This window comes from Aegilops tauschii, chromosome 6 (genome assembly GCF_002575655.3).
Source record: "Aegilops tauschii subsp. strangulata cultivar AL8/78 chromosome 6, Aet v6.0, whole genome shotgun sequence".
Lineage (NCBI taxonomy): Eukaryota > Viridiplantae > Streptophyta > Magnoliopsida > Poales > Poaceae > Aegilops > Aegilops tauschii.
Genome location: NC_053040.3, coordinates 118,803,128 through 118,875,216, shown reverse-complemented (window position 1 = coordinate 118,875,216; position 72,089 = coordinate 118,803,128). Strand labels below are relative to the sequence as shown.

At 47.1% G+C, this 72,089-nt stretch overlaps 1 protein-coding gene across 1 annotated transcript; it reads left to right on the top strand.

Moving 5' to 3' along the window:
- The first annotated feature begins 55,136 nt into the window (after window positions 1-55,136).
- On the top strand, window positions 55,137-57,269 carry LOC109747559 (uncharacterized). Its single transcript, XM_045230353.2, has 3 exons — window positions 55,137-55,548; window positions 56,127-56,374; window positions 56,460-57,269. Exons 1-3 carry the CDS (start codon window positions 55,137-55,139, stop codon window positions 56,904-56,906), a joined length of 1,107 nt encoding a protein of 368 aa, XP_045086288.1. The 3' UTR covers window positions 56,907-57,269.
- Window positions 57,270-72,089: the final 14,820 nt, after the last annotated feature.

Sequence of the window (72,089 nt, the reverse complement as noted above, 5' to 3'; positions counted from 1 at the left end):
CACTGCACAATACATATAAATTTTCTCTAGATCAAAATCAAGAAGTTTATAATGGGCAAATTCTGGAAGATGCTTAGTTATACGTTTCATTTCTTCGTAACCCATAAGCAAACTAAGTTCATTATAATGTGCAAGGGAAATCAAATCATCACAATTTTTGGACACGATTAGATCATGAAACAATTTGCATCGGATAGTTAAATGACCCCGTTCATTGCAAAGTTCACAAGTACGGCTAAGAAAATTTAAATTTGCAGCACAAACATCTAGCCTTTCTTGCAACAATTTAGTTTCTAAATGCTTATGCCTCTTGCAATATCTATCTTCCCTATTTGGTGTGTACTTGCAAACCCAATGCTCTCCACAACAATTGGCATGTTTATAGGAGACATTTTCATCATAACTAGTGCAATCATCATTAGTACTATGGATATTCAAAGAGTTCATACTAACAACATTGCAATCATGGTCATCATTCAAAGATTTAGTGCCAAACATTTTATAGACTTCTTCTTCTAGCACTTGAGCACAATTTTCCTTTTCATCATACTTATGAAAGATATTAAAAAGATGAAGCGTATGAGGCAAAATCAATTCCATTTTTTTGTAGTTTTCTTTTATAGACTAAACTAGTGAAAAACAAGAAACTAAAAGATTCAATTGCAAGATCTAAAGATATACCTTCAAGCACTCACCTCCCCGGCAACGGCGCCAGAAAAGAGCTTGATGTCTACTACACAACCTTCTTCTTGTAGACTTTGTTGGGCCTCCAAGTGCAGAGGTTTGTAGGACAGTAGCAAATTTCCCTCAAGTGGATGACCTAAGGTTTATCAATCCGTAGGAGGCGTAGGATGAAGATGGTCTCTCTCAAGCAACCCTACAACCAAATAACAAAGAGTCTCTTATGTCCCCAACACACCCAATACAATGGTAAATTGTATAGGTGCACTAGTTCGGCGAAGAGATGGTGATACAAGTGCAATATGGATGGTAGATATAGGTTTTTGTAATCTGAAAATATAAAAACAGCAAGGTAACTAATGGTAAAAGTGAGCGTAAATGGTATTGCAATGCTAGGAAACAAGGCCTAGGGTTCATACTTTCACTAGTGCAAGTTCTCTCAACAATAATAACATAATTGGATCATATAACTGTCCCTCAACATGCAACAAAGAGTCACTCCAAAGTCACTAATAGCGGAGAACAAACGAAGAGATTATTGTAGGGTACGAAACCACCTCAAAGTTATTCTTTGGGATCGATATATTCAAGAGTTCGTACTAGAATAACACCTTAAGACACATATCAACCAAAACCCTAATGCACCTAGATACTCCAATGTCACCTCAAGTATCCATGGGCATGATTATACAATACGCATCACACAATCTCAAATTCATCTATTCAACCAACACAAAATACTTCAAAGAGTGCCCCAAAGTTTCTACCGGAGAGTCAAGACGAAAACATGTGCCAAGCCCTATGCATAGGTTCATGGGAGGAAGCCGCAAGTTGATCACCAAAACATACATCAAGTGAATCACGTGATATCCCATTGTCACCACAGATACGCACATGCAAGACATACATCAAGTGTTCTCAAATCCTTAAAGACTCAATCCGATAAGATAACTTCAAAGGGAAAACTCAATCCATTACAAGAGAGTAGAGGGGGAGAAACATCATAAGATCCAACTATAATAGCAAAGCTCGCGATACATCAAGATCGTATCACCTCAAGAACACGAGAGAGAGAGATCAAACACATAGCTACTGGTACATACCCTCAGCCCCGAGGGTGAACTACTCCCTCCTCGTCATGGAGAGCGCCGGGATGATGAAGATGGCCGCCGGTGAGGGTTCCCCCCTCCGGCAGGGTGCCGGAACAGGGTCCCGATTGGTTTTTGGTGGCTACAGAGGCTTGCGGCGGCGGAACTCCCGATCTATTCTGCTCCCCGATGTTTTTGGGGTATATGGACATATATAGGCAAAAGAAGTCGGCCAGGGGAGCCACGAGGGGCCCACGAGGGTGGGGGCGCGCCGAGGGGGGCAGGCGCGCCTCCCTGCCTCGTGGCCACCTTGTTGCTTCCTTGACGTGCACTCCAAGTCTCCTGGATTGCTTCCGTTCCAAAAATAACTCTCCCGAAGGTTTCATTCCGTTTGGACTCCGTTTGATATTCCTTTTCTGCGAAACACTGAAACAAGGGAAAAACAGAAACTGGCACTGGGCTCTGGGTTAATAGGTTAGTCCCAAAAATAATATAAAAGTGTATAATAAAGCCCATAAACATCCAAAACAGATAATATGATAGCATGGAACAATAAAAAATTATAGATACGTTGGAGACGTATCAACCACATGTACACTAAGCATCCACCCCTTCCCCCGGCGGGCGTGATCCGCCGGGATGTTAGAGATGTGGCCATAGTCATTTTGTGCGAGAGAGTGTGAAGAGAGCAACCCAAGCAAGCAACCGTGTAGGCTCGTCCTGGCTATGTATATAGTGGAGCGGTTTCCTTTTCTCTCCATATGAACCTATTTATATTGTGTATGTTCCACTGAAGAAAAAAACTTTATTTATAAATGACGCGGCACAGTTCATGCGTGGTTCCCGACCCTCCATTATTTATAAGTGAGTAACTACTACTAGACACGCCAAATTATCACGTGGGCTGCATCATCTTACAGAAATGAGCTCCACCGTGTCACATGTGTGGTTGGGGAAGACGCAAAAGACACAAAGAGTGCTACTAGTACACTACGTGCGTGGGTGCATGCACCTCTTCTCTTCAAGCATGGCTATTAAAAGTATAGCCCACTACTATACTACCACACGGTTATTATATATGGGCAAAGAGTATAGGCAGTAATAATGACTAATAAGCCGCGAAATCACGAGGCCCACCTTTCTCTATGTTTGACCGAGCAAGCAGCCATAATTTCACTCCTCGTTGAATATCCATCCACTGCTACCTCCGCGAATAAATAAAAATCCGCTTCTACCTCCATAGCATGGTTAATAATATAGCCATGTCAATCACGACGTAGAAATATCATTCACTGATACAATAGGGTTGGATCTAAGGCTGGTGATTTTTTGTACTTTGTTTCTTTATCTTTTTGTCTCATTTACTCATTTTACATAGGAGCACGTGTAGAGGATGGCTATTCCTTTTGATGGGACTTCTTCATGGGGATTAAGACTAAGCAGCTCCAAATCATGCCTGCTGCCCACCACTCTGAATCGTGCCATCTATGATAGGGAGTAGTCCCATTGCAACAATGAGGTCCACTAGGTCTAGCACGTCCTGTAAGAAGAGACTGTCACGCAAAACATACATCTTGTTGCCTTCTTCCTCGTACAGTACGTACCACTGGTACGTACTACTAGTACTACTACTACTACTACTCGTTCTCATATAAACCTTGCGCTTCGCATCTCCAAAATATTAACCTTGTGATTGGCTCTTCGCCTCTTCAGGAAGTCGAGCAATAATGGTATTGCAGTATATATCGTTCTGGCTATATGAGACCAAATGAATTGCTGCACGGCCACCACGTGGGCGAGGGAGAGTGCGTACTGTTATGTCTGTTTCAATATTGACTACATACAGAGCAAAATGAGTGAATCTACACTCTAAAATATGTCTATATACATCAGTGTTTGGAGTATGTACTAGTAGTTCATATTGAAATCTACTGAAGGAAATATATTCCAAACAATATGATAATCTCTCTAACCAAGGTAGGGACGAGGAGTAAACGGAAGGAGTAGTAAAATTTTCTCCTCGTCTTGCGAGCCACCGCGCGCGTGGGCGAGGGAGCGGGCGTAAGGTGTAGTAAGCAAGCTTCACCTCATCCTGCGAGCCACCGCGCCCGTGGGCGGGGGAGACGGCGTACTAAGCAAGTTTCTCCTCGTTCTGCGAGTTGACTGGACACATCAAAAGTAGTACACACAGAGCATCCCGAGTGTATAGAGCATTGCCTCTAAGGTAGGCCCCACATGGTTTGCCTCTTTTTTAACATAACGCGTCAAGTCGCAATTTGTTTGTTCAGCCGTGGTAGACGATCCTCCATCAAGTGGAAAACCAGTACACGTGGGCTGCCTTTTCGTACAGGAATGAGCTCCACCGTGTACCCGCGCGGGTGTGGTTGGGAAAGTAATGGGAGTACGTGCGCCGTGCGTGCACCTCTTTTCTTCGTGCACGTCCCCCACCTACGTGGGGGTGTGTGTGAGAGAGATACAAACCTAGACAGATGGCGTGTGCGTTCGTGAGTGTTTTTTGTTTGGGGGGGGTTGATTTCGTGAATGTATTTGTGGGAATATGTGTCGATGACATCTCAAACAAAAATTTGACACATGCAATGTGTGTGAAATAGAGGCCTATCGATATCATATATAGAGGGGGCGATCCACGAGAAGGGAGGGAGGGGTCATAGATATCAATAGAGTCGAAGAGAGGATCAAGTGGGTGGGTGCGAGATCAATGAAGAGAGCCATCGAAATTGTGTGTGTGCAAGTCAAAGATATAGGGCGACTGACCTACCGGAATGTCGGAGGGCACAGGGCAAGTTTGTGCGTGGCAGGGAGACATGACTAGAGCGCTCGATGTATCGGTGTGTGTAGGGGGAGGAGGGGGAGGCAGAGGCCTAACTAGAGAAGTAGAACAACTCGTATATGTGTTGATAAGGAGAGACCCAGCTATGTCTTGAGGGAGATCAGTCGACATCCATACCTAACTAAAGGACGGGAAATAGGTTGGGACACAGAGAGAGAGAGAGAGAGAGAGAGAGAGAGAGGAGAGAGACGGGGAGGGAGAGGGGTAGAGTGCTGGATGGGTGATAGAGTTGCGTCTCGAAGATGGTGGGAGAGGCCTACTAGACGAACTGAGGGTAGAACTGCAATATTATCAATAAGAGTGGGGATGTGTTTCTGTGTGTGCCTGTGCGTGATAGATGTGTTGGGACGCATGCATGGATGATAAAGGGGAACCATGTGTTTGGTAAGCAAACCTAACTATCGGTAGATCAATTGTTGTTTGTCGGAGGAAGGGAGAGACATAACTAATGAGGTAGATCGATCAACGCGTGGGAAAAACCGAGTTATAATGACCTAGCTAGCTATATGTATTGTGGGAGATCGGTTGGTGTACATCCATTTGTTAGAGGCAAATAAGGCCCAGCGAGGCGGATAGACAAAGAGAATGGAGCTAGGAGGTGGTGCGAGATGCCGAGCTACTAGCTAGATAGGGGGAGGAGTGTGCGATTCTGAGGTCGATGAAAAGAGGGGCGAGAGTTTACACGTGTGTGGGACCGTATGAGAGACACGAGGCATGGACACAGAAAGGAGGAGATAGAAGGTGCGTGTGTATGTTGTAGGCGGACATCGCTGGAGAGGTTTATTGATCGGTGTGTGTCGGAAAGGAGTTGTGGAGACTGTGGGAGAACGACCTAAAGAAAAAAGAATGTGCGCGATGGATAGAATGCTGAGGGAAGGGGGGCGAGGAGGGCGTGTGCATGCACGAGTGAAAGTTACTGCTAGCTACAAAGGTTAGAGGATTGTGTGGGTGTAAGAGACTAACAAAGATGATAATTTGATATGAAAGTGGATTCATATATTGGAATAGGAAATCATAGTGTTATAAACATATGCATGCATGAATATAGCGGTGATACGCGTGCTGTGGTTTTGCACATGTTATACCATAACGTGGTAATGCATGGCGTTTGCAACTCACAGCAAAATGTCGAACAATCTAAACCATACTATACATCGAACAATCTCACCATTTATTTGAATTTGTGATAATGTGTGGCGTTTGCAGCTTACAACTAAATATCGAACAACCTAAACAATACTATATATCGAACAATCTCACATTTTATTTGAATTTGTGGTAATGTGTGGCGTTTGTAACTCACATCTAAATACTTGTAGGAGTAGGGGGAGGGGCACCATACATTATGTGATAAACACATTATACACATGAGACATGGTTTAGATTATGAAGATCTAGCTAGAGCTTCAAATGTACTGTGATTTAAAATCAACATAAAGTGGATTCAAAAAAGCGAGTTCGAGTTCATATAGTACACATAGTTCATATCTAACTCGACAGTAATCATGTGGTGTGCTGTGAAGATAATACAAAATGATGGTTTAGCTTGACAATAATGATGATTGTAGATCTTATTAAAATATATAAACGAATTCAAATGGTTTGACTTCACAACAATCATTATTGCAGATCTTATTCAAATAGAGAAACGAATTCAAATTTAGTTCATACTGAAGCGGTAGTATATACGTTTGGAATGCACTAAAACGTTCATTTGAGTAGCAGGTTGCATGCATTATACACGTAGCGAAATATTTTAATTAAACATAACATGAATTCAAAGTTTTGAATGGCATTTGTAGTGCAAATTGATTTGGTACAGTACACGGAGCTAGACTCTCTTGTGTGGTGCGAATTGATTTCTTTTTGTTTTTCGTTGACGGAAGTGCGAATTGATTTGGTACAGTACATGTTAAGCTTGTCCGGAAATTTCAAATCGTGCCTTGTTACCCCGAAATATTTAAGATACTTCTTTGTCTCGTTGTGCTCCGAAAACTCTCTCCATCTCAACCCGCGCCTTGCTATCCCAAAATTACAACGCGCGCGAAAACTCCCACCTCATGCGAAATCCCGACACGCGAAATGCCCGTGATACCCCTAAATCAAAAGAACCGCCTAGCACAAATTGGTGGGGGTACTTCTGTAACTTACCCCACATTTCGGACAAGCACGTCCCTAAGCCATGGTTCCCCACTCCCATCCCATCCGCCCACCCATTCGTACACCGAGGCTACGAAAACCCGCGAAGCCCCACACCCTCCTCCGCCCGCCACCCAGCCGGAGCCTCTTCCCCGACGATGTCGTCCATAGCAACACCTCGACGTCCCTCATCCACAGTACCAGATGAGGATCCGTTGTCGATCTCGTCATCCCGCCGGTTCAGCCACCCCGTTCTCCACCTCCAAGGAGCTGCCCCGACGTTCCCCTCATTTTTCGCGCCACCTCCATTCCCACACCGCCGTCTTCACCTGCACCACCGGAAGAGCATCATCCTCACCGTTTCCAAGGATGAAGCTGAGGCCTAATCGGTGCCACCAAAGAGGTTGTACACTAATCACCGCATTTTCTTCTTGATTCGATCTCACGGTGCTGCCAGCGCTCGGTCCCGAGCCGACATGGCGCGGCTCCATCCACGGCGGTGTCATCGGCCACTTCCTCCACAGCATTGCTCCCTCGGCGGCGACGTCCACATCAGTAGGAGCTGCTGCTACTTTAGCTCTCGCTTGCGCTGCTGCTCTGCTCTTGCTCTCGGTCCCCTGCCCGGTCTGCTCTTGCTATTGCTCTTGCTCTTGCTCGTGCTCGTGCTGCTGCTCTCACTCTTGCTCTTGCTTGCGATGCTGCTCCAATTTGGCTACACTTCAGTCGACTGAATCGACTTTTGGGTCAGTCGATTTTCAGGGGGTGGGGGGGCTCACCGGAGTTAAGGAAGAACCTGCCGCAGCGGGGAGGGGGGCTCACCGGAGAGGTACCCCACTATCTATCTTAGGGTTCAGGGTGGGGGCAGTGGTCGCCGGCGGTGGTGGGGCGGTGGCATGGGGATTGCCGGAGAAAAAGCTCGGCATGGGGGGGCTAGAGGGATGGCCGGGGCGGCGGCGGACCGACGGTGGGGAGTGATTTCGGGGCGGGCGGGGCAGCGCACCGCTGGCCGCGGGCGGGGGGGGGGGGGCGGCGGTTTGGCCGGTGGTGTCAGTCGACCGATGCAGCTACACCACTAGCTGCCTCGGCTCTCGCACGCGTTGCCACTACTGCTTTTCTGCTACTAGTGCGTTCAGTTTCGACAGTAAAATTCAGTTTTGACAGCAAAATTCAGTTTCGACAGTTAAGTTCAATTTTGACAGTTAAATTCAGTTTCGACAGTTAAGTTCAGAGATGAGCGGCTGATGTATTTTACATCTAGCACTTTGTGGTTATGTATTTTTACGTCATCCGTTGGAGATGCTATTACAATTCCATCTCAGGTTAACGTTGTCTCTCTTGTCCTGCTTCAGCCTCGGAGTCATACAACTCATCGGAGCTCGTCCAACGACGAAACCCTCCATCACAGCAGAGCAGTACCCCGGGATCCATCTCAAGATGCCTAAGATGTTCTTCCCCTCCTCCGACAGCCAAGTCAGCCGGATCATCCTCACCGACCAACCCAATCACACTGAGATAGACATGGCTTCGCCAAAGAGGTTGTACACTTGTTGCATCTCTTTTTTACTCTACATGTTATATATATTGTCCACTGAGCACATGTAGTAACGTGAAATACGATTAGTTTCTCCTACTATATGACAAGCAGTGAGGTACCAGGCAACTTAGCTATCCGTGATGGACTCTCTTGAACGCCATCATTATTTATCTCTACGCGTTTGAGCTGTGCATTTGTCGATGGGCCTGGGAGTTCAGCTAGTAGGGCAGTGACCTGGATCCAAAGTAGTAGAAGTAGCACAAAAACTTTTTTTGAGTGTAGGCTGTTCCTTGCTCAAGCGTGCCTACTAGAATCGCCAGTGCTTGAAAGGAAAAGTGAAGGAAAACATAGGAATCGGAAAGTTTCCTATGGTACTACTATTCATGCATTTGGTTCAAAGGAATGGAGCAAAGGAAAACTGTAGGATTTGTTCCTTTAGTGTCTCTTTGAAAGAAAAACCGTAGGAATTTTAATATCCACTTGTCCTCCTTTTCAAATTCCTAGTCATGAAGCACAAGACTAAGAGATAGTAGCATAATAGCATTATAACCATACATTTTCTTGTGGTTTGACTTAATCTCACCATGCTTCTTTGCATCCTATGATCTTCCAATTCTTGTGAACCAAACACCCAGATTGGCAGAAATCCTGTGTTTTTTAATTCTCTATTTTGCACGTGCATTCCTATCCTATTACTGTGTATTTCCTATCCCTGCATTGTTAGAATCCTCCAATTCAAACGAGCCCTTACAGAATTACTTCTCTTACAGATAGTTGTCAAAGAAAACCTTGTGTGGTTTGCCCCGCTCCTGCTGCACCGTCGTCCACCCCAGCTCAGTTGCTCCAACGACAGAAGGGTCCGGCACAGCAGGGATCCGGCCTCCAGACTGTCTTTTGCCGCCTCAGATCTTCTTCCCCGCCGCGGGCAGACATGACAACTACATTACCATCATCAACCGAGAAGATGACCTCGAGGACTACACGGGTCCGCAAGAGAGGTCACACTCTTTCGTGTCTACTTACATTATGCATCGCTTAATATTACATGCTACTTTATCGTCCTGTTCACCGATTAGACTCTGAGTTAGCTCCAAACTAATGGTCAAACTTGAGTTTTTAAATGGTTGTGGGGTACATATCGGGCCCGCAATCAATAGTATCTATCTACTATCTGGTTAATCTCTGGTGTCTACTATGAGTTTCATGTTGGGTGGGAAACAAACAGTAAAGAAGCCATTATCTGTATTTTTTAACTGAAGACATTATCTGCCTGCTATCATTGGTTTTGGGTCTATCCACAGGTTGCTACCATCACTCTGGATTTCTGAATGCACTCCTTACATAATCTCACTATGTTTTATTCCTATGCATGTCAGTTCTTCTACACAATGGAACTGAACATGTAGAGCAAAAGAGACGAGCCTTGCGTGACAATAAAATTTCATGCAGGCGTCGCTCCATGGTAGGCACAAAGGCAGCCCCCCTCCACCCATTTCAGATTGTAATCGAGAGGAAGATATCTATTCTGAGGGGGATTCAGAAGGAGAAGACCACTCTTATTTGCCCCCTGAGGTCTTCGATCTAACTTGGCATGCTAATGTTGGTTATATCATGCATATGGTGCCTTGCATTGCTTACTTTATACATCAAATATGTCATCTGCTTAGTTTAAACATGCTTTGTGTGAATGACATCTGTTTAGTTTATTCATCGTTTATGTGAATTATGCAACACCATCTTGTTGAGACAGGCATCATATATGTGAATTTTGCAATGCCATCCTGCTTAGCCAGTCATCTTATATGTGAATTATATCAGGCCATCCTTTTTTTGTTACGTATTACATTTGTCAACAATGTTAGTACATTCAACTACTCTTCGTGTGCATCAGCCATTTGACACGATGATGGAAAATTCTAGAGTGAAAACAAGGTCTTGAGAGCAGACTATGCTATCTGATGAAGCGCATATCTCGCTGGTTACGGATAGCTCCTCAGAGGAGCATTCAGAGACAGATGACCAATCCTATTCCCTCCCCCCCGAGGTGTATGCTCTAACTTGGCAGGGTTATGTTGCTCATATCGTGCCTATGGTGTCTTGCATTGCGCTGTCATTTGATTAGTTTAGACATGCTTTGTGCGAATGCCACCTGTTTAGTGTCTAATTACCATATATGTGAGTTATGCATTGTCATCTTGTTGTAAGACATTATATATGTGAATTATGCAATGATATCTTGTTGCAAAGGCATTATATATATATGTGTGAATTATGCAATGCCATGCTGTTTAGCCAATCATCATATATGTTAATTATATCGTGCTATCATTTTATTGTATTACGTGTTCCATTTGTCGACAACGTTTGTATATTCAACTGCTCTTCCTGTGCATCAGCCATTTGAAGCGGCGATGGAAGTATCTGGAATGAAAATAAGGTATTCAGAGCAAACAATGCTACCTGCTGAAGCAGACATCTTGCTGGTTACAGAGATCTCCTCAAAGGAGGATTCAGAGACTGATGACCAGTCCTATTTCCCCCCTGAGGTCTATGCTCAAACTTGGCAGGGTTATATTACCCATGTCATGCATGTTGTCTTGCATTGCTTAGTTTTTACATCATATATGGATTGCCATCTGCTTACTTGATTACTATATAAATCATATATTTGAATTATATCATGCCATCATGTTTACATACACAACATCTATCTGAATTATGGCATGGCAACCCATTTAATAAAGACATCATATAGTTATATCATCTCATCCTGTTTAGTGTTTACAGTCATCATATTTTGAATTATGTCATTCTATCTGTGAATTATATCATGCTATCATGTTTCCATAGGCGGCATGTATGTGAATTATGGCATGCCAACCTATTTAATAAACACATTATATAGTTATATCATGTCATCCTGTTTACATAGTCATCATATTTTGAACTATGTCTTTCCATCTTTTTTAGTTCGCCATCATAATGTGAAATTGTGTCATGCTATCTGTTTAGTTAGCCATCATATATGTGAAACCGTGTCATGCTATCCTGTTTGGTTAGAAAACATAAATGTGAATTATTTCATGCCCTCTGTGGGGACCCCGACTCATAAGTCGAGATCACCGAATGCACGTGTACAGTGATCCCAGAGATCAATGTTCGCTGAACACATAGAAGCTGAATAACGAGAGTCTTACATCCATACATACCGTCGTACACAAATTATGACCATTATGGTCAAGTCTTACATAGATAAAGCCTCAAGGGCTAAACATCAAATAAACTCAAGCAACGGAAATCTTCGTAGATAAGTAGAACCCATGCCATCTGCCATAACCCTACAGGCATTCTGACTAGGAAAGCGTCCTAGTTCGCATGTTCATCTCCAAAGAATTCTTCTTCAAACTCCTGTTCTTCCATGCCTGGCCAATTAAATAACCAGTGGCAAGCCAATGAGTACTTTGAATGTACTCGCAAGCAACCCATGTTTTGGTTCAAGATACAACAATGCATGATATAGGTAAATTTTGCAGGAAGCTAATTTTATTGTGCTATGACATGTTCAACAACTGGTAAAACATGCATCATATGAATTCAGGTAACCATAGGGACTGGTTACAGATATCAACATAAATGGAGTGGGCAGCAACCCAACTCAATCATGTCAAGTCCTTTGACTTGACCCAAGTAGTTCTTCCCACTTATCCAAACACGCACAATGGTTTGTAAACATGTGGACGTAGCCCAAGGGCGGTTACCCAACTGTCCTTGACCGTGGACATGGCTATTCCAATAGTTTGACACTCTGCAGAGGTTGCACACATTACCCACAAGACTCGGGGAACTTCCGTGTCAAGCCAGGACTCGCGGTATATCACATACCCGAGGTAAGCACGCGAACATTATCTTTCCCTTGACAACACTAACAAAGAGTCCACTCGTTGGCCCTTGTCCTCAATATGTACATCATGCGAGACTCACTCGAGATCGTACCATCCGAGAGGGGACGCAACGGTGTGCCCGGTGTCTGTAAAAACAGCCATAGTCGCCCTACCTGGCACGACTCCGTATCGAGAGAGTACCTCATACCCTCTCGCCACTAGTAATGCGGGCTCCCTGCTAGTATTGACCAACGTAGTCAACAAAGCCCCATCCCATAAGGGGTATTGTGGTTGTACATGTAAGGTTGGAATAACGGTCGCAACTTAAACCAATCCGTTTTCGAAAACACACACCCACAACTTGCTCCAGTACACCACTTCTTTGTCAAGTGTTTACCTAGCTCATCATCTCCCTCGGGCATTAGTGGCACCCAATGGGGTTTTCGAAAAGTCTTTGGAAATACTTTTGTCTCCATCACCATGCATATACCCGTCCCACTTGCGTAGCATCTACTTTAGCATCCTATCTACTCCCATCGGCATAACCCTCATAGGAAGGTAGGGTCATGCACAATGCAAGTATCAACAAGGAGGAACCGAAGGCAACCCACCGAAGTGGCTACCGTCTCATCATGATTCCGATGCAACAATAATAAAGTACTATACGACATCATAAAAAGGGGGTTTCATAGACATGGTCAAAGGGCTGCTTGCGTGGCTCAGCAAAGTCTTCTGGGTCTTCAAAGTCTTCTGGTCCAACTCCTTCGTCAGTAACGCAATCTATCGTTGCAAAATAATAACGAGAAAAATAAGGTAATAGTAAAAATAGAAAAACCAAAGTGCTCAGAAAAAAGTCAACTCATATTTGTTAAATACTAGGGGGAAAACTAAGAAGGGAAAAATTATTAGTTTTGGATTTGGAGCTAAAGGGACAGAGTAATGGCTTTTCAAACAGCGATTTAATTGCTCAAATTTGAATTTAAATTTGAACAGTACAGAAAAGTTGGTTGGACATGTATGAAAGTTACACCATTAAATAGGTGGGATTTTTTACAAGAATTTAGGAGCTAGAATTATTACATTTGGATATTTATTTAATTCTATGGAATGTTTGCAAGTTTGCACAGGAAAAGAAAAGAAAAAGGGCACTGTGCTTGCTGGGCGAGAACAGCCGCAGCGCAGCAGGCCAGAGGGAGAGGAGGCCCAGGCGAGCTAGCACGCGCGCGTGCCAGGTTTTCAATCCTGACAGGCGGGGCCAGGGCGTCACCGAGAGAGAGAGAGAGAGGGGCGAGAGAGAGGTGAGGATGACAGGTGGGCTCCACCTGTCATCTCTAACCTCATGGCAGAGAGGTCGGCGAGCTCATTGGCGACGCTATAGGGCATGGCAGGTCGAGCGGGTGGCACCGCTGGACTCAAGGGGATGTCGCCGTTCGGGTGGTGGTGGAGGTGGTCGCCGGAGCAACCTGATTCGCCGGCGACGAGGTCACGCGGCGGAGGTGCTTCGGGTGTCGGTGGCTCCGGCCGTTCCCGGCTGCAAAAAGAGCGGGGAAGAGAGGGGAAAGGGTCAGTGATGCCGCGCAGTTCCAGATCGAGAGAGAACGGGGGTGGAGGAGGCATGTACCGCGTGAACGCCAACGAGCCGAGGCGGCGGAGCTCGAGCTTGATCTCGAGCTCGGGCGGCTCTGGAGACAAATGGATGGTGCGGGAGGTTGATTAGGAGAGTGGGGAGCGACAGGGAGTGAGAGGGAGGCTCGAGGCTATCTTATATGGGCTGGCCGAGGTCCACCGTAGGCGCGACTTACGGGTGCCCGCGGGATCGGCTCTGGTGGCCGTTAGAGAGGGAAAGGAGGGCTCGGGGGTGTTCGTGGGGGTGGTCTAGGGTGCCAGGGAGAGAGAGGAGGAGTGGGACGAGCTGCGGACGGGCCACGGGAACGGTGCAAGCATTGGCCGAGCGGGTCGGTGCTCTGGCGCGAGCTGCAGGAGAGAGAGGAGGGCGCGGGAGCAAGTGGGCGGCCTGCTGGCGTGGAGCGGTCGTCGAGGGGCATCGACTGGCGCGCGGGGGAGGCTCGAGATGGTCGGGGGACACGACGTCAATGATCGGGTACCCTGCCAGGCGCTCCAGAGCGCGACTTTGGCCGGCATCCACGGCTTTCCCGCGTCCTCGCGCGTCCACTTGCGTTTGGAGGCTGGAGGAGGTGTGGGCAAAAGTTTTGGGGAGCCTTGGATGCTCTGGAAAGCTGAGGGGAGAGAAGGAGGCTGAGAGAGAGGGAGGAACCCACTGTCCAGAGAAGAAAACTGGGGTTCTCCCACCCTTCATCATTGCTTCCTCGGGCAGAAAAGCATACATGTGCTAGAGGGGGACTAGGAGGGGTTATGGCAAAAATATGAGCTCATGGAGATTAGTGGAAGGGGTTGAAACAAGCATTTTTAAATTCTGCCAGAAGGTGTTTGATGGTGGTTTGGGATAGCTAATTTACTCAACTTGCTTTGAGACTTAACAGGAGTGAGTGGCATCACAAATTAGTAGTGCCCACAAACTTTTAGGTCAAATGGAAAAAGTAGACAATGCAACTTTTGTAAACCCTAGAAATCAACAGAAATGGATTTGCTTAGATCTAGCTAAGCTAATTTCTTCTCCTTGATGCACCACTTGGTGCAGTGTCATTATTTAGGTATTTGAGTATGCCCACAAAGTTTGAGAGCAAAATAAGAAAGTTGACAATGTAAAGTTGCTCAAACTTGGATCTGTACAGAGAGGGTTTTGGGTCACTCTTTTGAACCAAAACTATTTTGATTGGGATGAAACTTTGCAAGATCATCACATTAGGCATGTGTCACTTGCCAGAATTTTCATGGAATTTTTTAAGAATATTTCCTTTGGAAATATTTCAAAAGCTTGAATTATCCAGAAAGGGTTTTAGGATTTGACAAATATTTTGAATATGACCATGTGTTGAAACGCTGATATATGGACAATATATGTCCATTGAGTTTCCCTAAATTTTCACAAATATTTTTGAAACATTAAATAATTTTAACTTATTAAAGACCATTTATGTCCTTAAGAAGAAGCCTTTAAATAAAATAGCAAAATAACATTTGAAATTATTATTTTGTGGTTATTGGGGGTCCTATATCTAATAGGAGTCAAATATACTCTTTGAAAGATTTTTCATAACCCAAATCAAGTACTTGTAGTGCAAACCTCAATTCAGGGGTTTTTGGAAAACCTAATTTAGTAAATTCTTTTCGGCCAAACATTTTTTTGTAAGAAAATTATATTCTGTCCTATACACATGGCATGATCATTGGGAAATAGTTTGGATCATGTAGATGAAGTATAGAAGGTGGAGCTATATTATGGCTTTCATGAGCACTTGAAACCACAGACAAAAATGCATGTCAAATAAAAAGCCAAATAATGCAAAAGTTTTTGTTGGTCCAAATTTTCATGCTTTATTAATGCAAATGAGATGTTACAAAATGCAGGGTGTGACAGACCTACCCCCTTACAAGAATCTCGTCCCCGAGATTCCTAAACTAGGCTTTGAAGAGATTGGGAAACTCGGATCTAAGGTAGTCTTCACGTTCCCAGGTTGCTTCTGCTTCAGTGTGGTTGCTCCACTGGACCTTGAATTACTTGATGGTGCGGCTTCGAGTGCGTCGCTCTGCTTCATCCAATATGTAGATGGGCCTCTCACGGTAGGTCAAATCAGGCTGAAGGTCAATGGCATGGTGATCGACGTCCTTGTAGAGATCAGGCTTGTCTGGAACTTGGAGAAACTTCCGGAGTTGTGATACGTGGAACACGTTGTGCATGTTGGATAGTTCAGGTGGCAGTTCCAACTGGTAAGCCACTTCTCCTCGTCGTGTTGTGATCTTGAAGGGGCCGATAAATCTTGGTGCGAGCTTTCCCTTAATGTGGAAACGCTTGGTTCCCTTAAGAGGAGTTACTCGCAGGTACACGTGGTCTCCGACTTGGAAGCTCACTTGTCGACGACGAGTGTCGGCATAGCTCTTCTGTCTTGACTTGGCGGTCTTCAGTCGCTCTCTGACTAGGTGAACTTGCTCTTCCTCTTCACGGAGAACATCTGGTCCAAAGACTAGCCTTTCTCCAGTTTCCAACCAATTGAGGGGTGTGCGACACTTGCGCCCGTACAACACCTCAACTGGTGCCATCTGGAGGCTTGACTGATAACTGTTGTTCTAGGAGAACTCGGCAAAAGGAAGGCAGTCTTCCCACTTAGCTCCATATGCTAAGACACATGCTCGGAGCATGTCTTCGAGTATCTGATTTACCCGTTTGGTCTGACCTCTGGTCTATGGGTGGAAAGCAGTACTGAAAAACAACTTGGTTCCCATAGCCTCTTGGAACTTCTTCCAGAACCTTGAGGTAAACTGAGTTCCTCGATCTGACACGATCTCCTTAGGAACCCCATAGAGGCTCACGATTCGGTTGATGTAGTGGCTGGCTAGCTGGTTCCCCTTCTAGGTCGTCTTGACGGGAATGAAGTGGGCAACCTTGGTCAAATGGTCAACAATGACCCACATGGATTCATGTCCCTTGCTTGATCTAGGTAATCCGGTGATTAAGTCCATCCCGACCTTGTCCCACTTCCATTCAGGCACCTTGAGAGGTTGTAACAATCCAGCGGGTCCCTGATGTTCAGCTTTGACTCTCTGGCATATGTCACACTTAGCGACGAAAGTGGCTATCTCTCTTTTGTTGCCATGCCACCAGAATCTTTCCTTCAAGTCTTGATACATCTTGGTTCCTCCGGGGTGGATGGAATACGGGGTGTCATGAGCTTCTTGCAAGATCAAGTTCTTGAGCTCAATCTGGTTGGGTACACAAATGCGATTCCCAAACCACACAATTCCGTGCTCACGCTCTGAGAATCTTGGGGCCTTGCCTGCCTTGATCTTCCTCTTGATGCCTTCAATACTCTCGTGTCCCTTCTGAGCTTCCTTGACATCATCCATCAGGGTGGGCTTGACTTTGAGGTTGGCCAAGAATCCTGGTGCAACCAATTCCAACCCGAAGTTTTCAAGTTCTTCGTACAAGGCGGGTAGCCTTCCCTTATGCATAGCATTTAGGGAACATGCCTTTCTGCTTAGGGCATCTGCTACCACATTAGCCTTTCCAGGGTGGTATTGAACACTGAGGTCATAATTCTTGATCAACTCTAGCCATCTTATCTACCTCATGTTCAATTCCTTCTGAGTGAAAATATACTTCACACTCTTGTGGTCGGTGTATATTTCACACCTCTTCCTGATAACCCACAAGTATAGGGGATCGCAACAGTTTTCGAGGGTAGCGTATTCAACCCAAATTTATTGATTCGACACAAGGGGAGCCAAAGAATATTCTCAAGTATTAGCAGTTGAGTTGTCAATTCAACCACACCTGGATAACTTAATATCTGCAGCAAAGTATTTAGTAGCAAAGTAGTATGGAAGTAACCGTAATGGTGGCAAAAGTAACAGTAGCAGTTTTGTAGTAATTGTAACAGTGGCAACGAAAAAGTAACTAAGCAAAGATCAATATGTGAAAAGCTCATAGGCAATGGATCAGTGACTGATAATTATGCCGGATCCGATTCTTCATGCAATAGTTATAACATAGGGTGACACAGAACTAGCTCTAGTTCATCAATGTAATGTAGGCATGTATTCCAAATATAGTCATACGTGCTTATGGAAAAGAACTTGCATGACATCTATTGTCCTACCCTCCCGTGGCAGCGGGGTCCTATTGGAAACTAAGGGATATTAAGTCCTCCTTTTAATACAGTACCGAACCAAAGCATTAACACTTAATGAATACATGAACTCCTCAAATTACAGTCATCACCGGGAGTGGTCCCGATTATTGTCACCTCGGGGTTACCGAATCATAACACATAGTAGGTGACTATTGACTTGCAAGATAGGATCAAGAACTCACATATATTCATGAAAACATAATAGGTTCAGATCTGGAATCATGGCACTCGGGCCCTAGTGACAAGCATTAAGCATAGCAAAGTCATACCAACATCAATATCAGAACATAATGGATACTAGGGATCAAACCCTAACAAAACTAACTTGATTACATGGTAAATCTCATCCAACCCATCACCGTCCAGCAAGCCTACGATGGAATTACTCACGCACGGCGGTGAGCATCATGAAATTGGTGATGGAGGATGGTTGATGATGACGACGGCGACGGATTCCCCTCTCCGGAGCCCCGAACGGACTTCAGATCAGCCCTCCCAAGAGAGATTAGGGCTTGGCGGCAGCTCTGTATCGTAAAACATGATGAATCCTTCTCTCCAGCATTCAAGTTTTCAGCAAAGATTATGAACTAACCATATTCACAATAACATTTAGGTCTCGTGTTTACTCATATCAATGGCATAATCAACTAGCGAGCAATAATAATAAATCTCGGATGACAACACTTTCTCAAAACAATCATAATATGATATAACAAGATGGTATCTCGCTAGACCTTTCCGAGACCGCAAAACATAAATGTAGAGCACCTCTGAAGATCAAGGAATTACTAAACATTGTAATTCATGGTAAAAGAGATCTAGTCATACTCAATGTAAATTAATAGTAATGGATGCAAATGACAGCGATGCTCTCCAACTGGTGCTTTTTAATAAGAGGATGACGAGTCAACATAAAAGTAAATAGATAGGCCCTTCGCAGAGCAGAGGGAAGCAGGGATTTGTAGAGGTGCCACAGCTCGGTTTTGAAATAGAGATAAATAATATTTTGAGCGGCATACTTACATTGTCAACATAACAACCGAGAGATCTCAATATCTTCCATGCTACACACATTATAGGCAGTTCCCAAGCAGAATGGTAAAGTTTATACTCCCCCACCACCAACAAGCATCAATCCATGGCTTGCCCGAAACAACGGGTGCCTCCAGCTAACAACAGTCCTGGGGGAGTTTTGTTTGCAATTATTTTGATTTGGTTTCAACATGGGACTGGGCATCCCGGTGACCAGCCATTTTCTCGTGAGTGAGGAGCGGAGTCCATTCCTCTTGAGAATGACCCGCCTAGCATGGAAGATACAGACAGCCCTAGTTGATACATGAGCTATTCGAGCATACAAAACAGAATTTCATTTGAAGGTCTAGAGTTTGGCACATACAAATTTACTTGGAACGACAGGTAGATACCGCATATAGGAAGGTATGGGGGACTCATATGGAATAACTTTGGGGTTTAGTACAAGTGAAGGCTAGAAAGAGACTGGGAAGCGACCAACTAGAGAGCGACAACAGTCATGAACATGCATTAAAATTAATAAACATTGAGTGCAAGCATGAGTAGGATATAATCCACCATGAACATAAACATCGTGGACGCTATGCTAATTTTGTTTCAACTACATGTTTGAACATGTGCCAAGTCAAGCCACATGAATCATTTAAAGGAGGATACCACCCTATCATACCACATCACAACCATTTTAATAGCATGTTGGCTCGCAAGGTAAACCATTATAAACTCCTAGCTAATTAAGCATGGCATAAGAAACTATAATCTCTAATTGTCATTGCAAACATGTTTCATTCGTAATAGGCTGAATCAGGAATGATGAACTAATCATATTTACAAAAACAAGAGAAGTCGAGTTCATACCAGCTTCTGTCATCTCAATCAGTCCATCATATATCGTCATTATTGTCTTTCACTTGCACGACCGAACGGTGTGGATAATAATAATAGTGGACATGCATTGGACTAAGCTGGAATCTGCAAGCATTTTAATACAAGGGAGAAGACAAGGTAACATGGGCTCTTGGTTAAATCAACAATAATGCATATAAGAGCCACTTCAACATTTTCATCATGGTCTTCTCCTCTCGACCCCCAAAGAAAAGAAAGGAAATAAAACTGTTTACACGGGAAAGCTCCCAACAAGCAAAAGAAGAACAAAAAATCTTTTTGGGTTTTCTTTTAATTATTACTACTACAGGCATGGAAAGTAAACTAGCTAAAAGCTACAACTAATTTTGTTGGTTTTTCTTAAGGGTTTTCAAACACTCAAGAAGAAAGCAAGAAAAGAAAATAAACTAGCATGGGTAGTACAATGAAAAAGTATGAGCACCGACAACTAGAATGAGTGTGTGAACATGAATGTAATGTCGGTGAGAAATACATACTCCCCAAGCTTAGGATTTTGGCCTAAGTTGGTCTGTGCCCATGGATCAAGCTACCCTCTTCAGTGTGCGGAGCAGTGTCCTCTGGGTGCCATTGTTTGGCGATCTCCTCCGGATCCCCCTGATAAACTGACTGCCGATAAGGGTCAAGTGGTGGCTCAGGCTCAGGCTCTGGAACTTTTGTCAGGTTCCAGTACGCATAAATGGCCTCCGGCAAGATGAGGTACGTGCCTGAAAGTATGTTAAACAGAGAGGGTGCAAGCAAGGTAATAATCTCGCAATAATTTTTATCAAATATCAACTTATACTTAAGCATCTTCTTCTTATCTTTAACAATAAAATCGTGTGCTACCATACTCTTATAATCTAGAAAAATAGGGGGCAACAACTTTTCCTCCTTCTCATAATGCCTAATAGGTATGTTAAAATATGCAGCGAGGCGCGAAGCAAAGATGCCTCCAAAGATGGGACCCTTTGTACGGTTCAGATTTAACCATTTAGCAACAATACCACCTAAACTGAAAGTAGTATCACGAAACAAGGCATAGCGCAACATAACAATATCAGGAGCACTAAGATTTCCACTGTTCCCACGACCAATTAAGCATCTACTAGCAAATATTGCAAAGTAACGTAGAACAGGAAAATGCATGCTAGTGATTCTTGCATCAGAAACTTTCCTCGTTTCCCCTACAGCAATCATATCAATAAACCCTTCCACATCATTACGATGCGGTTCCTCTATGCTGCCCTCAAAGGGTATCTTGCATACCCGACAAAAATCATATAGGGACATCTCCTTAACCTCATCATATAAATGAAACTCCATTGAGGGTGGTGATCTCCTAGCATGGAAATGAAATTTTTGCACAAAAATATTAGTGAGGAGGAGATACCATTCGTGCTGGTCGCGAAGGAAGTCGATGAGGCCTGCATTCTCAGCCAAATAATAAAAATCATCATGAATCCCGGCTGCTCTCAAGAACTCATCACAAGGCCATTCACACGGATGAACTTCCGCGGTGCGAGGAAGATTATATTTGGTCTTCTTATTCTCTTCACTTTGCTTATCCTTCGAGCTTCATCTCGAAGAGCCTCTCAACAATCTCTTCATCCTTTTCTTTCTCTGAAAAATTTCTGAAATTTTTAGTAACTCAAAATAAGAGTGAACCAAACTCAACAAAATTGATAGCAACTACTCCCACAAGTGCCTAGAGACTATATCATGCATTAGAACTACTTGGGACCATATAAATTTGACATGCAAGCTCAAGAACAGGGTCACCTAAGCAGCAAAAATTTGCAATAAATAAAGCACTAGAACAAAAACTAATTGGACCATTGGAGGAATCACATACCGAAGAACAACCCCCCAAAGCAGTTTATTGAGTGGAGCTTTGAGCAAGGAGATCGAAAATGGCAGCAAGACAAGCTAGAACGCGAGTTTGAGCTGTGTGGTGATTTTTTCTGGAGGAAGACGAAGTGTGTGGGTGCACGAATAAGTGGAGGGGGCCACGTGGGGCCCATGAGGCAGGGGGCACGCCCTGCACCCTCGTGGCCAGGTGGTTGCCCCCTCTGGTGTGTTCTCAGTGCCAGATATTCTTAAATATTCTAGAAAAAATCAGATTTCATTTTCAGGGCATTTGGAGAACTTTTATTTTCGGGGTATTTTTTATTGCAAGGATAATTCAGAAAAGATAGAAAATACTATGTTTGCTTTATTTAATCTAAATAACAGAAAGTAAAAGGAGGGTACAGAGAGTTGTGCTTTCTAACTTCATCCATCTCATAGGAATCCACTAACAAGGTTGATCAAGTCTTGTTAACAAACTCATTCCGAATCGCATGAAACTGGAGAATTTTCGAATAGCACTAGGTTACCTCAATGGGGATATGCACGTCCCCAATAATAAGAATATCATATTTATTTTTGACAGTAGGAAGAGGAAATTCAAAACCTCCAATAATAATCGATGGAATTTTTCCAATAGAATTGATACTGTGGACTTGAGGTTGTTTCCTCGGAAAGTGTACCGTATGCTCATTACCATTAACATGAAAAGTGACATTGCCTTTGTTGCAATCAATCACAGCCCCTACAGTATTCAAAAAGGGTCTACCAAGGATAATTGACATACTATCGTCCTCGGGAATATCAGGAATAACAAAGTCCGTTAAGATAGTAACGTTTGCAACCACAACGGGCACATCCTCACAAATATCGACAGGTATAGCAGTTGATTTATCGGCCATTTGCAAAGATATTTCAGTAGGTGTCAACTTATTCAAATCAAGTCTACGATATAAAGAGAGAGGCATAACACTAACACCGGCTCCAAGATCACATAAAGCAGTTTTAACATAGTTTCTTTTAATGGAGCATGGTATAGTTGGTACTCCTGGATCTCCAAGTTTCTTTGGTATTCCACCCTTAAAAGTATAATTAGCAAGCATGGTGGAAATTTCAGCTCCCGGTATCTTTCTTTTATTTGTAACAATATCCTTCATATACTTAGCGTAAGGATTGAATTTAAGCGTATCGGTCAAACTCATACGCAAAAAGATAGGTCTAATCATTTCAGCAAAGCGCTCAGAATCCTCATCATCATTTTTCTTGGATGGTTTAGGAGGAAAAGGCATGGGTTTCTGAACCCATGGTTCTCTTTCTTTACCGTGCTTCCTAGCAACGAAGTCTCTTTTGTCATAACGTTGATTCTTTGATTGTGGGTTATCAAGATCAACAACAGGTTCAATTTCAACATCATTGTCATTGCTAGGTTGAGCATCAACATGAACGTCATCATTAATATTATCACTAGGTTCATCTTCATCACCAGATTGTGTTTCAGCATCAGAAATAGAAATATCATTAGGATTCTCAGGTGTGTCAACAACAGGTTCACTAGAAGCATGCAAAGTCCTATCATTTTTCTTTTTCTTCTTCTTAGAAGGACTAGGTGCATCAACATTAGTTCTCTGAGAATCTTGCTCAATTCTCTTAGGGTGGCCCTCAGGATACAAAGGTTCCTGAGTCATTTTACCTCCTCTAGTCATAACTCTAACAGCATTATCATTTTTCTTGTTATTTAATTCATTGAGCAAATCATTTTGAGCTTTCAGCACTTGTTATACTTGAGTGGTGACCATAGAAGCATGTTTACTAATAAGTTTAAGTTCACCTTTAACTCTAGACATATAATCACTCAAGTGTTCAATCATATAAGCATTACGTTTCAATTGCCTACCAACATAAGCATTGAAGTTTCCTTGTTTAACAATAATATTATCAAACTCATCTAAGCATTAGCTAGCAGACTTATAACGAGGAATATCACCTTCATCAAATCTATAGAGAGAATTTACCTTTACTACCCGTGTCGGGTTATCAAGACCATGTATTTCTTCAATAGGTGGTAAATTCTTAACATCTTCAGCTTTAATACCCTTTTCTTTCATAGATTTCTTTGCCTCTTGCATATCTTCAGGACTCAGAAATAGAATACCCCTTTTCTTCGGAGTTGGCTTAGGAGTTGGCTCAGGAAGTGTCCAATTATTTTCATTAGTCAACATATTATTCAATAGCAATTCAGCTTGATCAACTGTTCTTTCCCTGAAAACACAACCAGCACAACTATCCAGGTGGTCCCTGGAAGCATCGGTTAGTCCATTATAAAAGATATCAAGTATTTCAATTTTCTTTAGAGGATGATCAGGCAAAGCATTAAGTAATTGGAGAAGCCTCCCCCAAGCTTGTGGGAGACTCTCTTCTTCAATTTGCACGAAATTATATATTTCCCTTAAGGCAGCTTGTTTCTTATGAGCGGGGAAATATTCATATCCTGGGGACTACGCACACAACCAGGATCAAGAGAATTAAACCATGTTTTAGCATCACCCTTTAATGAGAACGGAAATAATTTAAGGATATAGTAGTAGCGAGTTTTCTCATCATTAGTGAATAGGGTGGCTATATCATTTAATTTAGTAAGATGTGCCACAACACTTTCAGATTCATAGCCATAAAAAGGACCAGATTCAACCAAACTAATTATCTCAGGGTCGACAGAGAAATCATAATCCTTATCGGAAATACAGATAGGTGAAGTAGCAAAAGCAGGGTCATATTTCATTCTAGCATTCAAAGATTTTTCTTTCAGCTTAGCTAATAATTTCTTAAGATCATATCTATCATTGCAAGCAAGAAAATCTCTAGCAGTTTATTCATCCATAACATAACCCTCAGGCACAACAGGCAATTCATATCTAGGGGGAGAATCTTCATCATCACTTTCATCAATATTATCAGTTTCAATAATTTCATTCTCTTTAGCCCTAGCAAGTTGTTCATCCAGAAATTCACCTAGTGGCACAGTATTATCAAGCATAGAAGTAGTTTCATCATAAGTATCATGCATAGCAGAAGTGGCATCATCAATAACATGCGACATATCAGAATAAATAGCAGAAGCAGGTTTAGGTGTCACAAGTTTACTCAAAACAGAAGGCGAATCAAGTGTAGAGCTAGATGGCAATTCCTTACCTCCCCTCGTAGTTGAGGGATAAATTTTGGTGTTCTCGTCTTTCAAGTTCCTCATAGTGATCAGCAGATATAAATCCCAAGTGACTCAAAGAATAGAGCTATGCTCCCCGGCAACGGTGCCAGAAAATAGTCTTGATAACCCACAAGTATAGGGGATCGCAACAGTTTTCGAGGGTAGAGTATTCAACCGAAATTTATTGATTCGACACAAGGGGAGCCAAAGAATATTCTCAAGTATTAGCAGTTGAGTTGTCATTTCAACCACACCTGGATAACTTAATATCTGCAACAAAGTATTTATTAGCAAAGTAGTATGGAAGTAATGGTAACGGTGGAAAAAGTAACAGTAGCAGTTTTGTAATAATTGTAACAGTGGCAACGGAAAAGTAACTAAGCAAAGATCAATATGTGAAAAGCTCGTAGGCAATGGATTAGTGATGGATAATTATGTTGGATGCGATTCTTCATGCAATAGTTATAACATAGGGTGACACAGAACTAACTCCAGTTCATCAATGTAATGTAGGCATGTATTCCGAATATAGTCATACGTGCTTATGGAAAAGAACTTGCATGCCATCTTTTGTCCTACCCTCCCGTGGCTGCGGGGTCCTATTGGAAACTAAGGGATATTAAGGCCTCCTTTTAATTGAGTACCGGACCAAAGCATTAACACTTAATGAATACATGAACTCCTCAAACTACGGTCATCACCGGGAGTGGTCCCGATTATTGTCACTTCGGGGTTACCAGAACATAACACATAGTAGGTGACTATTGACTTGCAAGATAGGATCATGAACTCACATATATTCATGAAAACATAATAGGTTCAGATCTGAAATCATGGCACTCGGGCCCTAGTGACAAGCATTAAGCATAGCAAAGTCATAGCAACATCAATCTCAGAACATAATGGATACTAGGGATCAAACCCTAACAAAACTAACTCGATTACATGGTAAATCTCATCCAACCCATCACCGTCCAGCAAGACTACGATGGAATTACTCACGCACGGCGGTGAGCATCATGAAATTGGTGATGGAGGATGGTTGATGATGACGACGGCGACGGATTCCCCTCTTCGGAGCCCCGAACGGACTCCAGATCAGCCCTCCCGAGAGAGATTAGGGCTTGGCGGCGGCTCCGTATCGTAAAACGCGATGAATCCTTCTCTCCGATTTTTTTCTCCCCGAACGTGAATATATAGAGTTGGAGTTGAGGTCAGTGGAGCACCAGGGGCCCACGAGGCAGGGGGCGCGCCTAGGGGGGTAGACGCGCCCCCACCTGTCGGTGTACAAAAGAAAGGGCTCACCTTTGTACCCCTTTACCTGTGCACGGGCAGTCGGAGCCGCGCCCACGGCCACACCAAGCAGAGAAGGGGAGGTGAACCAAGGCAAAACTGAAGCCCAAGACAGCCAGAGCAACGCCAAGACCAAGAACGCAAAGAAGCAGAGGGGCGGAGCAGTTTCCCCAGGCAAGACCCTTGCCGGGGCAGCGCGCCCAAACACCAACAGGGCGAGCCACCCTTGAGCCCACGTCCCCAACACCATCAGCCATGTGGGGCCGGGGCTCAGGAGGCACCTCTATGGTGGCATGCAGATCTTTGTGAAGACATATTCAAGATCAGATGAGGATTAGAAGACAACGATCCTCGACAAGATCCTTGCCGAGGAGAGCCACGAGACCCCCGGCAAGATTCTTGCCGGGCACGGCAGCGCGCCACAGCAAGACCCTTGCCGGGCCCCCGGCAAGGCTCTCACCAAAGACGCCAGCAGGACCACTGCCAGGCCCGCACCAGCCAAGTCTCCGCCGCCGTTCACATACAGCTGCCAGCCCAAACCCGCTGGGCAGGCACCTGCGTGGCAACATGCAGCTTCCAGGCCAACTCAGCAGGCGCCTACATGGGGGCATGCAGATCTTCGTGAAGACCCTACCACCGCGCCACCTCAGCTGCCTGCCTGCCTACATGGCGCCGCACGCATCGCTAGCCAGGGCGCGTGTCGAAGCGAGGAGGAGCGGCGACGGACGGGACGGGCCTCGCCCCTGTCCCCAATAAAGCTAGGGGACACCTCATCGGTGCATTAAATGCGACTTGTCCTGTAATCTAAGCGATAAGCTCGCAATACTGTACGCCTTTCCACCTCCTGTATGCCACTGTGGCAGCCCCTTTCGCCTATAAAAGGAGGCCCATGGCATACTGGAGAAGGATTCGGCTCTTTCGAACCACGCACTCACCATAGCTAGTTCGAGAGCTCAAGAACTCTCGGAAATACACCCACCAAAGCAGGACTAGGGTTTTACGCATCCTCGCGGCCCGAACCTGGGTAAACGATCCTCGTGCTGATTACTAATCCTGCTCTTCTCGCAACCCTGCGCCCCAGCAACCGTAGTAGGGATCCTTGTGATCACATAGGTGTCGTTCCACACCGACATCTTTGGCGTGCCAGGTAGGGGGCGCAATTGTGAGAATCTGGTCTAGTAGCTAGCCTAGCGTTTCTTCATCGCCATGGCTCCCAAGAAGAAGATGGCCACGGCGATCGGCTCGTCGGGGGCTGAACGGCCCGTACCACTACGGGCGAGCAGCGGCCCGGTCGCGGACAGGACCCGGGCCGCGGTCCGCGAGCACCAGCATCACCCTGGCAGTCAGAGCCTGGCGAGCGGCGTCGTTCGCATGCCCGACGACTGCCCGCACGTCGCCAGATCCAAAGACGGAGCTGGGCCCCCCGCAGGCGGCGCGGGGCCCTCCAGGGGTGTCGTTGTGCCACCACCGGGCGGCGCAACGACCTCCAAGACACCCACGCCGGCGACCACTGCGCACTCTTCCCATGGTGCACGCGACGAACAACGTCACCACGCCGGCGACCCTGGCCACCACCGTGGGAAGAGCCATGTGCGTCATCCGCGGGATGAAGGAGTTCAGCATGCCCGCCGAAGTGCTAGCGAAAATGGCGCGCAGCCGCTGGGCCGTGGTGGAGCTCCTTCTAACATGGTTAGAAGTCGAAGCACGCCACAGTCCACACAGCTATCGCCATCACCCACGCCAGCGGAAGCTTTGGCGCGCGCGCAGCTGCTCCTCGACTTCCCTCCTGCTGCAGAGAAGCTAGACGATAGGAGGGCCACCATCCGGAGCCTCGTCGCCGTCGCCAACAAAGACGATCCACGACCAGCAGGGCCCTCGGGTTAGCGCTCCACCGAGCCACCACATGCTGGCGCTGGGAGGACCGGGGGAGCTGCGGCCACGGTGCACTCTCCTCCTCGCCAGCCACTGCGGGCGTCTGCCCGTCGTGACGATGCTTGTGATAACATCTCTATAGCGTCGTCTGACCCGCGGACCCACCGCGACCAGCGCCAAGTTCTTCGAGAACGAGCTCATCAAGATGCTCGGACCACTATTGAGCGCCGCGTGATACACGCCACCAGTTGGACAAGCGGGTGGGACCCGCTATGGACCACCCAGCACCGGGGGGCTTGATACATTTCCAACGTATCTATAACTTATGAAGTATTCATGCTATTATACTATCCTTCTAGGATGTTTTATATGCATTTATATGATATTTTATATGATTTTTGGGACTAACCTATTAACCTAGAGCCAAGTGCCAGTTTCTGTTTTCTCCATGTTTTAGAGTATCGCAGAAAAGGAAAACTAAACAGAGTCCAATTGACATGCCACTTGACGGAGATCATTTTTCGACCAGAAGAAGCCCACGGAGTATCAGAAGCAGGCCAGAAGAGTCCCGGGCTGCCCACGAGGGTGGGGGGTGCGCCCACCCCCCTAGGGCGCACCCCCCTGCCTCGTGGACAGCCCGGAGACCCCCCTGACGTGAAATCAACGCAAAACTCTTCTATATATACCCAAACTTCCAGAAATAAACCTAGATCGGAAATTCCGTCGCCGCAAGCCTCTGTAGCCACGAGAAGTCAATCTAGGCCCTCTCCGGCACCCTGCCGGAGGGGGGCCATCATCACCGGTGGCCATGGAGGAGTATCCCGGAGGGGCCATCATCACCATGAAGGCCAAGGACCAGAGGGTGGAGGCCCTGGAGGAGGAAGCACAAGGGGGAGAACCTCTCTTCCTCTCTTCCGGTGGCGCCGGAGTGCCATCGGGAGGGGAATCATTGCCATGGTGATCGTCTTCACCAACATCACCATCATCATCACCATCCCCATCTCTTTTACGCGGTCCACTCTCCCGCACCCGCTGTAATCCCTACTTGAACATGGTGCTTTATGCCACATATTATGATCCAATGATGTGTTGCCATCCTATGATGTTTTGAGTAGATATCTTTTGTCTTTGGGTTGATTGATGATCTAGATTGGTATGAGTTGTATGTTTTACTTTGGTGCTGTCCTATGGTGCCCTCCGTGTCATGCAAGCGTGAGGGATTCCAGCTGTAGGGTGTTGCAATACGTTCATGATTCGCTTATAGTGGGTTGGTGAGTGACTGAAACACAAACCCGAGTAAGAGGGATTGTTGCGTATGGGAATAAAGAGGACTTGATGCTTTAATGCTATGGTTGGGTTTTACCTTAATGATCTTTAGTAGTTGCGGATGCTTGCTAGAGTTCCAATCATAAGTGCATATGATCCAAGTAGAGAAAGTATGTTAGCTTATGCCGCTCCCTCATATGAAATTGCAATAGTGATTACCGGTCTTGTTAACAATTGCCTAGGACAATTCCGCACACCGATCCACCATTATTCCACGCTCGATATTTATAATACTTAGTAATATATTCTAACTTTATGATAACAGCACCTACTTTTATGTTTTAGCTCTCCGATATCATACAAAGTTATCCTCTTCATACCCACAACATAGTTTTATTTCTCGTTTCTAGTGGAGGCAAACGTTCGGTGTACGTAGAGTCGTATCAGTGGCAGATAGGGCTTGAGAGAATATTGATCTTACCTTTAGCTCCTTGTGGGTTCGACACTCCATACTTATCACTTCCACCTTTGGAAAATTGCTACGATGATTCCCTGCACTTGGGGATTATCAAGCTCTTTTCTGGCGCCGTTGCCGGGGAGCATTAGCGTGGGGTTGATATTCTCGTGTGCGCTTGTTTGCTTTCTTCACTAAGTAGATTTTGTTTTTCCTTTTGTTTCTGTTTAGTTGTGGGAGAAACATACAAAAAAAATTAAAAGAATGAAAATACAAAAAAAAATTAATTGCCCTCCTTGCCTAAAAAGTTTTTCAAAAAGAGAAGTGATTGGAAAGTTATGCATTAAAGAAGTGAGGGTCGACCTTGAGCACTTGTGTTCATGCTCACGGAAACAATGTAGAATTTTTCATGGAAGTTTCTCTGTAAATAATTATCCCCTTGAATATATTCATTGTATTATAAAAATAATGTGCCAAGCTTTGGTTTTAGGATGATTAGATTGCTTGTTTGCTTTGTGCAGAACAAAAACAGAAACTTTGGCTGTAGTGCGTGAATTTACATTTTTTGCTGGAAAGTCAAATTGGTCTGAAACTTTTTGAACATTACTTCTGTACAAATTTTCCAAATTGTCAAATTTAGTTCATAATTTTAGGAGTTACAGAATTTTGCTAAACTTCCGGATTACTACAGACTGTCCTGTTTAAGACCAATTCTGTTTTTGATGCATTGCTTGCTTGTTTTGATGAAACTATCGATTCATATCAGTGGATTAGGCCATGTAAAAGTTATATTACAGTATCTATAATGGAAAAATAAAATATGAATTGGTTTGCAACAGTACTTATAGTAGTGATTTGCTTTTTTATACTAACGGATCTCACAAAGTTTTTGTTAAGTTTTTGTGGATGAAGTGTTCGAAGAACGAGGAGTTACCGAGGTGAGAAGAATAAAGAGAGGCAAAAGTTCAAGCTTGGGGATGCCCAAGGCACCCCAACTAAATATTTCAAAGGATACTCAAGCATCTAAGCTTGGGGATGCCCCGGTTGGCATCCCATCTTTCTTCTTCAACAATTATCGGTATACCTCGGTTTTTGTTTTGTTCACATGATTTGTGTCCTTTGTGTTTTTGTTTTTCCTTTAAGAACCATGCTAGTATGAGATATACCTTCATTGATTTATATAATACTTCATGTGCTTCACTTAAATCTTTTAAGTATGATCTTATAGGATTGCTCTTTGTGCTTCACTTAAATCTTTTGAGTATTGTTTTATAGAAGGCCTCATGTGCTTCACTTATACATTTTGAGCTTGGATATTGGTTAGTCTATGTTAATTATAGGATGCTCCATGAACTTCACTTATATCTTTTGGAGTATGAATAATACTATCATTTAAAGTGGGTTTGGAAGAGTGTCAACTTTAGGAATTAGTGATCCCACTATCTTGGAGGGTGTTGAATCTTAGTGTGATATTTATGAAAGTGGATTTGGAAGAGTGTCAACTTTAGCTAGTAATGATTCCACTATTTCGGAAGAGGTTCCAATTGAGTATGAGAACAAAGTTGCTATCCATGATGCTACTGAAAATTATTATGAGGGAGGAATACATGCTTGTAGGAGTTACAATAATATCAAGTTTCCTCTCTATGTGCTTAAAGTTTTGAAGTTATACTTGTTTTGCCTTCCTATGCTAGTTGATTGTTGCTCTTATAAATTGTGTGCTCACAAAATCCCTAGGCATAGGAAGTAGGTTATATTTAAGTGTGCTAGTCATATTCTTCAAGATGCTCTCTTTGTGCTTCAATTCCTATCTTTTATGTGAGCATCATTGAAATCATCATGCCTAGCTATAAGGCATTAAAGAAAAGCGCTTGTTGGGAGACAACCCAATATTTACCCTTACTGTTTTTGTGTGTTTACATGATTAATATACTGTATTAATCATGTTTTATAGCTTTTATTTCAATAAAGTGCCAAGTAAGACCTTTGGGAAGACTTGGGTGAAAGTTAATGTGATCTTGCTGTAAAAAACAGAAACTTTGCGCTCACGAGATTAGCTGTCATTTTTTACAGAAGAGTGATTTTGAGTTGATTATTTTTGCAGAAGATTAATAGAAAAATTTCTCACGTCCACCAATTTATTTCATAATTTTTGGAGTAGCAGAAGTATGGTTATTGTTCAGATCATTACAGACTGTTCTGTTTCTGACAGATTCTGTTTTCATTGCATAGTTTGCTTGTTTTCTAGTTTCTATGGCTTATATTCTTCAATATAAATTGTATAAATGTTATGGTACAGTAGGAATTGTGTGAGAACAATTATGAACCTTGTCTTTGACAGTACCAAAGTGAATGGTTTGCTCTTTATCATACTAACCTATCTCACGAAGTTACGTTAAGTTTTGTGTGATTGAAGTTTTCAAGCTTTGGGTGAGATATCGATATGAGGAGAATAAGGAGTGGAAAGACCCTAAGCTTGGGGATGCCCAAGGCACCCCAAGGTAATATTCAAGGAATACTCAAGCGCCTAAGCTTGGGGATGCCCCGAAAGGCATCCCCTCTTTCGTCTTCAAAACTATCGGTATACCTTACTCGGAGCTATATTTTTATTCGTCACATGATATGTGTTTTGCTTGGAGCGTATTTTCAATTTTACTTGCTGTTTGAATAAAATCATTGGATCTGAAATATTGAATGAAAAACAATCCTCCCATGGCTATCTTTCGTCTTCAAAACTATCGGTATACCTTACTCGGAGCTATATTTTTATTCGTCACATGATATGTGTTTTGCTTGGAGCGTATTTTCAATTTTACTTGCTGTTTGAATAAAATCATTGGATCTGAAATATTGAATGAAAAATAATCCTCCCATGGCTAGTTAATTATTTGACTACCCAGTGTTCTTCACTCATATCTTTTGGAGTAGTTTGTCATTTGTTCATGTGCTTCATGTATATCCTATGAGTAAATGGTTGAATGTCATAAATCTGAATTTATATATGTTTCGTATGCTTATAACATGGGGAGTAATGACTTCATACATAATAAGTATAGGTAGTAAACTTATTGAAAGTTAGCAAATGTAGAATTGGTCACTTGAACAATTCATGAAAGAATATTGAAGGAAGAGAGGTTTCACATATAAATACACTATCTTGGACATCTTTTATGATTGGGAGCACTCATTAAAATATGACATGCTAAAGAGTTGATGTTGGACAAGGAAGACAACGTAATGGGTTATGTTTTCTTATATCTGAAATAAAGTATATTGTCATGGATCATCCAACATGTTGAGCTTGCCTTTCCCCCTCATGCTAGCCAAATTCTTTGCACCAAGTATAGATACTACTTGTGCTTCCAAATACCCTTAAAACAAGTTTTGCCATGAGAGTCCACCATATCTACCTATGGATTGAGTAAGATCCTTCAAGTAAGTTGTCATCGGTGCAAGCAATAAAAAGTGCTCTCTAAATATGTATGATTGATTGGTGTGGAGGAAATAAGCTTTATACGATCTTGTGATGTGGAAGAAATAAAAGCAACGGACTGCATAATAAAGGTCCATATCACAAGTGGTAATATAAAGTGACGTTCTTTCGCATTAAGATTTTGTGCATCCAACCCTGAAAGCGCATGGCAACCTCTGCTTCCCTCTGCGAAGGGCCTATCTTTTACTTTTATCTTCTACCTTATGCAAGAATCTTGGTGATCTTCACCTTTCCTTTTTACATTTTATCCTTTGGCAAGCACAGGATGTTGGAAGGATCCTGATATATATATCTAATTGGATGTAAGTTAGCATGAGCTATTATTGTTGACATTACCCTTGAGGTAAAAGGTTGGGAGGCGAAACTATAAGCCCCTATCTTTCTCTGTGCCCGATTAAAACTCCATAACCACAAGTATTACATGAGTGTTAGCAATTGTGAAAGATTAAATGATAAGTTGAGTATGTGGAGTTTGCTAAATCAAAGCTCTGACATAGACTCTTCCTGAAAATAAGATCAATTGCAATTGTTTGATGACTGAGAATATTGTTTGTTGGTTTTCAAGAAAGTTTATGATCTATACATTAAACATGTGACTTGCTTGTTACTTGACCAATGAAAGTTTTATGAGATGAACTATTGTTATGACATATAATGACTCTAGAAAAAGTGATTGGAATTATCATTGATCGAACTTATGCACTTGCCAGCATTCACACTTCATAAATTATTTCTTTTATCATTTACCTACTCGAGGACGAGCAGGAATTAAGCTTGGGGATGCTGATACGTCTCCAACGTATCTATAATTTATGAAGTATTCATGTTATTATACTATCCTTCTAGGATGTTTTATATGCATTTATATGATATTTTATATGATTTTTGGGACTAACCTATTAACCTAGAGCCCAGTGCCAGTTTCTGTTTTCTCCTTGTTTTAGAGTATCGTAGAAAAGGAAAACTAAACGGAGTCCAATTGACGTGCCACTTGACGGAGATCATTTTTGGACCGGAAGAAGCCCACGGAGTACCAGAAGCAGGCCAGAAGAGTCCCGGGCTGCCCACGAGGGTGGGGGCGCGCCCACCTCCCTAGGGCACGCCCCCCTGCCTCGTGGACAGCCCGAAGACCCCCCTGACATGAAATAAATGCAAAACTCTTCTATATATACCCAAACTTCCAGAAAGAAACCTAGATCGGAAGTTCCGCCGCCGCAAGCCTCTGTAGCCACAAGAAGTCAATCTAGGCCCTCTCCGGCACCCTGCCGGAGGGGGCCATCATCATCGGTGGCCATGGAGGAGTATCCCGGAGGGGCCATCATCACCATGAAGGCCAAGGACCAGAGGGTGGAGGCCATGGAGGAGGAAGCACAAGGGGGAGAACCTATCTTCCTCTCTTCCGGTGGCGGCGGAGTGCCATCGGGAGGGGAATCATTGCCATGGTGATCGTCTTCACCAACATCACCATCATCATCACCATCCCCATCTCTTTTACGCGGTCCACTCTCCCGCACCCGCTGTAATCCCTACTTGAACATGTTGCTTTATGCCACATATTATGATCCAATGATGTGTTGCCATCCTATGATGTTTTGAGTAGATATCTTTTGTCTTTGGGTTGATTGATGATCTAGATTGGTATGAGTTGTATGTTTTACTTTGGTGCTGTCCTATGGTGCCCTCTATGTCGTGCAAGTGTGAGGGATTCCAGCTGTAGGGTGTTGCAATACGTTCATGATTCGCTTATAGTGGGTTGGTGAGTGACTGAAACACAAACCCGAGTAAGAGGTATTGTTGCGTATGGGAATAAAGAGGACTTGATGCTTTAATGCTATGGTTGGGTTTTACCTTAATGATCTTTAGTAGTTGCGGATGCTTGCTAGAGTTACAATCATAAGTGCATATGATCCAAGTAGAGAAAGTATGTTAGCTTATGCCTCTCCCTCATATGAAATTGCAATAGTGATTACCGGTCTTGTTAACAATTGCCTAGGACAATTCCGCACACCGATCCACCATTATTCCACACTCGCTATTTATAATACGTAGTAATATATTCTAACTTTATGATAACAGCACCTACTTTTATGTTTTAGCTCTCCGATATCATACAAAGTTATCCTCTTCATACCCACAACATAGTTTTATTTCTCGTTTCTAGTTGGAAGCAAACGTTCGGTGTACGTAGAGTCGTATCAGTGGCAGATAGGGCTTGAGAGAATATTGATCTTGCCTTTAGCTCCTTGTGGGTTCTACACTCCATACTTATCACTTCCACCTTTGTAAATTGCTATGATGATTCCCTGCACTTGGGGATTATCAGGGCTCCGGCGGCCTACCTTACGAGGTGGGTTGCCCGGCCTTTACCAGTGAGCTGCGGCAGTTCCAATGGCCGTCCCACCGCATGTTCAAGCCGGAAGTCGGCGAGAAGTACACTGGCAAGACCCATCCGCCCGAGTTCCTCAGCATCTACACCATCGCGATGCAAGCGGCTGGAGCTCGCGACGACAAGGTGCTTGCTAATTATTTCCCGCTGGTACTGAAGCCCAATGTTATGTCTTGGTTGATGCATTTGCCAGCGGATCCATTTCTTCTTGGTCGGATCTGTGCCATGAGTTCGTTGGCGCCTTCACAGGAGGCCACCAAGCTCATGGCCAGGCCAGTGATCTGCATATCATCCCCCAGAAGGAAGGGGAAACCCTGCGCAAGTACATCCAGAGGTTCAGCCGGGTGCAGTACAACATCCCTGACGTTCATCCCGCCGCTGTGATCAGCGCGTTCCTCTAGAACATGCGCAATCGCAAGATGCGCGAAGAGCTGGCGATGACCAAGGTTAAGGATGTGGCCGAGCTCTACGTTCTGGCCGATAAATGCGCCCGGGCTGAAGAGGGAAGGAAGTACCCCGGCGAAGACGCCGGTGCAGAAACCGACTCTACCGACGAAGACGCCACCACCCCGACGAAGAAGGGCCGGCATCGCAACAGGAAACGCAAGGGCAAGGCCGTACTTACTGTCGAGGGGTCTGACGACCCCGGCGCTGCCAAGAAGGTCAAGGCAGACGGCCCCGGCAAGGAGATTGCTGGGTGCGCCGCCTGCCGGGCCTTAGCAGCTGCCGACAAGCCAGGGGGCTCCGGCAAGCAGTACTGCAAGATCCACCGCACCAAGGGCCACGACCTCCAGAACTGCCGACAAGTCGAGCTGCTTGCTGAAAAGCAAAAGGCCGAGTATGAAAGGCGGAACAAGGAGAAAGGTCAGGATGGTGCTGAAGGATCCGGCAAGAAGTGTGGCGGCCAAGGAAGCCGCCCCGGCAAGGACAACCAGCAAGAGAGGCCCGCCCGGGGCCGTGACAAGAAACAAGAAGACGATGATCACGACGAGGACGACGAGTCCGGTGAGCAAGAGTTCCAGAAGTCTACGGAGGCCATGTGCGTCGATGGTGGCGCCTTGCTGCATACTTCTCACCGCCAGCTCAAGCAGTGGGCGCGTGAGATTACAGCAGCGGAGCCGTCGTTTGACGCTCATAAGCCGCTGAAGTGGTCCAGCACGCCCCTCATCTTTGACGCCGAGGACCACCCTGACCGCACGACCGCGGTCGGGTGTTTGCCATTGTTGGTCTCACCAACGATATGCAACCTCAAGGTGAACAAGATGTTGGTTGACGGCGGGATCGGCCTGAACTTGATCTCGCCCGTCGTGATCAAAAGGCTGCAAATTCCTGATGAAGACCTCGAGGAAATGGGCACGTTTCAAGGGGTCAATCCAGGGAGGAGCCAGCCGAAGGGGAAGGTCGCACTGCCCGTGACGTTTGGAGGAGAGTTGAACTACAGGACGGAGAGGATCATCTTCGACGTGGCCGAGATCCCCTTGCCCTACAACGGGATCCTCGGCCGCCCGGCACTAGCCAAGTTCATGGCGGCATCACACTAGGCCTACAACATGCTAAAGATGCCTGGGCCGTTGACCATCATCTCCGTCCCCTCCGACAAGAAGGACGCGCTGATTTGCGCCGACCAACTCTACCGGGAAGCTATTGCAGCAGCTGCCGTCAAGGCACCTGCTCCTGCCACTGAAGGCCCGGGAGGGAAGAAGAAGCCCGTCAAGACCTCTTGCACCCACTCCGGCAAGTGCACCTCCTCGGAGTGTTGTGCTACCATCAAGGACGTGCCAGAGAGCTCTACCGGCAAGAGCAAGAAATCCAGAGCTGAGCCGCCGCTGACCAAGAAGGTGTCCGTCAGGGAGGATGGCACGGGAGGGGCCTTCACCATAGGCTCCACCCTCGACAACAAATAGGAAGGCACGCTCGTCACCTTCCTGCGGGCGAATGTCGACATGTTTGCGTGGCAAGCATCTGACATCCCCTGTGTTCCCAGGGAGGTGATTGAGCACCACCTAGCTGTCTGTCCTCATGCACGGCCCGTCAAGTAGAAGGTCAGAAAGCAGGCTCTAGAGAGGCAGGAATTCATCACAGAGGAGATCAGGAAGTTGGAAGCGGCAGGTTTGGTGAGAGGAGTGCTCCACCCGACGTGGTTGGCCAATTCGGTAGTGGTGTGCAAGGCAAATGGGAAGTGGAGGCTGTGTATTGACTACATAGATATCAATAAGGCCTGTCCTAAGGACCCCTTCCCGTTGACGCGCATCGACCAGATTGTCGACTCCACGGCTGGGTGTGATCTGTTGTCATTCCTCGACGCCTACTCGGGCTACCACCAAATCTACATGACAAGAGAAGATGAAGAAAAGACAACATTCATCACCCCATCTGCTACGTATTGCTTTGTACGGATGCCTTTCGGGTTGAAGAGTGCTGGCTCGACGTTTGCAAGAGCAGTCCAAATTGGTTTTGAACCCCAGCTCCATAGAAATATGGAAGCATACATGGATGACATAGTGGTCAAGACCAAAGACGGGGCAACTCTTGTGCAAGATCTGGAAGAGACATTTGCCAACCTGCGCAAGATCAACCTCAAGCTGAACCCTGAGAAGTGTGTCTTCGGTGTTCCGTCCGGCAAGCTTCTCGGGTTCTTTGTGTCGCAGCGCGGGATCGAGGCAAACCCAGAAAAAATCAAGGCTATTGAGCAGACTGACGCGCCCAAGCGGATCAAGGATGTGCGTCGGCTCACCGGCTGCGTCGCCGCCTTGAGCCAATTCATCTCCAAGTCCACCGAGCATGCCCTTCCTTTCTTCAAAATCTTGAAGAAGGCAGGCCCAATGGAGTGGACCCCAGAAGCCGAGGCAGCATTGTAGGATCTGAAGAAATAACTTTCCTCCACGCCAATACTGGTTGCGCCTAAACCACAAGAGCAGTCGCTGCTGTATCTGGCGGCGACGAATCAAGTGGTCAGCACCACACTGGTGGCACAGAGGGAGGTCGACGAGGAGGCAGTGACAGTGGCAGAACCAGCGGATGGCAAGCCAAAGATTCCCCCGGCAGGGCCTGTTGCAGGCAAGGCGAGGCCCCCGGCAGAGTCTGATGCCACCAAGGCAGTGCCTGCACAGTCGAGTGAGGTGGTGCAGAAGAAGAAGATGATGCAGCACCCGGTTTACTTTGTCAGCTCCCTCTTGCAGGGAGCTAGGTCGAGGTACTCCAGTGTGCAGAAATTGCTCTTCGGCCTCCTTATGGCCTCGAGGAAGCTGCGTCATTACTCCCAAGCCCATGAAATCACCGTCGTCACCCGCCTCCCGTTGCAACGGATACTGCATACCCCAGATGCAACCGGAAGGATTGTGGAATGGGCCTTGAAGTTATCAAGTTTCGGTTTGAAGTTTGAAAGTACCTCGACAATCCAGAGTAGAGTCTTGGCGGAGTTCATTGCAGAATGGACCTCAACGCCTGACAAAGAAATCTTGGAGACCACTCTCCCGGGCAAGGAAGCAGACCACGACTGGATCATGTACTTTGATGGGGCTTTCTCGCTACAAGGTGCCGGTGCCAGTGTGCTGCTCATCGCACCCACCGGAGAGTACCTCAAGTACGTGATCCAGATGCACTTCCCCAGGGAGATGTCCACCAACAACACTGCTGAGTACGAGGGATTGCTCGCCGGTCTCAGGATCGCGGCAGACCTCGGGGTTAAGAAGCTCATCGTCAGGGGTGACTCGCAGCTTGTTGTTAGGCAGGTCAACAAGGAGTACCAGAGCCCATTGATGGAGGCCTACGTAGATGAGGTGAGAAAGTTGGAGGAGCGCTTTGACGGCATCCAAGCGGAGCACGTCCCCCGAGCGGAGAACGACATCGTCGATTACCTGTCAAAGCGTGCTGCATTCAAGCTACCTGTGGAGCCAGGTACCTTTTTGCTCCGTTTAACTCAGCCATCCGTCGAACCATCAACAGAGCAGAACAAGCGGAGGAAATCAGGTCCTGGCAAGTACCTTCCCGCCGAGCCCCCTGGGACGGCCGGCAAGGATGTTGCCGTGCACACTGAGCCTGCCCAAGAGCAACTTGCTCCGGCAGGGCGTCAAGCCCTGGCAGTAGAGACAGCCGCTCCCATGGCGGAAGAGATGCCTTTGGTCCTTGTCGTCGAGCCCCAGGCTCCGGCATGGGCGCAGCATACCGTCCAATTCCTCTAAACAGGGGAGCTTCCTGCGGAGCAGGGAGAAGCCGAGAAAGTAGCCCGTCGGTCCGCCCTGTACCAGTTCGTCGATGACGTCCTGTATAGGAGGAGGCCGAACGGTGTGAAATTGAAGTGCATCCCCCGGGAGGAAGGACTGGAGCTGTTGGCGGAGATACATGGAGGCATATGTGGCTCCCACATAGGGTCGAGGGCCCTTGCCGGCAAGGCGTTCCGGCAAGGTTTGTTCTGGCCCACCGCCCTCCAGGATGCGACGACACTAGTAACCAAGTGTGAAGCGTGTCAGTTCCATTCAAAGAAGCTTCATCAACCAGCTCAAGCCCTTCAAACAATCCCTCTCTCCTGGCCATTCTCGGTCTAGGGGCTCGATATACTTGGCCCTTTCCCCCACGTTGTCGAGGGCTTTGAGTACTTGTACGTTGCAATCGACAAGTTCACAAAGTGGCCAGAAGTGGAAGCAGTGAGAAAGGTGACTGCTCAGTCAGCCGTCAAGTTCTTCAAGGGACTGGTCTGCCGTTTTGGTGTGCCAAACAGAGTCATCACCGACAACGGCACGCAGTTCACAAGCCACACCTTCATGCAATACATTCAAGACCTCGGTAGCAAGGTATGTTTTGCTTCCGTGGCACACCCACGGAGCAACGGCCAAGCGGAGAGGGCAAATGTTGAAGTGTTGCGAGGCCTGAGAACAAAGACCTTTGACAAGCTGCACAAGAGTGGAAGGCGCTGGATTGATGAGTTGCCGGTGGTTCTTTGGTCGATCAGGACGACGCCAAATCGAGCCACCGGTCAGACACCCTTTGCCCTAGTATATGGGGCGGAGGCAGTTCTCCCCATGGAACTCATATACGGGTCACCTCGAGTGCTCTCTTATGATGAGCTTGAGCAAGAGCAGTTGCGGCAAGATGACGCAATGCTCCTTGAGGAAGATCGTCTTCGGGCAGCTGTGAGAGCAGCACGCTACCAGCAAGCCTTGCGCCGCTACCATAGCCACAAGGTTCATGCCCGAAGCTTTGAGGAAGGCGACCTTGTTCTTCGGCGCATTCAGTCGGCCAAGAATTCCAACAAGTTGACGCCAAAGTAGGAAGGCCCTCATCGGGTAATACGAGTCACCAGGCCCGGGGCAGTCCGCCTGGAGGCCGAAGATGCTGTCCCAGTGAGCAACTCCTGGAACATCGACCATCTTCGCAAGTTTTACCCATAAGGCGCGGCTTGCCGGGCCTCCCGGCAAGCCACCTTCTGTACAAGCTTTGCCGGCAAGGCATGTAACCCTTTGTACAAAGCCAGGCGCAGACCCTGAGCATAAATAAATGAAGCGCTGGCGCCCTACGTTATAGCATGCATGCTAGGTCGAGTCTCTTCCTTGGTTAGGGTTGATAGTGCTTAGCGGCGACTAACCCCTAGCCTAGAGGTCGAGTGTGCGTCTATCTGTTTCTTTTCTGTCCTCCTTTGGTTTGCAGGGCACATGAGCACTTCTGCTGAGCTACTTGGAAGAAAGGAAACGACCGGCGTCCCGACCCCGGCAAACCAGAATTGCCGGGGGCTGCAAGCACAAGGATCCAACCGCCGCAAGACAAGGTTGCCGGGGGCTGCAGATCCAGATAAGTCTTTCATCCTCTATCATGCATTTCGGAACGGAACTGGGATATGTGAAACCTCGTCTTATTTCTAGGCCACCGTGCTCCCCTTTTCTATACCCAAGGATTATCTCCTGGGCCCGGATTTGGTTGTAGTCGGGGTGGCAAGGAAGTAGAACGAGGAGCCTAAGCCCGCTTCATCCCTGCCTCCGCCAAGGGCGCGAGAATGGTCGAGCGAAGTGGGGGGACGGCAAGGCCTGTTGCCGGGTGAAAAACGTTTATCTTAAATTGTAACAAGGATTCGCTCCTTGTCGCGGGGTCTACCCACGAACGAAAAACCCGGCAAACATCCCTTTTTCATTAAAAACATCCCACACAGGTACAGTCCGTACGGAATGAAAAACATGAACAAGGGAGATTACAAGCTTTAAATTTAACAAGGCCCGAAGGCTTACAGATTAAAAAAGAGATAAGATGCCCGTGATCCCTTTCTTGTCCCTCTCCTCAGGAGGCAGGTCAAGGAGGCGAAAGGGCAAAAGGGGCGCCCAGGCGAGCTACGAGCAGCAGAAAGCACCAAGAGAAAACCTCGGTGGCCGCCCACGGGTAGGCCGGTGATGACGGTGCCGGGAAACGAGCTGGAAGACGAGGCGGCAGGACCGGCATTACGCGAAGAAAGCGTCGGTGCCCGCGTACTCCGAGTTGACGGCCTTGCCGCCCGCCCTCTTCCTCTTCCGCAGCCTCCCAACGCCAGCCGCCCAAGGAGACAGCCCTGAGAAGTTCAAGGAGCTGGCCCCACCCTGGCAAATCTCTGCCGGAGGAGCGGCCAGGTGCTGATGCTGCTGCTGCCGCACCCGCCCAGGCACGGGGCATCCGACGCCTAGTCGGACTCGTCCCCGTCATCTGCCCCGCTGTCCTCCTCATCACTTTCGCTCGAGGGAGAGCTTCCATCGTCGGAATCTCCATCGGAGGAGCTCTCCACGCAGCACTTCAGGCGAGTCCCGAAGTCTCCGAAGACCTTGACGGAGAGCAGGCCGTCCTCCATTAATTTGAAGTAGAGGACGAGCCCCGCCGTCAGGCTGTGGATGCGAGCGAACGTCTTCCATCCACGACGGAGGTACATGACCCGAGGAGCCGGGAAGTCGACGTTGACCCGCGTGCCCCCATTCCCACAGCCCCTCATGTGCAATCTGAGGGATTGTGGCGGGTCACGCTCCAACTCCCGAGCAAAGGGGGCGGGAAGACGAAGACGACAACGCGGAGGCCGGCGCAGCCTGATAAAGAACTCGCGGGGCTGGTCTCCAACATGGCCTTCCATCGGAAAAGGCATCATTGGCGGGGGCGAAGCCGGCACGCCGCCCCGTCCTCCTCTTCCCCGAGCACTATGACCTCTGCCCCGGCCTCGCCCCCTCCCCCTTCCACTCGCGGCCGGTTCCACCACCGCGGGCTCAGGAGGGGGAGGGACGCGCTATCGAGCGGCGACCCTCGCTGCCACCGACGAAGGACCAGGATTCCCTTTCTCCATGGTGAGTGAAAGGAAGAAGCGGAAGCAGGAGGAGATAGATGACAGAAGAGTGCGGGATGCCATTCCTCCCCTTCCCCCTCCTTATAAAGGGGCGGGGTCGGGGCTCGGCCGCCCCGCTCGACCAATCCAGCCACCAGAGGCGCGGGGAATCAAGACCGACGTGCTGCCCCAACCAGCGGCGGCCCGGTTTCCCGCCTCCACCGCTTGCCACCCCAAGCACATGGAGGACGTGTGGCAAACGTGCATAATCGAGGGGACGGGTGAAGCGACCTCTCCCCACCCCGTGATCGTGGGGTCTGGACGCCTTGGAGACCGCAACCCGGCCCCGCGCAGTAAATAAGCCGCGCCTCCACGCCTCCCTCCTTTCATGGGAAAGGCGTGAGCTGCCCATTTACTGCGATGTGACGCATGCGTGCAGGAACCACCCCACGCATGCCGCCCACGTCACGCGCGCCCCTCCATGTCGCGCCTTCAACACGGCTCGTGGGAAGCGCACCGCCCGAAAAGTTTTACCGCGGTAAAAACCGCCCCGCCTGCCCGCACACCATTTTGGGCCTGGCCCAACAACGTGTCGCGCTTATGTGTGGCCCAAGCCCGGGGGCTCCTGTCGGTGTACAAAGGAAGGGGCGCACCTTTTTACCCCTTTACCTGTGCACGGGCAGTCGGAGCCGCACCCACGGCCACACCAAGCAGAGCAGGGGAGGTGAACCAAGGCAAAACCGAAGCCCAAGACAGCCAGAGCAACGCCAAGACCAAGAACGCAAAGAAGCAGAGGGGCGGAGCAGTTTCCCCCGGCAAGACCCTTGCCGGGGACTGCCTCAGCAGCCCCGGCAAGACCCTTGCCGGGGCAGCGCGCCCAAACACCAACAGGGCGAGCCACCCTTGAGCCCACGTCCCCAACACCATCAACCACGTGAGGCCGGGGCTCGGGAGGCACCTCTGTGGTGGCATGCAGATCTTTGTGAAGACATATTCAAGATCAGATGAGGATTAGAAGACAACGATCCTCGACAAGATCCTTGCCGAGTAGAGCCACGAGACCCCCGGCAAGATTCTTCCCGGGGACGACAGCGCGCCACGGCAAGACCCTTGCCGGCCCCCCCGGCAAGGCTCTCGCCAAAGATGCCAGCAGGACCACTGCCAGGCCCGCACCAGCCAAGTCTCCGCCGCCGTTCACATACAGCTGCCAGCCCAAACCAGCTGGGCAGGCACCTGCGTGGCAACATGCAGCTTCCAAGCCAACTTAGCAGGCGCCTGCGTGGCGGCATGCAGATCTTCGTGAAGACCCTACCACCGCGCCACCTCAGCTGCCTGCCTGCCTACATGGCGCCGCACGCATCGTTGGCCAGGGCGCGTGTCGAAGCAAGGAGGAGCGGCGACGGACGGGACGGGCCTCGCCCCCGTCCCCGATAAAGCTAGGGGACAGCTCAGCGGCGCATTAAATGCGACTTGTCTTGTAATCCAAGCGATAAGCTCGCAATACTGTACGCCTTTCCACCTCCTGTATGCCACTGTGGCAGCCCCTTTCGCCTATAAAAGGAGGCCCATGGCATACTGGAGAAGGATTCGGCTCTTTCGAACCACGCACTCACCATAGCTAGTTCGAGAGCTCAAGAACTCTCTGAAATACACCCACCAAAGCAGGACTAGGGTTTTACGCATCCTCGCGGCCCGAACCTGGGTAAACGATCCTCGTGCTGATTACTAATCCTGCTCTTCTCGCAACCCTGCGCCCAGCAACCGTAGGAGGGATCCTTGTCATCCCATAGGTGTCGTTCCACACCGATACCACCCTCATGGACAGGGTGTGGGCCCCTGGTCTTGATTCTTTTGCCAGTATTTTTTATAAATTCCAAAAATATTCTCTGTGAAGTTTCAAGTCATTCCGAGAACTTTTATTTCTGCACAAAAATAACACCATGGCAATTATGCTGGAAACAGCGTCAGTCCGGGTTAGTTCCATTCAAATCATGCAAGTTAGAGTCCAAAACAAGGGCAGAAGTGTTTGGAAAAGTAGATACGATGGAGACGTATCACTTCCCCAGAAGGTAATGTCGCCATGTCTTCAAGGCATGAACTACAGCTGCCAACTCGAGGTCATGAGTAGCGTAGTTCTCTTCGTGAGGATTTAGCTATCTAGATGGGTATGCTACGACCCTGCCCTCTTGCATAAGAACACCTCCAAGCCCGGTTCTCGACGCATCACAATATATCACAAATTCCTTGTGAATATCTGGTGTGGCAAGAACTGGGGCGGTGGTCAATCTCTTCTTCAGCTCCTGCAAGCTTTCTTTGCACTTACTGTCCACTCAAACTTCTTGTCCTTCTTCAAGAGCTGAGTCATGGGTCGGGCAATGCGTGAGAACCCTTTGACAAACTTGCGGTAATATCCCGCGAGTCCGAGGAAGCTCCTAACTTCCTTCACATTGTTTGGGGATTGCCATTCAGTCACGGCTTCAATCTTGGCGGGATCCACTGACAATCCTTCTTCAGTCAGAACATGACCCAAGAATCCAACCTTGTGTAGCCAAAACTCGCACTTGCTGAATTTGGCATACAGTTGGTGCTCTCGAAGCTTGTCTAGGACCATCCTCAGGTGTTGCTCATGCTCTTCTTCAGATTTGGAAAAGATGAGTATGTCATCGATGAAGACGACAACAAACTTGTCCAAGTACTCCATGAAAACTTTGTTCATGAGGTACATCAAGTAGGCAGGGGCATTGGTTAAACCAAATGACATGACCATGTACTCATACATGCCATATCGGGTTACAAACGCCATCTTCGGAATATCTTGGGGTCTGATCTTCAGCTGATAGTACCCAGACCTGAGATCGATCTTGGAAAACACCTTGGCACCATTCAGCTGATCGAACAAGTCTTCAATATTGAAGAGTGGATACTTGTTCTTGATTGTGACTTCATTAAGGGAACGATAGTCAACACATAACCGGATGGTACTGTCCCTCTTTTCCACAAACAAAACAGGCGATCCCCAAGGTGAGGCACTAGGGCAGATGAATCCTTTCCTTAACTGCTCGGCCAGTTGCTTCTTCAACTCTACTAACTCCTCCGATCCCATTCTGTAAGGCTTCTTATAGATGGGTCCTACTCCGGGCATGAGCTCGATGATGAAATCAATGTCCCGATCAGGAGGCATTCCCGGTAACTCATCAGGAAAGACATCGGGGTATTCACATTCTACCGGCACTTGCTCCAACCCAACTTCTGACAGACCGTTGACTTGGGCGACTTGAGCAGAGGAGGTGTTGGAGGCAAACTTAACTTCGACTCCTTCGTCATTGGTCAAGGTGACAATCCGGTTGGCACAATCTAGCAAGCCTTAGTGCTTGATGAGCCAATCCATTCCTAAGATCACATCCAAGCCTTGCGATCTTAAGATGATAAGGTCTGCTAGGAAGTCTACCCCGTTAATGACAATCCCGACTCCTTTACATCCTATCTTGGTTCTCATCTCCGATCCGGGGGTTTGTACCACCATGGGACTACTCAGGGGTGTAGAGATCATGCCACTTTCTAATGCAAATTGTTGGGTGACAAAAGAATGCGATTCTCCAGAATCAAACAAGACAGTTGCGGGTGCTGAGTTGACAAGGAACATACCCAGCACGATGTTCGGGTCTTCCTGGGCTTCTTCTACAGTGACATGATTCACACGAACCTTGCCATTATTGGGCGGGTTGCGGGGAGCTTGGTTCCTTAGTGGCATTCCACGGCCTTGGCATTGGTTCTATGCATTGGGGCGCGGTGCATCTGGCTTCTTGTTTGGGCAATTCTTGGAGTAGTGTCCTGGCTGACCACATCCAAAGCAAGTGATTTGGTTGGAGTTGTTGCTCTTGCCAGCGTTGTTATTGGGGTTGTTGTAAGCTGGCCTGGGATTGGCGTACTGCTGAGGCTGATATTTGGTGCGAGGTGCAGGGGCTCTTGGCTGTTGATATGTTGGCTTGACCGGGGCTGGCTGCCATGGGCGAGGCTTCTGGTTGCTGGAGCTACCCTTCCTGATCATCTTGCTCTTATGGGTATCATCCAAAGCACGTCGCTTGTCTTCAAGCATGAGTGCCTTGTTCACCAGATCAGGAAAGGTTAGGCAATCACACACAACAAGCGAGTACTGCAGAGTCTGATTAAGGCATTCCACGAAGCACTCTCTTTTGGCAGCATCAGTGCTGACATCCTCAGGAGCATACCTGGATAGAACACTGAACTTCTGCATGTACTCCTTGACAGTGCTACTTCCATGCTTCAGGGCTCGGAACTCACGCTTCTTGATGGCCATGATCCCGGAAGGAATATGGGCCTTGCGGAATTCTGCCTTGAAGTCATTCCAAGTGATGTTTTGCCCAGCATGCATGACCTTGAATCCATCCCACCAAGCTCTGGCAGTTCCCTCGAGACAGTGGGCAGCATATGCCACCCTCTCACGGTCCTCAGTGCAGCTGACTAATTCCAACAGATCCTCAATGGTGCGGACCCAATCGTTTGCATCCAGGGGTTCAGCTGTCTTGATGAAGGTGGGTGATGCATGCTTCTAGAACTCCGCCAACGTGGAACATCCATTGCCATTCCCCGCCTGCTGGCGGTTGTTGGTGACAGCTTGAGCAATCATCTAGAGGGCTGCAGTGTTGGCTTGGTGTTCCTCTCGGAAAGCTTGGAGAAGCTGAGCCAAGTCCATGTTCGGCGGAGGTGGTGGTGGTGGAGCTTGTCCTTGGGTTTGGTCCTGGCTGGCTCCTCCTTGGGTGGATCCTCCGGCTTCTTGCTGCTGGGTAGAGGTACCAGTACGAGTTACAACAGGCATCCTGTTGGAGTGGTCAAGGTCTTATGATTGGGATAAAATAAGGGAAAACAAGGTAGATGGGGTGCCTAGTAAGGGGGTGGGTGTGACACAATTTAAGTCAAGCAAAGGCCGGAAGGCCAAACTCATGCATCAAAACCAAATGGGTGATGTAGTCGTTTACAAGTTCCCGAAAGGGAAAGTATGACTTCCGTCAAAATAAGTCGAAAGCAAACACACACAACATGGTTTCATTTGAACCATTACATGGACTCGAGTTCGCATAAGGGGTACACGACCTATCCTACCTTAAGGGTTACGGACTGGCTATCCTAGTCCTAAACGGTGTGCAAGTGGTGGAATGCTCGGTCGCGTATTCCGGCTCCTCTGGGTCTTCCTCCTCATCTTCATTCGTCTTAGTTTCTTCGTCACTTGAGGGAGTGGGGGAGTGGAGGCGCTGAACACGGCGCTGCTTCGCCGGTGGCACCGTGAAGAGGTTGCGATAGTCCTTTCCCGTCATACGGCGTGGCTGAGTTGATCCTTTGGCATGTGTAACCTATAGGGGTCGCCCGCCTCGATAGGCAATAACGGGCTATCCAAGGGGTGCACCATCCTTCTTGATCATGTCTGCATTTGCCTGAGCTAGGCTGAGGAGCTCCTTAGTCTCGTGGAGTTCCTTCCGGAGCTCCATCGACTCCGAGGCCAGGTGTTGTGCCAGGCTGTCAGCACACAAGTTGAAGTAGGTCTGGAAACGGAGGGGCAGTCCTTCGTCCATGGGTGGGGCTGGTGTGCTGCTCTCGTCATCACCCTCCTTCCGATAAGGCAAGTAACACTACTAGGGAAAACCCTAGTAGTAGCGCTTGAAATATGCATAGCAGTAGCGCTGGGTCCAGCGCTACTGCTACCGCGCTACAGCTAAGTTGTAGCAGTAACGCTGGTATGGGCAGCGCTACTGGTAAGTATTGTTAGCAGTAGCGCTTCCTGCAGCAGTGCTACTGATAACTATCTGTAGCGCTTGTTATATGAAGCGTTGCTGCTAAGCCGGCGCTACTGCTAGATGATTTACATCGCTACTGCTAATGTTCCTGCTTTCACCGATTCGCACCCCTCTACGTATTTGTGCGGTATTTATACAGTCTCTATACAATAGTTTCATCAGATCATACTAAACATACACTATTCTCATCATATCATAGACATACTGTAGTCTCGTCATACCATCATCATCATCATTGAACACAAATATCATCACATCTCAAAAATAGCGATACACAAGTGCGATCATGTCATGTCTCGTATAAGTGCAACTGCATGGTCATGGCACACACACAAGTTTCATCATCTCTATCTAAACCATGATGTAGAAGAGAAGAGCGATTAGCATGAGCAAGAGCGTGTCTATGTAGTACCGGCGGTCCCGCCCCTGCTCATGCTGGAGTGTCCACCTCAAGTAACTACTTTCCGCTTCGGCTCTGCTGTCGAACCCTCTATGGCTAGCACCCGGGTGCCTGTGCACCCGGGCCTGTGCGGCTGGCCAGTGGTCTAGACTCCTGGAACCCTCCCAACATACACGGCATAGTAGCGCTTCGCCATCTCTTATCTATGTACCTGCATCATGAGTTGATGAATTGAATGATAATATGCAACATAATGTACTTAAGAAAACAAAGCGGCATAATTAGCAAAATACAAGCAACCAATAGTAAACATAAATGACGAAGTTCCTCATACCCAAACTAATTAACTAGAGCGATCTACGCTAGTTTAGGACCACGGTTTAGTTACATCACATAGTTTTGCCGTGCATAAATTCAAAGTTTTGCCATAGAAAGACAGTAGTGACACATTGTCATCAACAATTAGTCCTCCATGTCGGCGGTCCAATCTTCATAGTCGGGGAGGAAGCACCCGAGCTTCTTGAAAGGCTTAAGGTCCAGACGCTGAGCGAGTAGCAGTGCTCGGACATCTTCCCGCGTGATTGGCCCATGGTAGAACATCCCTGTTGGTTCGAGGACCTGCTTCATGATCACTTGGCAAGTTCACACTGTACGTGGTAAAACTCAAATCTGATTCGATGATTTGGTGTCGTTCCTATGCTTGTGGCCCAGCTGACAATCTCGGCATCGTTGGTAGTAGGTGACATGCGAAGGCGTTGATTATCCCTTCTGTACTCAAGCAGGTGATGCATGAGGTGGAATCCATCAGCCATACTGGTGTGCGGTTGCTGGATGCAGCAGAAGTCGGTCTTATGACCGAAAGCCAGCCCGCGATTCCTGTACTTTTTCACCTTGATATATCCACCAGATAGGCTAAAGGTTAACATGGCACTATCGAGAACACTCTTTATGTGCTTGTAATCCTTTTTCCTGAGGTTCTTCGATGAGTCAGGTACATCGCATGGGAGTATTCCGGGGACAAAACGATGAGGACGGCGCCCCCCCCCCCCCCGCTGCGCAAATTAAGTACACCTCAAATTAGCCTCCATGCTACAAAGGAATGATTAACACTTACGAAAGGATATGTGCAGATGACTTACGTGGGATGATAAGGCAAGAGAATCACTTCCTTGTCCTTATTAGCGATCATGAGTTCGCCGAGGTACTTGCTCGCATAGTCACGGTGTTCTTTGCAAACTGCCAAGAAGCTCTCGTGCATATAGAACGGGTCTGCGACGCAGATATATTTGATGTTCTCGACCCTGATGAAGTAGTTCAGATACAGCGCATGCATGCGGATGAACTGGAAATCCAGCTTGGTCATGTGGACCATGTCGTAGATGTAGTCAAATCGCAGGATGAACTTGTTCGCGGGCTATCTCTCGACGTACAACTTCCCAGGCGGCACCTGAGCCGCGTAAAGCGGGTATCCTAGTTTTTTCCGCGACCAGAAGGCTTTTCTCTCTCGCTAGCACATCTTCATGCAGTCTCCTTAGATCATTGTTCAGTAGGTGTTGTAGCACTTCGGCAATTAGGATCGGCTCGCCGGCGACATGGAAGCGCTTCGCACCTTGGACAGGTATTCTGTCTACCACCTGGGGTTTCAGAGGCGGCCGGCTGCTTGAAGCAGCTCTGGCGCCTTTAGGGCCTTTCTTGTCCGGTCTCCTCCTTTGCTTCTTGGCGGGTGGCGGTAGTGAGCCCACCATACCTTCCCTAACCACCACCCCCAGTGTCGTCGGGCTAATCAGTGGACGGGCCTCGGGGGGTTGCTGGGTACAGGCGGCATCTAGAGGTGTCTCCTGCGAGGATCGCTTGAAGAGAGACTTTTTGCATTCCGCCTTAGGACGTTCCGGCTCCGGCAAATCAGGCAGCATCAAGTCATCATCTCCACGCTCATAGCTTGAGTCTTCACCATCCTGAGCCATCAATCCTCCATCATCATAGGCGGTATTGAAATACTTGTTTGGGTCATCATCATCATCCTCCATATCATCATCAACGGGTGGCTGGCTCGCTTGCCATCTCTGGCAAAAGATCCCGAAGGCGAGTCCGCGCCTTGAGTGCAGCAGCCTCAACGGCGAGGAGCAGGGTCGCCATCTGGGGTCCTTCAAACAACCAGCTCGTTGGAGGGTCGTTCGCCCTCACAACTACCTCCACGTGATACTCCTTCTTGGTGTTGTTGATCCAGTGCTCCTGATAGGAGAAGGTGGGGGCTCGAGTGAACTTGCACTTCTTGAGGATGTCCTCAAGAAGCACGGGAAATCCGGTGGTTAGGAAGTCCTCAGCTACGACGGCCATCTACAAAAGTGGAAGGGAAAAGGTCAATAGAGGAAGTGTGACCCATGTTTGGGATATTTTTAGAAAAAGATGGTATATAGGTAGTTTTGGTAAAGAATCTCGCTCTAACTAACGTCCATGCTAACTAAAGCTTCCCACTGTCATGATAGCTCTGATACCAGCTCTGTGGGGACACTGACTCATAAGTCGAGATCACTGAATGCACGTGTATAGTGATCCCAGAGATCAATGCTCACTGAACACTCAGAAGCTGAATAACGAGAGTCTTACATCCATACATACTGTCTTACACAAATTATGACCATTATGGTCAAGTCTTATAGATAGATAAAGCCTCAAGGGCTGAACATCAAATAAACTCAAGCAGCGGAAATCTTCGTAGATAAGTAGAACCCATGCCATCTGCCTTAACCCTACAGGCATTCTGACTGGGAAAGCGTCCTAGTTCGCATGTTCGTCTCCAAAGAATTCTTCTTCAAACTCCTATTCTTCCATGCCTGGCCAATTAAATAACCAGTGGACAGCCAATGAGTACTTTGAATGTACTCGCAAGCAACCCATGTTTTGGTTCAAGATACAACAATGCATGATATAGGTAAATTTTGCAGGAAGCTAATTTTATTGTGCTATGACATGTTCAACAACTGGTAAAACATGCATCATATGAATTCAGGTAACCATAGGGACTGGTTACAGATATCAACATAAATGGAGTGGGCATCAACCCAACTCAATCATGTCAAGTCCTTTGACTTGACCCAAGTAGTTCTTCCCACTTATCCAAACACGCACACTGGTTTGTAAACATGTGGACGTAGCCCAAGAGCGGTTACCCAACTGTCCTTGACCGTGGACACGGCTATTTGAGTAGTTTGACACTCCGAAGAGGTTGCACACTTTACCCACATGACTCGGGGAACTTCCGTGTCAAGCCACGACTCGCGGTATATCACATACCCGAGGTAAGCATGCGAACATTATCTTTCCCTTGACAACACTAACAAAGAGTCCACTCGTTGGCCCTTGTCCTCACGATGTACATCATGCGAGACTCACTTGAGATCGTACCATCCGAGAGGGGACGCAACGGTGTGCTCGGTGTCTGTAAAAACAGCCATAGTCGCCCTACCTGGCACGACTCCGTATCGAGAGAGTACCTCATACCCTCTCGCCACTAGTAATGCGGACTCCTTGCTAGTATTGACCAACGTAATCAACAAAGCCCCGTCCCATAAGGGGTATTGTGGTTGTACATGTAAGGTTGGAATAACGGTCGCAACTTAAACCAATCCATTTTCGAAAACACACTCCCACAACTTGCTCCGGTACACCACTTCTTTGTCAAGTGGTTACCTAGCTCATCATCTCCCTCGGGCATTAGTGGCACCCAACGGGGTTTACGAAAATTCTTTGTAAATACTTTTGTCTCCATCACCATGCATATACCCGTCCCACTTGCGTAGCATCTACTTTAGCATCCTATCTACTCCCACCGGCATAACCCTCATAGGAAGGTAGGGTCATGCACAATGCAAGTATCAACAAGGAGGAAATGAAGGCAACCCACCGAAGTGGCTACCACCTCATCATGATTTCGATGCAACAATAATAAAGTGCTATATGACATGCATAAAAAGGGGGTTTCATAGACATGGTCAAAGGGCTGCTTGCCTGGCTCAGCAAAGACTTCAGGGTCTTCAAAGTCTTCTGGTCCAACTCCTTCGTCAGCAATGCAATCTATCGTCGCAAAATAATAACGAGAAAAATAAGCCAATAGTAAAACAGAAAAACCAAAGTGCTCAGAAAAATGTCAACTCATTTTTGTTAAATACTAGGGGGGGAACTAAGAAGGGAAAAATTCTTAGTTTTGGATTTGGAGCTAAAGGGACAGAGTAATGGCTTTTCAAACAGGGATTTAAATTGCTCAAATTTGAATTTAAATTTGAACAGTACAGAAAAGTTGGTTGGACATGTATGAAAGTTACACCATTAACTAGGTGGGATTTTTACAAGAATTTAGGAGCTGGAATTATTGCATTTGGATATTTATTTAATTATTTGGAATGTTTGCAAGTTTGCACGTGAAAAGAAAAGACAAAGGGCACTGTGCTTGCTGGGCGAGAACAGCCGCAGCGCAGCAGGCCCAAAGGAAGAGGAGGCCCAGGCGAGCCAGCGCGCGCGCCAGGTTTTCAAACCTGACGGGCGGGGCCCGGGCGTCAGCGAGAGAGAGGTGAGGATGAAAGGTGGGCTCCACCTGTCATCTCTAACCTCGCGGCAGAGAGGTCTCCGAGCTCACCGGCGACGCTACAGGGCACGGTAGGTCGAGCGGGTGGCACCGCTGGACTCAGGGGGATGTCGCCGTTCGGGTGGTGGTGGAGGTGGTCGCCGGAGCTGCCTGGTTCGCCGGCGACGAGGTCACGTGGCGGAGGTGTTTCGGGCGTCGGTGGCTCCGGGCCTTCCCGGCTGCTAAAAGAGCGGGGAAGTGGGGGGAAAGGGTCAGTGATGCCGCGTGGTTCCAGATCGAGAAAGAACGGGGGCGGAGGAGGCCTGTACCGCGCGAACACCGACAAGCCGAGGCGGCAGAGCTCGAGCTCGATCTCGAGCTCGGGCGGCTCTAGAGACAAATGGATGGTGTGGGAGGTTGATTAGGAGTGTGGGGGAGCGACAGGGAGTGAGAGGGAGGCTTGGGGCTTTCTTATATGGGCTGGCCGAGGTCCACCGTCGGCGCGGCTTATGGGTGCACGCGGGATTGGCTCTGGTGGCCGTTAAAGAGGGAAAGAATGGCTCGGGGGTGTTCATGGGGGTGGTCTAGGGTGCCAGGGAGAGAGAGGAGGAGTGGGACGAGCTGCGGGCGGGCCACAGGAGCGGCGCAAGCATTGGCCGAGCGGGGCGGCGCTCTAGCGCGAGCTGCAGGAGAGAGAGAGGAGGGCGCGAGAGCAAGTGGGCGGCCTGCTGGCGTGGAGCAGACGTCGAGGGACATCGACTGGCGCGCGGGGGAGGCTCGAGGCGGTCGGGGGACGCGGCATCAACGGTCGGGTGCCCTTCCATGTGCTCCAGAGCACAAATTTGGCTGGCAACCGCGGCTTTCCCGCGTCCTCGCGCGTCCACTGGTGTCTGGAGGCTGCAGGAGGAGTGGGCAAAAGTTTTGGGGAGCCTTGGATGCTCTGGAAAGCTGAGGGGAGAGAAGGAGGCTGAGAGAGAGAGGGAGGAACCCACTGTCCAGAGAAGAAAAATGGGGTTCTCCCCCCCCCCCTCATCATTGCTTCCTCGGGCAGAAAAGCATACAGGTGCTAGAGGGGGACTAGGAGGGGTTGTGGTAAAAATATCAGCTCATGGAGATTAGTGGAAGGGGTTGAAACAAGCATTTTTAAATTCTGCCAGAAGGTGTTTGATGGTGGTTTGGGATAGCTAATTTGCTCAACTTGCTTTCAGACTTAACAGGAGTGAGGCCCAGTTCTTTTGAGCATATTGTGGAGAATTTCAGTCTGGAAATTCTAGAGCCAAAAGAACTCGAATTCACTTTCAAAGTCTGGAGAGGATTCTCTAGAATCTTAGTGCAATCGAAAAGCTACCAAAAAGCATGATTTTCCCAGAATCTCAGGATTTTGGCAAGTCCCACCAAAGAAAACATTTCAAAATAGAAGTGTACCCCTATCCCATGGAGAATTTACACCTGGAATGCCACTGGGCCATCCACGCACTGGCCCAAGAAAACGAGCAAGCGCCTTCACTCGACCCCTGCCTGTTCGCATCGGGGAAAGATTCCCCAGCTGCAGCAAGGGCTAGGGTTGTCTCGCCGCCGCAGGATCCACCTCGCCGCCCAGGCCCTTGCCGCTGCAGGCCCAGTTCCCGCCGCCAGCCAGCCAGGTTCCCGCCGCCGCCGACCATAACTCACTCCGCCGCCCCTCTTCCTTCGCCGCTCATCCACCCCTCTGCCCTGTCTCCGCTCGCAACCACCGGCGCTGCACCTCCACGGCGACCCCGACGGGCTTCAGCTGCAACTGGACGGCCACCGGCGCTGCACCTCGACGTCCACGAGCAGCCCACGCGAGGAGCAGGCCACACCCACGGTGAGCCATCCTCTTTCCTATCTCTCTGTTCTTCATTTGTCTTATTCGAAATTGATAGATAGACTGATTTATGTTGCATAGGTAGATGGATTGATGCTTGAATCTGTTAGATAGATGGATGGATTGATTGCTGATGGATGGATGGATTGAGCCAAATGTTGTAACTAGTAAAAGCAACAAAGATTCGGAACAAACCTTTTGTCAACAACAGCAATCTTGGGCAATTCATCCATACCTTTTGTCAACAGCAGCAGTCTTTAACAATTGCTGATGGATGGACTGATGCTTGAATTTTTTTTGCTTGTTGATAGATAAATGGATGGATGGATTGACGCTTGATTTTTTGTCTGTGTTCTACTATCAACTGTGGTATTGATGTTATTGGTGCTATTTGCTACTATACGCAGATGTTGTTACATTGATTTTTATGGTAGAATGCCAATGTGATAATGCTTATGTCAATTCTATTCAATGCTAATGTGATAACGGTGAATCATAATGGTAGATGGAGAAAGTCAAAGAACCCAAAGCAAATTGGGACAATGTTGCTCATACAATTTTTATGAATGCGTGCGTAGAGGAGGTTCGAGCAAATAACTGCAACGATGGTTATTTGTCCGACATAGGACAAGCTAATTTTCATAAAAAGTTCAACGAACGCTCTGGAAGAAACTATTCGACCCAGCAAATCAAAAATAGGTGGGGTGTATGTAGAAGCGAGTACAACACATGGAAGACATTGATCCAGCAAGCATCTGGCTTAGGAAGAGATGAGCATACACACACTATTGCAACTACAAATGAGTGGTGGGCATTGGAGATAAAGGTATTGTTGTTGTCATGTAAATTCTTAAATAACGAGTCATGTTGCTTCAGTTTTGATATTAACCTGTGGTGCTATATGATTACAGGCACATCCAGAAGCTGCCAAGTTTCGCTATGCTCCACTAGCGGAGGAGGAAAAAATGTCAGAGGTTTTCGATACTACTTGTGTCACAAATGAGCATGCGAGGGTGCCAACTCCCTCGTATCAAGGTGATCCCTCTCGAATCAGTTTGGAGGATGACTCAGGTTGTGATAGTCATGAAGGCCAAGTTACCCCTGTTCAAAATCGAGCCAAGGGTGGGAAGAAGAGGGCGTGTCCTTATTCGCCAAGTCCAAAGATGAATGACAAGTGGGCAAGCAAGAATGCTAAAATGAGGCTTTTGTATGCATGGTGGACATCTTCGGTGCAAGAGACAAGAGGGATGCAGAGGAGATTGCAAGGGAGAAGAGCGATGCAGAGGAGAGGGCAAGGGAGAAGAGGGATGAAGAGGAAAGGGCAAGGGAGAGGAGGGATGCAGAGAAGAGAGATGTAGAGGAGAGTGTGGATCCAACAAGAAAAGAGATTAAACAAATGATGGCCATGGTGGAAGCGGATGGTGCAAAACCAGGAAGTGATGAGCATTTCTATGCTACATTTCTTTTCATGGAAAAGAAATATCATGATGTTTTCTCCACTTTCATAGCTCATGAATCTGTTGCAAGGCTTGAATGGATAAAGAGGATGTGGGAGCTCAATAATAAGTAGAACATCTATGTTTTAATTGCTTTCTACCAGACTATTTACTTGTAATGTTGTGAGCTAAGCTACTTGCTTTGGAGGTGTACTTTTGTGAACTAAGCTATTTGCTTTGGAGATGTACTGTTATCTGAACTGTGTTGTATCTAATATTACACTATGTGCATGTTGTTGTGGCAGATGGATAAATCTAGAAAGAAACAAGAAGAAAAGCAATTTGAGGCGGCCATGCTTGCATTTGCTCTGGATGTGGCGTCGTCAAGTGTGACACTGTCGTATGCACCAAGAAAGTTACATCTTGTTACAGACTCCAATGGGTAGAAGAGAAGGAGAAAGATGCAAAATCTTTATATGCTATGTTCAGAATGAGGAGGTCAGTGTTTCGCACATTGCATGATCTGTTAGTTCAGAAGTATGGGCTTGAGTCAACTTCCAACATTTCATCCAAAGAAGCATTGGCACAATTTTTATGGACTGTGGGTACATGTCAGACAACTGATAATGTCACAGATCGGTTTGCACATAGTCATTCTGTCATTAATAAAAAATTACACGAGGTTTTGGTGTGTCTAGACCGCATGGTCGGTGATTACATAAGACCAATTGATCCAACTTTCTCTGAACCACACCCAGTACTTAGAAAAACAAAGTTTTGGCCTCATTTTCAACATGCTATTGGAGCCATTGATGGAACACACATTAAGGTGATTGTGCCTAAGGAGTTGGAGCCCCAACACAGAAATAGGAAAGGTTACACAAGTGAAAATGTTATGGCAGTGTGTGATTTTGATATGAGGTTCACGTTTGTTGTTCCCGGATGGCCCGAATCTGTTCATGACACACGTGTATGGAGCAATGCCATAGTTCGTTATGATCACTTTCCACAAGCCCCCACAGGTAACATCTCGCATGTATCCATATTGTTATATACAGGATGGTATGTTGTAAATTTCTAATTTCTTTTGTCGTACTGTAGATAAATATTATCTTGTCGACTCCGGATATCCAAACAGGGTTGGATATCTATCTCCATACAAAGGGCAACGATACCATGTACCAGATTTCCAACAACACCCACCAGTTGGGAGATATGAGACATTCAACCATCAGCATTCTTCTTTGTGAAATGTCATCGAAAGAACATTTGGTGTTCTCAAGATGAAATGGCGAATTCTTGGAGATGGAGGCATACCTCGGTACAAACCGTAGACCCAAAAGATGATTGTCACTGCATGCATGTGTCTCCACAATTGGATTCGTGATAGCAAGTTACGTGATGAGCATTTTGACAAGTTCGACAATGATGCATATGTGCAACCTCCATTGCCGTTTACAGGAGCCAATGCTCTACCACCAGAAGATGATGGTACCATGAATGCAGTATGCGAGGCGATTGCTGCTAGTCTCGTACCTTGAGATTATCCATTTTTTTAGTTCATCCACTTTTGTAATGAACAAATCTTTAAATCCATTCTAAATGCAATATTTAGCACTTTTTATGACATTCGTAAATCACTTTCGTACTCATATTCGACTAGATACTGTTAGAAACAACAAGGTGTTAATAAATTCATCAAACATTTTCTGTCTAAGGGTACTACAGACATTTCAACACACAACTCTTTCCAGAATCTCAACCTACAATCCTAGAAAAGAACTCGGCAACAGATTCTGGGAGAATTTTCCAAAATCTTGATTCTGCAGAATCCTGTGTGAAAAGAACTGGGCTTCAGTGGCATCACAAATCAGTAGTTGCCCACAAACTTTTAGGTCAAATGGAAAAAGTAGCCAATGCAACTTTCGTAAACCCTAGAAATCAACAGAAATGGATTTTCTTAGATCTAGCTAAGCTAATTTCTTCTCCTTGATGCACCACTTGGTGCAGTGTCATTAATTGGGTATTTGAGTATGCCCACAAAGTTTGAGAGCAAAGGAACAAAGTTGACAATGTAAAGTTGCTCAAACTTGGATCTGGACAAAGAGGGTTTTGGGTCAGTTTTGTGAACCAAAACTATTTTGATTGGGATGAAACTTTGCAAGATCATCACATTAGGCATGTGTGACTTGCCAGAATTTTCTTGGAATTTTTTAAGAACATTTCAAAAGCTTGAATTATCCAGAAAGGGTTTTTTAGGGATTTGACAAATATTTTGAACATGACCATGTGTTGAAACTCGGATATATGGACAATATATGTCCACTGAGTTTCCCTAAATTTTCACAAATATTTTTGAAACATTAAAATAATTTTAACTTATTAAAGACCATTTCTGGCCTTAAGAAGAAGCCTTTAAATAAAATAGCAAAATAACTTTTGAAATTATTATTTTGTGGTTTTGGGGGGGGGTCCTATATCTAATAGGATTCAAATATACTCTTTGAAAGATTTTTCATAACCCGAATCAAGTACTTGTAGTGCAAACCTCAATTCGAGGGTTTTTGGAAAACCTAATTTTGTAAATTCTTTTTGGCCAAAAATATTTTTGTAAGAAAATTATATTCTGTCCTATACACATGGCATGATCATTGGGCAAAAGTTTGGATCATGTACATGAAGTATAGAAGGTGGAGCTATATTATGGCTTTCATGATCACTTGAAACCACAGACAAAAATCCTTGTCAAATAAAAAGCCAAATAATGCAAAAGTTTTTGTTGGTCCAAATTTTCATGATTTATTAATGCAAATGAGATGTTACAAAATGCAGGGTGTGACACCCTCTTTTATTCCCCATTATCCATTGCACATGTCTATCATACAATGTCTGTACATTCAATTACTTTTCTGGTTTATCAGCCATTTGAATTGGAGAGGGTGATGGCAGTATCTAAGGGAGTAACAACACGGTCTTCAGAAAAGATAGTGCTACCAGTTGATGCAGATAGAACCACGGTTGTACTTGCCCAAGAACCAGCCCCACCACACATAACCCAGACTCTCGCAGATTGTACCCCTACCCAGTTGAACAAAGAACCAGCTACACCCCTTCTAACCCCAACCCCAGCAGATAGTAACCCAGTTCTAGTTGACACAACACCATCTCCACCACAGAGCACCTAAACACGAGCAGTTAGTAAGGGAACTGCAGTGCCCAAAGCACGAGAACCACCACTCCGAATCCCAACTCAACACTTAAAGGAGAAGAAGAATTGTTCTTAGGTCAGGTTCTGTAGCTATGGTTCATACTCCTTTGCTCTTGCATCACCGTATTTACTCATACCAGCTATTTTCAAATTTGAAGGATGGAATTGAAACTCCAATGGCACAACAGGTATGTTTTAAACATGTTTCTTTAACTGGTTTGCTGTTGTAACTTGTTCTATGTTGATTTCAGTTTCAACTGAATAAACAGTTATGTTCTCATGTCATGCACATTACAAGTGTTGTTATTTCTCTATAGTTTCCCACACTTATATTTTGTCTATTCTGCTTTGTCTTGAACAAATATTATTTGAACTGTGTCTCTATCTTGATTTGGCAACAAAAACTAGAATAATATAGACCATAAAGTGACCATAGTACGTAGATATATGTTTGTTTCATGTTGTTATCCTATCCACTTTACTACTGAACTGATTTACCAAAATGAGTTTCATATACAAATACAACATGGTAAACCTGTGATGTGTCTGCTTGTTTCTCTTTTAGAATGCGGACAAAATATTGGAGAACAGTACCCCGTTATGCAATGGTAAAGGAAGTAATGCAGATAAGGTTCAAGATAGTGAGACATCCCTGTCGGTCTCCAAGAAAGCTGATAAAAACTATCTTGACGACAGTGAGAGAACCCAAAAGCCATGTCTTGATGTAGTGTTCGAGTTACTGGCCACTACTGCTGGCACAAGCTCTTCGAACTCGCTGCCTGAATCAGTTCATCTTCTTGAGTCTCAACTTCAAGTTGAAAGAGATCGATCAGATGTGCTGTGACAGGAAGCTGAAGGACTGAGGAAGTCCCTGCAGAATTCAGATGCATACTTTCTGGTGCAACAACAAGCGCTGGAGGATTTAAGCGCCAAACAAGAGAAAAGTGGGGGAGCTTGCTAAGCATCTTGCCAGCATTATGGGTACCCAGGATATTGTTTCTTGAGCTCTTCTGAAGTAGTTTCGGTTCTAGACTTGTTTCGCTGCGGCGTTTATTTGCACTGGTCGCCAACTTTGACAACCAGTGTATATCATATGCTGCTTTGTTCCCTATATTTGCACTGGTGGCGAACTTTGATGCCCAGTGGATGTAATATGTGTAATAGCCGTGATAGCCTAGCGTAAGTTGCTTGCCTATTTATTTCCTTGTTGTCTTGTTTATTTGTTTGCTTGTAGTCAGTGCAGTTCTTTTTCCGCGGTTTGCTAGTGGCCGCAATAACCTATTTTTTAAAACTAGGCCACAATAACCATGGGCTACATATTTACTGTAGTTACCATGGGTCTCCTACGGGCCATAGAAACAACGGGACTTCTAAGGGCCGTAGAAACAATGGGCCTTCTACAGGTCGTAGCATCAATGGGCCTTCTACGGGCCGTATGATCGATAGGCCAAACATGGGCCAATAACAGACCGCATTATGGGCCGTAAACGGGCTAGATTTCGAATCATCCGTTCATGGGCGACAATAACGGGTCATCGTTAGTCGGCCGTTTTTATGACGCTATGAAAACGGCCCAACGGATTAACGGTCCGCAAACGGGCCGATTGTAACCACGGGCTGAATTTGGCCCACAAGTAGAAAAGGCCAGTAACTGGCCGTAAGTAACCGAATGCTGGAAATGAGCCCAAGAATAAATGGGCCCTGAGAAGGCCGAAAGATAACACGGATTGGAAACGGCCCAATGGAATAATGGGCCGTTGATGGGTATAAAGACGTACGCTGTTCATTGCGGGCCAGATTCACCACGGGCCGTTAATGGGCCAAGAGTTAGAAATGGCCTCGTATGGGCCGAAAGACATCTGGGCCATACATGGGCCAGAAGTTACAACGGGTTGGAATCATATTGGACGCCCCAGATGAAGCTACTTGGCTTAATTCCGATAGGCCGTAACGGGCTGTGAGTTAGCGGGCCGTAAATGGGCTATATACAAATAGGCCGTTAACAGGCTTTTCGTGGGCCGGCCCGTTACCTTTTGACCAAGTCAAACGGGCCGACCTTTTCACCAGAATGGGCCTCTGTTGGGCCGTGCCACGTGTCGACGTATCATAGGCGCCTCGTGTCCAATGAATGGATGACATCTGTCTGAACGCTGAGCCAACACGTGTTTCCTCCGGCCAATGAGAATTTTACACGTGGAAAATCCTCATTGGTCTGGGCTGTTAGCGGGTTATCGGATCCAAAACCGGACCCGATAGCTTAACGGTGAACCATTATGGTGGATGCCACGTGTCGGTCACCCTTGACGAAAGCACTTCCATGACGCACCATTTATCGTCATGGAAGTGGACACTTCTGTGATGATAATTTTGGTAATGTCATGGAACACTTCTACGACATCACATGTATGACTATCTTGATTCTATCATAAAATCGTCATGGATGTACATGCATGACAGAAAACGTGACCTACTGTGACAAACACGTATCATCACGGAAGTGTATTTTTTTGTAGTGTTGAGAGCTAAGCAATTTGTTTGTTTATGCTGTAAGTGACATACCTAGTAGAAGAAATAAGCAAAGTGAAACAGTCTGGACCAATTCGATGGCAATACAAGCTAAGCTACTTAGCTAGTAGGTGACCATCCAATCAATGATGAAGCAGCAGGTGCAAATATGATATTATGTGAAGAAGAAGCTAGCTGGAGAGGTTGGGGATGAAACCAAAATTACAAACCATTGTCGGACCTCACATCACCATTGTTTTATCGTTTTATAAGCAACTGGAAACTATGCAGATCAAAGCAAACTGGAGAGTAAAAGAATTATCAAGCAGAGCAAAACAGCAGTGTGGCCATCAACTCATAGCCCTGAAGAAAGAAAGAACCAATAGGGTCAGCTACTTATTTACTCAGAACTGAGAGTTGAGCAATCATCAGAAAACTAAAGATAATACTCAGCTAACTAAATAACACATGATTCAGTCACACGGTATAATTCCGACTATAATATAAGCAAAGAACTAAAGACAGTATGTACTTATAACTCAACTAAAAGTGAGAATGATTCGATTCTATGCAAACAATCTGATTTTATTTGTTTATATTAGTAAAAACAAGTCTATCAGGTAAGATCAAGAACACTAATACTAACATAGACATATCTTCCTTCATGTGAACAAGTGTGCTTCCTTCATTAATTAGTAGTAATTGTTCCGTGCTAATACAAGCACACGCCCTGGCCAATCAAAGTCTGAATCTAATTAAATCGCACCATGGACGTGTCATATCACCAAGGCAAGTACTAGTAAATCTTTGCACCATTTTTCAGATAGATAAAAATGTAGTTGTACTCATCCTAACTAGCGTTGTGTAGCAGCGCTAGAAGAAAGGCGGTTTTCAGTATACTACATGGCGTGTAAAAATGTTCCAAAGGCTAGTACGGTAGCAAAAATGAACTCTTCCCTCTAAGCGAATCAACAGTGAGTCAGTCAGTTAGGTGTAAGCTGCCCATGTGTACAGAAACAAGAACATATGGATAAATATGCATTAGAAGTAGCAGAAATTGACCCTAGCTAATCATCTTTCACATACCCAGTAAAAAAATAATATGTGCATTCGACAACAGTAACAGTCAGTCCAAAATATGATTCACAAAAAAGAAAAGAGCAATCTGTCCAAAAAATCACATCAGGAGGGGAACAGGGGAGGAGGAACTAGAAGATGGACCTTAGGAAGAGCGCCAGGGTTGAGCTCGTGCAAGGCCACTTGGTTCTCCAACACCCATGTCTTGCAGCAAGGGAAACCACATCCATCCGGCTGCTGCTGCTCGTCCATGGCTGGGCATCCTACATCCTCCGGTTGTAGCTGCTCATCCATGGCAGGAAACAACATCACATGTCAGTCAAGGGAAGTATTTGTGAAGTCAGCCTTGCAATATTTTGTAATGCGGAAAACCTAGGAGCCTTTCAGAGATTTGATGTGCTGGATTAGGAAGCAAGTGACCATAGTAGGGTTGCCGGGGTTGAAAACTTAACACATAGAAATCATCAGTTACAAAGTAGGCTATTGCATTACTGCTTGAAATAAAGAGCAGCAGCTGCTAATAAGCTATGCCATATGACAAGTGAACTAGAATTCACTGTGTAGGTAAGACTAAGTACCTACAAATTAAATGGCTAAGTACCAAGCTTCAGTTCTACATATTACCAACCACTTGCCCACATACCGATTTAAATTTTTTGTAGCTTAGAGGTTAAACCTAGGGGATCAAAAGAAAGACACATTTAGAAATGCCAAGTACTTGTGGGGAAAGAAGGGGTCCAGAAACAACACAGGATTCAGTCAAGGGAAGTATTTGTGCTCGATCATGCTCCGACTCTCTCTAATTCTAAACACTTGAAGTCTGACAAGGAAAATTACATCTGCAACATATACTAGTCCGGTAGAGTACAAATTATGTTGTCGCAACTGTCATGATACAACACCTCAAGACTGCAACCTTCACTTGCACAGATTCAACAGAGAAACCATAAAGTTTCAAATGCATGTATATATGCATATCACAGAACCAACATCAAGACGCCAGCTCACGTTTACAAATACACATAAGCGCTTCTACCATCTAACTTATCATGATTTTTCTCTGTTGAATTGCCACGCCACCAAGGAAAGGACTCATTGGGTTCAAGACACTACTCGTTTCCCCTTTCAATTACAATCAATAAATCGGTTGTTGCAAGAGCAACTCGATTCAACGACTGAAAAGTTAATATCATGCCCTGATTTATATGTTGGAACATCAACAACGATATACATATATAGGGACATGCGGGTTTGTATGAAAACTCACAACACCTGACCAAATTGTCTTCAACTAAAGAGAAAATCACTAGTAAGTTGTCAAAGGCCAAACCGGGATAAATTGAATCTTGCGTAAAGTGATAAGACAACCCTTTGTATTTTGTAATACCAAAATGCACAAAGCTCAACTTTTCATGGATAGATACAGGAACCCGCTCCTGTGAAAATGGTTATATATAATTATATGCCACTACTAGTTAGCTGCCAGGATTCAAATGGCCAAGACGAGCATCATAATTATTCAAGGGATACAGGAAGAAATGCAAAATAACTGTGCGATAAAAAATCCTGTCATCATTCTTTTGATCAATAGAAACAGTTGTAAAGAATTTCAGCGCTAGTATCATCTGCACAAAGATCTGAATTCACTGAGCAATACTGAATGCAAGAAACTCAGCTGTTCATGAAATTATTGGAAACTCATCCGGCTGTAGCAGGTAGCTCACCTTTGTGCCCTTGACGCTGCAGCAAGGAGTAATCCATGGACCTGAGCTTGGTGGTGACCAATCAATCAACAGCCGCTGCACACACATACAGAGAGAGAGGAAAAATGAGGTCAACTCAACATGAGGGATGGAGAGGGAGCAGAGCATCAATGACTTGTGGTACCCATGAGCATCAGGGCAAGGGAATGGAACAAGATGGAATCGAGAGAGGGGGCCGAACCTTGCTGCTGCTGCCTCCGTTGTGTCCTTGACGCTGGAGCTGGCTCCATGGACCGGAGGTTGGGGGTGAACAGCCGCTACAAGCACAGAGAGTGAGAGAGGGGGGGATAGAGGTGAATCACCACCATACCAAATCAAGAATAAAAACTGAAATTTGAGAGGGGGAGGAGATGGGTCGAACCTTGAGGAGCAGAGGGAGATTTGGGAGACCGTACTGGATTTGGGAGGGGGAGACCATCCTGGTCGCCATGGGTGGGCTCGCCGGAGAGGAGATTGCCTGCTGTCGGCGCGCGTCCTTGCAGGTTGACGAAGAACCGATCGTCCTTGAGCAGATCAAGGCCATATAGGAGATGGAACGGCGCTTGAGGGCTCGAGATTCACCGGAGCAGCACCGGATCGAGTTGGAGGTGACCGAAACCCTAGCCACCATGGGTAGGGATTCGGGCTCCCCCTGCCATGGCCATGGCTGCGGGGTAGGGGTTGGGCTTGAGCTGGTAGGTGTTGGGTTGGATCTGGAGGCCACCGGCGGGGCTAGTTGAGAGGATGTCGCCATCGGCAGGTGCGTTGGATCGAATCGTGGGAGGTGCAGCGTTGCGACAGAGAAGACTTGGAAGGGGAGAGGAGGAGAAGAGAGCAAGGAAAGAAAGGAGGCGGGGCGTGGATGGAAAATGACCACAGGACAGAGCTAGGGTTTCGGGGATGGTGTGGAAGGGCTGAGGACTGCCGTTGGATCCTCGATCATCCGACGGTGTTTGATGCATGATCCGCATGAGACGTCCACGGACCAATCAGAAAATAGTACGACGTTATGACCATCTAAATTGGTCGTAGTTGACTAAAAATAACGTGTTAAAATAATGTCAGCTATTTTATGACTTGAGAAATTCAAAAAGGAAATGGAAAACCTTCTCATTGTGTCACCAAATGTGAACAAGTTTTCAGGAAAAATAACAAACATTAAATAAGATAAATATCTTTAAAAAGGTGTCGCGAGAAATGAGTTTCTTTGGGTGAAAAATTCTTTTTACATTTTTCGAGTGCCCAAAATGAGTTTTTTTAAGGACCTACAATATATTTGTTGCAAATTAGACCAAATAAATTTTATAAAATATTAGGCCATGTTTAATGCACAATTGACCAAATGGTTGGGTGTCAAAAGTTCTGATCCACCTCTCATGAAAAAGACAAATTTCTGCCGATTCAGTTGGAAGCGGGTCAAATTTGAACTGCAGCTGCCTGATAGTTTGCTCTTTATTTTTTCCAAAAACCATTTCTAGGCACATAGGTATCTATTTAATCAGAGAAACACCAAAAGTTTTCCAAGATTCAACCACTAGCTAGGAACGGTCACGCCCGCCGTTTTGACCGCATTTTGAAACTCGCATGAAAAAATAAAAAAATCGAAAATTGGAAGGCCTTCATATTGTGTCATTATATGTGACCAAGTTAATAGGAAAATAATAAACTTATAATACGATAATTATTTTAAAAAAGTGTTCTCAGAAACGAGCTATCATGTGTGAAGATTCATGGCTTTCAAGACAAATGATCAATCCTATGGCCACATTCATGGCATAGTTTGGTCAAATGATCTCATATTCTGCACAAGGGTGCATCTTGGAATGGAAAATAATGTTGCCTAAGGAAGTTTTCATTTTCTTTGGATGAAAATTTCATTTTCCTTTTTTCGAGTGCCCAAAATGAGTTTTTATGTGAAGGACCTATCATATATTTGTTGCAAAATTGGACCAAATCAATTTTCTAAAATACTAGGCCATATTTAATGGATAATTGACCAAAATGGTTGGGTGTCCAAAGCTTTTATCCACCTCTCGTGGAAAGGACAAATTTCTGGTGATTTAGTAGAAAGAGGGTCAAATTTGAACCGCACCTCCCTCATAGTTTGCTCTTTATTTTTTCCAAGAATCATTTATAGGTACATAAGTATGTATTTAATCAGAGAAACATAATAAGTTTTCCAAGATTCAACCACTAACTAGGAATGATCATGCCCGCCGTTTTGACCGCATTTTGAAATAGGCATAAAAAAATAAAAAAATTGGGAAACCTTCGCATTGTGTCATTATATGTGACCAAGTTACCCAAAAAAATAAACTTGTAATACGACAATTCTTAAAAAATGTTCTAAAAAGTGAGCTATCATGTGTGAAGATTTATGGCTTTCAAGCCAAATGATCAATCCTATGGCCACATTCATGGCATAGTTTGTTCAAATGATCTCATATTGTGCACAAGGGTGCATCTTGGAATGGCAAACAATGTTGCCTAAGGGAGTTTTCATTTTCCTTGGACAAAAAATTCATTTTCTATTTTTTGAATGCCCAAAATGGGTATTTTTGTGAATGATCTACCATATATTTGTTGCAAAATTGGACCAAATAAATTTTATAAAATATTAGGCCATATTTAATGCACAATTGACCAAATAGTTGGGTGTTGAAAGTTTCGATCCACCTCTGGTGAAAAAGACAAATTTCCGCCGATCTAGTTGGAAGCGGGTCAAGTTTGAACCATAGCCACCTCATAGTTTGCTCTTTATTTTTTCCAAAAATCATTTCTAGGTACATAAGTATCTATGTCGGAGTAAATGGCCACGGGTAGCCAAACCGACTCCCCCTGGCTCTTCGAAAAATTATCAGGCCATTCGAGCCTTCAAGCATACAAAGCATAGGGCCGCCTTCCCTCGGCCGGCTATCCCCAGGGCCGACTACCAGAAGGCGACCCGGCCTCAGAAACCTTCCCCAAAAAAGATACGAGATGGCCGACTCCAGGGAGCCGGCCCCAAGAGGACCGACTCCCAGAAGCCGGCCATGAAGAAAGCCGACTCCCAGAAGCCGGCCAAGACTGCACCCACCAAGACTATATCCACATAACGGTGATAAGACAGGGCGTGGCCGCAGTACAGCCCACTACCCCCGAATCCCGAAGCAGGCATGGCCACAGGGCGCCGTACGGGCCAGCCATCTCCCGTCCGGCGCGGCACTGTACCCATGTTGACCTCGATGTCACCCACGACAGGCGCTAGTACGGCCCGCGAGCGGCGGGCCCCTTTAGCCAGAGAGACACTCGAAGGCGGCCCGGCCTCCCCTAGTCGGCCAGGGGCGTGGCCGGCTCCCAATAGCCGGCTACCTCCCTCCCTCGAAACATGTGCCTCATTAAGGAGACAAGACGAGGTAAGGCTACAGTGAGAGCCCGCAAGGCGGTGGCACTGTAGCCACGCTTACCTCGACAAAGCCCTCGTCATCACAGGTGAGGCAACAGTAACCAGCCGCCGACAAGGCCCCCAAGCGGTGGGGCCGGCCTGTCGGCCAAGAGGCCGGCAGCCGGCGGGACCCACCAGTCGGTGGGCCCCAATGGCCGGCGGAGAAGCCGGCGAGCATAGACAGTGACGGCTGGGACCCGCGCCCAGCCGGATTACCATTGTACCCCTAGGGGGTAGGCCTATATATACCCCCCGGGACACCCATGCAAAGGGTTGATCTCATAGAGTTTCACACACCACATAGAGAGAAAAGGAGAGCTAGCCTTGCCCTTCTTCTTCCTCTAGCCAAACCGCTCAAGGAGCACTTGTAGCTACTTGTATTGATCAAGTGATCATGCGGAGACCCCGCAGAGCAGGACTAGGGCTGTTATCTCCACGGAGAGCCCCGAACCTGGGTAAGATCCGTCGGCGTGCATGTCTTCACCTTATCCCGTTTCCAGGCACCGGCGATGTCTTACTGGCTCCCACAATGATAAGCCACCCGTTGGCATATGTCGCACCTACCACCCGACATTTGGCGCCCACCATGGGGCCAGGTGCACCGTCGTCCGGAGACCTGTTCTGGACGGGAACCCTTTTCCTCCCCCGCGAGCGTAGCCAGCCTGCTATGCCCGATGGCGCTTGCCTTGACGCGCTGCAAGGCATCGACGACGCCTGCGCGGCGAGCTGCCTCGCCGACCTTCTTGGCGAGACTCGCATTTCTGACGAGCCCGCGTCCGACGCGGGCACAGACTACCCTGAGAGCCGCCTCGTCAGCCTCCTCGACCAGCTTCACGTCTCCAGCAAGCTTGCTGTGGACCTGGAGTCGGTCGGCTCCACCGACCCGATGATTGTCGACTCCGACACGGCATCGCTCGACGCCTACCCCTCCGACGTGGTAGTCTTCGACGACCCTCTCCCTCGAGCCGACAGCGGCAACAACGCTGTCACTGAGGTGCTGGTCATCAGCCACGGCGCCGACTCGGGCGAGAACACCCACGACGCCCTATAAGCGGCGATGCATGACTTGTCCGTCCCTATCCCGGTCGACGCTGATGCCGAGACTCTGGAGGCACGCCGCCTCGCCCTCTTCGCGGAGGGCCAGAAGATAGCCTCCATGAGACGCCTCACTGAGGCTCACCAGCGCGAAGTTGACTGCGCCGCCTTTGGCACGCCGCCTCATGGCGGGCCGAGCCGGCCTCGTCAAGAAGCGCGGCGCGACCATCGCCAGCATGCTGGGGGCAGACCGCCCAGTCTACGCCACACCGCTCGAGAACCTGCGAGCCGCTCAGGCGGCCGTAGAAGAGCTGAACGGGCTGGGGGCTGATGAGCTCCCCTACATGACGAGGCGCATCCAGCAGCTGATCGAGGCGGCCGCAGAACGGCATGAAGCCGGCGCCCGCGCTGAGAGTCCTTCCCCACGCCGAGAACACGTCGCGGCATCCCGGTCGCCGACTGCGAGCGGCGCCCGCGCAAGGAAAGACAAGGAGCCGGCTGCTAGCCGCAGCTGGACTCGAATCACCATCGAGCGTGACGCAGAAGGCCGCCCTCGAGCGGTGGAGCACCAAGGCAATCCGCCTTGTCCCCCGCCTCATGGGGAGAGATATCCCACCCCGCCGCTTGTCCCGCATCCGACTCTCGGTCGCCGACTAGGCCACCGTGAAGGAGTCGGCGAGAACGACGCCCGCCACCGGATCGACCGCCTAGCACGATCCCTGGCGCTAGAAGAGGAAGACGATGTCGGCCCGCCTTGCTTTGGCCCCCGCATCCGCGACGAGCCCTTCCCCAAAGGGTTCTCGCTCCCCAGAGACACGCCCAAGTACAACGGCTCTGTGAAACCGGAAGATTGGCTCATCGACAACTCTACCGCTGTCAGCATAGCGAACGGCAACAGGCACGTAGCCGTGAAGTACGTCCCTCTTATGCTTCAAGGCACGGCACGCACCTGGCTGAACAGCCTCAAGCCCTACAGCGTCAACAGCTGGCTGGACTTCACGGAAGTCTTCGTCCGCAACTTCACCAGCACGTACAAGCGGCCTCCAAAGCCCCGCCAGCTCTCCTTGTGCGTCCAAGGGCCCAGCAAATCGACTCGCGACTACCTCACGCGGTGGGCCGAGCTCCGCAACTCCTGCGAGGGGGTGCACGAGGTTCAAGCCATCGAATACTTCACCGACGGGTGCCGAGAGGGCACCCTCCTTAAGCACCAACTCCTCTGCGATGAGCCGGCTACCCTCGACGAGCTGCTGGTCATAGCAGACAAGTACGCCACAGCCGACTCCTCGATGAAGACCGAGCTCCGAGTGGACGCCTCTAGGAAGGTGCTCGCTCCGGCTCCCAAGACGCCGGCTGGTGACTCCAACCGATGCCCCTACCAGAACAACCACAAGCGCAAGGCCCCTATGCCGCCATCCACCAGTCGGCAGGTGGCCACTGTCGAAGATGAGCAGCCCGAAGGGCGGCAGGCCAGCTTGGTAGCCGGCCTTCTCCTACGAGCAGACTCTCGATGCCCCCTGCAAGTTTCACAGCGGCGCGAAGCCGTCCAACCACACGACCCGGAAGTGCCACTGGCTCACATGGATCTCCAAGGGCGAGGGGCTGGTGCCGCCTCCGCCTCCCGGCCCGCCGCCTCCAGCCCCCCAGCAGCCGGCTGCTCGACCAGCAGTCGGAGCCATTCAGGATGAATTCCTAGATGAGCACGCCGCCTATGTCGTCTTCACGAGCCAGGTTGAAGACAAGCGCAGCCGGCGCCGACAGCACCAAGAGGTCAACGCGGTCGCCTCCAGGAACCCCGAGTTCATGCATTGGTCTGAAAGGCCTATCAGCTGGAGCCGGGACGATCACCCAGAGGTGATGCCGTCTCCTGGCTCCTACGCGCTGGTGTTGAATGTCACCCTCGCGACGGAGAGGCGAGCTGCTCGATTCTCCCGCGTGCTGATTGATGGCGGAAGCAGTATCAACATACTGTACCGCGACACCATGGAGAAGTTGAACCTCAAGGCGAAGCAGCTCATGCCAAGTCGGACCATGTTCCATGGCATCGTACCTGGTTTGTCCTGTTCCCCAATCGGCAAGATCAAGATGGATGTTCTCTTCGGAGACAAGGATCACTT

What these genes read in the sequence shown, in the direction of transcription:
- LOC109747559 (XM_045230353.2), top strand. Translation starts at nt 55,137, where the DNA reads ATGGAGAATTTACACCTGGAATGCCACTGGGCCATCCACGCACTGGCC. An exon ending in AGGAGCAGGCCACACCCACG is followed by an intron (nt 55,549 to 56,126) that starts GTGAGCCATCCT and finishes ATGCGTGCGTAG; the next exon opens with AGGAGGTTCGAGCAAATAAC. An exon ending in GGTGGGCATTGGAGATAAAG is followed by an intron (nt 56,375 to 56,459) that starts GTATTGTTGTTG and finishes ATATGATTACAG; the next exon opens with GCACATCCAGAAGCTGCCAA.